Source organism: Canis lupus, chromosome 23 (assembly GCF_011100685.1).
Source record: "Canis lupus familiaris isolate Mischka breed German Shepherd chromosome 23, alternate assembly UU_Cfam_GSD_1.0, whole genome shotgun sequence".
Lineage (NCBI taxonomy): Eukaryota > Metazoa > Chordata > Mammalia > Carnivora > Canidae > Canis > Canis lupus.
Genome location: NC_049244.1, coordinates 45,302,156 through 45,374,244, shown reverse-complemented (window position 1 = coordinate 45,374,244; position 72,089 = coordinate 45,302,156). Strand labels below are relative to the sequence as shown.

The window sequence follows — 72,089 nt, the reverse complement described above, 5'->3', positions numbered from 1 at the left end:
GTGCGGATTTGTACAATTCCTAAAAAGCTATTTGATGTAATACATTAAAATGAAACATGTAGGAGATACCTGGGTGGCTCAGGGGTTTAGTGCCTGTCTTCATCCCAGGGTGATCCTGGAGTCCCAGGATGGAGTCCCACGTTTGGATCCCTGCATGGAGCCTGCTTCTCCCTCTGCATGTGTCTCTGCCTCTCTCTCTCATGAATGAATAAATAAAACCTTAAAAAATAAAATAAAATAAAAATAAAATAAAACATGTAGGGATGCCTCAGTGGCTCAGCGGTTGAGTGTCTGCCTTTGGCTCAGGGTGTGATCCTGGTCCCAGGATCGAGGCCCACATCGGGCTCCCAGCGAGGAGCCTGCATCTCCTTCTGTCTGTGTCTCTGCCTCTCTCTCTGTCTCTCATGAATAAATAAATAAATAAAATCCTAAAATGAAACATGGAACTATCTTATGATCCAGCAATCCCACTCTAGGCATATACCCAAGAGGAACAAAGTCTGTGCTCCTAGGCAATGTGTAAAAGAATGTTCTTAGCAGCATTTTTAGTGATAACCAAAAATTGGGAACAACTCAAATATCCTTCAATAAGAGAACAGGTAAATAAGTCCTGGCCTTTTCATACAATGGAGTCCTATACAGTAATTTTTTAAAATACACAAAACAACATAAGTGAATCTCACAAATATTAAGCTGAGCGAGAGAATCCAGTTACACAAGAAAGTACAGTGTATGAGTCCATTTCTGTGAAAGTCCAGAAGAAAAAAATGGTGTATTTCGTTTTATAGCAATTAATTTCAAGTGCACACAAAAGTTGTACTTGTATAGTACAGAAAGACACAATAATCTCTGTTCTTTAAATAAATGGACATGATCAAAGGAATTAATTATACGGACTGTACGCAAGCAGTGTCTTATAATCTAATCACCGCCTAATGGGGGAGACTGAGTAGGAGCATGATAGCCTTAGACATTCATAAAAAGCCAGAAACAGCCTTCGGCAAACATTACATATCAGACCCCCGGGGTGGAATAATATTTTAAGATATTAACCACTGGGTCCCCACCCGGCCCCAGGATTTTCCCACAGCCCTTCCTCCCACTCAGGCTCAATGCACTTTGCCTCGGGGCAGGAATGACACAGGAAGAGGGAAAAGAAGCCTTTGTAGTTCTAAAAGTCTAACCCACAGCAGGGACCAGAAAGAGCACAGGGCATAGGACAAAAGATTCCAAAGAATACGTAATGACTCAGAGCCAGTTTTTCCCACCCTCCAAAATCGCTTTTCCAAATCCCTTGGATTGCCAGAAGAGCACTAGAGGGGAGTATAAAAAGCTGGGCCCCTAAAGAGGTGCCCTGTGGCCTGCCTTCCCTGGGCTGCATCCTGGGGTAGGGGGCCGGGTTGGGGGAATGCTAGAAATCCCACACAGGTCGAGGGATCCAAGTGCAGAAGGTGCTTATTTTCACTGCCCAAATGGAACACAAGCGGTGAACTAACATTAAGTTTCTAGCACCAGATAGGATGAAAGCTAAAGTATGAGAACAGGTAAAGAACAACAGAGAATTTGTTTCTTGCCCAAGTGTATAAATGTCCTGAGGTTTGCTGTCGTGCTTTCCCTGAGTACAGGTCTGATTATCTGCTTCTCAGTCTCTCAGAAGGTGCACAACAAGATTTATCTGGAGACTCTGGGTTTCCCTGAGCAAAATCCATGACTACTGTCAGTTCCAGGGCATCATGAAGCAGTGGTGGAGGCAAGGGGCTTACCCACTTTTAGGATATGTGGCAACCAAAAAAAGCACCAAAATATGAGATTTCCCAGATTTCCTCTCCCAAGTTCATGGCACTGGATTCTCCTTACCCTGTTCAGCATGACTCGTTCTAGTGCCCTCTGGGAGAGGTCTACCCTTGCAAGAGGATTTCTCCAGAGGCTTTCCTACAGAGCTGAGAGGTAAAAGGGAAAGGTAGAAGAGAGTGGAAATCTCATTAGTGTCCTGGGGGAGGAGTCACTGGGTGATGGGGGCAGGGGGAGTTTGCAAGGTGGGAAGCAAGTGGACAGAGAAGAAAAGATGGCTTACAATTTATTGCCCTGGATTAGGTATCGTCTTGCTTTGTGTTTGAGTAATACGTTTGTCAGCTATTTTGAAATTACTTTGAGATGGCGGAGACTGCACTACTTTTAGCTATAGTTTTGGTGGCCACAGTGCTCAATAGTAACTCTTGAGTGGCAAGTTCCATTGCTCTTACCAGTAAGCAGCAGCAAGTCACACGTTCTGGTGGATTTAAGCTTAAAGGTCATTTATTAAAGAGGTTTTGGGTAGCTCACAGAATTTGGAGAAAGGTAGAAAACTGGGCTTGGGTCTCTATGTGATCTATATGATCCTAAATGATCCTAAAATGATCTTAAAACTTCATGAATCTTACAAGCTTTATCCTATAGCTCATCTCAGTTTTCCTTTCCTTCATGAACTTTGGTTTCAGGTCTGGAACAAGTGTATCTGAGAGATCAAGTCCAGGTCATGCTCCTGGGATCTCAAAAAATGTGTAATTGTCATTTTCAGCTTCCTAGCAGGTGATGATGGACTCTGACACCTTGACCTGAAAAGAGGAGGAATTTCACCAGAAATTCTCCATGAGAGGAGGTCACTGGCTGGGAACCAGAAAGATGGGACTTGTTTACCATTGAGGTCAACTACCTCAAAAGCCTTTAGGACACCAGGTTCATTATTTAGTGCTTGTTAAAAATGCAGATTCAAGGGCACCTGAGGGGCTCAGTTAAGCATCTGCCTTTGGCTCAGGTCATGATCTCAGGGTCCTGGGATCAAGCCTCGAGCTGGGCTCCCTGCTCCTCAGGGAGCCTGCTTTTTCCTCTCCCTCTGCCTGGTACTCCCCCTGCTTGGGCTCATGCTCTCTCTATAGATAGATAGATAGATAGATAGATAGATAGATAGATAGATAGATAGATATTTTATATATACACATATATATAAAATTAAAAAAAATTAAATGTAGATTCCATGTCCCTTCCTCTGAGCTACTAAATCTGAATCTATGAGAATGGGGTCCTGGAACTGTTGTTTTTTCACCAGCAGCCCTAGTAATTTTTATGTACCTCAAGCTTTAGTATATACTCCCATCAGTATCCTTGATATTCACTCTAAAAATCTGCATATGTTGGAAGCATTGTTGCCTTCCCACCTGGGGTAGCTGGGAGAAAAAGTATAACTCTAAGCAGGGTGTCCATTGTAGAGTTTCAGAGCGTAACATTGTTGGTTTGAACCCCAGTTCTACCCTGTATAGCTCTGAAACTTCAGAAAAGCTACTTTATCTCTCTGATCTTTGGTTGCTTTGCCTGTAAAATGGGATAACAATAGTATTAATCCATATTAGTTAAGGTGGGACAGGCTATGTTGCTGTAACAAACAGTCCAAAGTTTTAATGGCCTGATTTAGTAAAAGTTTATTTCTTGTTCCACAGGTGGGTACAGGTGGATGGCTTTCCCTGGAAGCTCCCTCTGACCATGTGGCCTCGTTTCATGGGGCACAACCTGGAGTCATTTGTTTACAATTTTGTAGTTGAAGAAGACAAAGCAAAGAGACTATGAGATATTATATGGCCAGGCTGACAGGGGGCACCTAACTTCTGCTCACATTCCATCTGTCGGAAATCTGTGGTATGACCAACCTGACTTCAAGGCAGGCTGGGAAATGCTGTGAAAGACACAGATTTGGTAGAAAACCAATGGTTTCAGCTACAACTATCTCATAGGATTGTCATGAGGACAAAATGGGCCACATGTATGAAACACCTACAGATGTTATTGTCATTCCATTTTAGCAAGTTTTTTGTTTGGGCGTTTTTGGTTTGTTTGTTTCTGTTTTTCCTTTAAGGGAGGAAAATGCATGATGGCAGGGTTTTCATGGTTTTATTTACCACAGATAAAACCTGCATATGCGTTGCCTCTTCATTTTCTTTGCTGCGCAGCCTAACATTGGGATTGGAGACTCTGATAACCAGCTGGGCTGCTCTTCCCATGATGGTTTTGAGGTTCTTGGGTTTTTTTGAGCAATCTCCACACAATAAGGTCTGTTGCACATCAGCAGCACTTACAGCTCCATGATGTTGAGGACCAGGAATTTCTGGAAGCCACTGGGCTGCGTGTGCGTCATTTTCTTGTTCCCATAGCCAGTGTTGGGTGTGACAATCTGGCCCTTGAATGTTCCATGTATCCTGTTGTCAATGCCTCTGGGTTCCCACCAGTTACATTTAATTTTTTTTAATTAAGAGAAAAAAACTTTGGACACAAAATTAATAGATGTTCAGTATAGAAAAATTATATAGTACACATAAGCAAAAGAGTAAAACAAAAACTAACTGTAATTCTCCACTTAGAGATAATAACTACTAAAATATGAGCCTTTTTAGTTTTTTACAAAAATAATATTTAATTCTGCACATCATTTTAGAAGTTTTGTTTTGTTTTGTTTTTTGTTTTTCTTTGGGGGGGCAGTCATAAAGATTTCATTATATCCATATTTAAGTAACTATTGCATGATTATTGAAGATTGTGATGATAGGCCCCGTCACATAAAGTTTTTTAAGGTTCCACAAAATCAGTAGTTTAACATTAGGGGTACACAGATAATCTAATGTTGTGAGGACTAATTTAGGCAGCAGTTTTGTTCTATGAAAGGATGTAGAACCACTCAGAGCAATTTTTCAAGAACCTAAAGAGACTTTCTCGTAACTATTCTTGTTTTTAAATACTGGTTTAAAAAGTACAGCAACCCTATTCACCAACAAGTCTAGAGCTCAAATGGAGCACCAGTTTACAATCTCTGCTTTGCGGCATTTTTCCAACATCAGTGTGGTATTCCAAAAGTAACCAAACGAGGATTAAACATTTAAAAACTACTCTTTTCCTGCCCCAATACAAAGCCCTAGGAACTAAGTCACTACATTTTAAGTAGCTAGCAGCATTTCACTATCAATAACATAAGTCTGATTCACTGATATAATTACTAATCAGAGCCATCTTTTTGTCCATTTCTACTAAAATTCCAGAATAAACTTGGAATATTTCCATATTCTGTTTTACAAGCTATTGCATTTCATTTCAAATATTCTACTTTTATTTAGTCTAAAGCAGACTAGTATTGGTCAATAGCAAGTTTATCATGGCAAAATTTTAGTTTTAGGTCACAGGTCTGGAGGAAAACTCTTGGGACTTCACTCTGTATACACTAGTGCTTTTCCTCACGACTAAATGTCACTCATGAAGAAAACCAATTTTACTGCTTATTTAGTAAAGACAAATAAAAGTACACTTCTTTTTCAATTAAAAGATTACTATGTGACAACAAAGTTTGCATTTTTAATAACATAGATTACCAACAAGGTCCTGACCTAGTCATCAAAAATCAAACAGAACCTCAAATCTAAAAACAAGAAACAGACACAATCACACACATATTCTGACCAAACTAATCCTAAATATTTCCCAAATAAAAAAGCACAATTATTACATTCCATGTTTCAGAGAAGAGGCATGAAAGATTCATGCCATTAAGTTTATTTACAAACATGTTGAGTATGTTGAATTCAAGAGTTTGATCCATTTTTCAAAGCGACTGCACCTCCTAAAATGTTCCTTTTCACATCTGTTTAATGGATTGATTAAAACATCTTTATTTCTGAAGCAGTTGGTGTCTTACTATAAAAAAAAGGTGCAGCCAATCCAGATCCAAAATACAAAGTCATCATAAGTAGTAGCCTCCACTTGGTTTCCACTGACAATGGCAAATTCTTCCCGGGGCCCTCCTCATAGTGGCTCCTGCGGACCACAGAAGTTGTGAACCTCAGGATGCTCTGTCCCAACATAGCGCCACTGAAAGTTCTGGAAAGTCACAGACCCTAAGTAGGCAGAAACGACAGCACCACACCAGGGCCTCTCCGCGACCTTGTTCCTCGGTCTTGTTTTTGTTTTTTTCACACATAGTGATATATATAGTACAACCTGCTTGGGTTGCCAATGGGCACACTTCCATATCCCCATTTTCAATATGCAATAGTGAATGAGTGGTACGGATGTACTATCATATTTTCAAGCACTTCACCAATTGTTGGACATTCTTACTACTATAATCGACTCTGTGATGAACATTTTATGTTAAATCCCCGCACACTTCCTTGGCTATTTATTAGCCTGGGTTTTTCCACTTCCTTTACATCTGTATGTTGGAGCTGGCTGGTTCCGCTGGTCATTTAATCAGCCACGCAGACTAGAACCGGTGGAACAGGTTGGGTTGACTGCTGTAAAAACTAGCCAACCCAAGCTTTGACTCTTAAAATTATTTCTGTTCCCTGGGGATTATGCCCCCAGCTCAAACACTCTCTGGCATACACAGTGAGGGAACTGCCTCACGCGTTACCTCATATTCTTAAGAGAATACACTGTCGTCTTTGCCCTAGTCAAGAGGAGCCCCTGGCAGCATGGGCTATGTTACTATTTATATAACACGTTTTGTACATCCAGGAGGGTGCCAAATGTATTAAGTCAACGAGAGTCACTTGCACGATGCGTATGGGATCAGGATATAACATTTTGAAGTCCTTTTTTTGTACAATGAATCGTCTTATATAAAATCTACAGATGACCTTCTAGACAGAACTTTAAAAAAATCTGGACAAAAAGTTTCAGAAGAATTATTCTTCTTCTGTTGGATCTTTGCTTATGCTCACCTCTGTTTAAATGGGGGCTCTGACGGAGGCCAGTAAAGCCCTTACTTGATTGTGCCATGACCTATTTTTAAAGTGTACCTCCCCCCAAAATAATAAAATAAAATGTCCCAGCCCCTTGACTTCCTACAGAGGATAAAGTCCCAACCTCTTAGCACATGTGATTTCCTTGACATGCTGAGTCTGGCCTCAAACCTCCCCCATATAGCTCTGTCTCCTGCCCATCACATTTTTCTTAGTGTTACAGGATAGATCGTAGCACTTGGTATCAAAATTGCTTTAAATATCTGTCTTCCCCCCGCCATAGCTTATATTTTTAACCACGAAATACTGTTCTTCTCTTCTGCCTATATCTAATAAGCTAGTACCTGGATATAGTAGGCAATCAATAAATGTGTGTCATTAATAATAACTATCATAGGGCAGCCCAGGGGGCTCAGCAGTTTAGCACCTGCCTTCAGCCCAGGGCCTGATCCTGGAGACCTGGGATTGAGTCCCGCGTTGGGCTCCCTCCATGGAGCCTGCTTCTTCTCCCTCTGCTTGTGTCTCTGCCTCTCTCTGGGTCTCTCATGAATAAATGAATAAAATTTTTAAAAATAATAACTATCCTATAAGAAGGACTAGCACTTACTATGTTTTAAGGGATTTATTTGTTATCTCCCTTAATCCTCACAATAGCCATGAGCTTGGTACTATTATTATGCCCAGATGAGGGGATTTTACAGATAAGGAAACTAAGGCACAGAGGTTAAGCCAAGTCACCCAAGATTACAACAATACATAGAGGGCAGAAATGAAATTTAAACCCAGGCAGTAGTCCCCAAAATCCTAGTTCTTAACCTATAATGAATGAAATTATTATAGAATAAATGGTGTTAACCATGCCATTTGGGAAAGAGACCACATGTGAGGAAGTAGGTCAGTTTTTCGGATGGGTTCACAGGCTCCATGGACTGACTACTTCTATTTAAATTCTGTTTTCACCACTTAGTAGCTTTGGGAGTTTGGAAAAGTTATTTAAGTTTTCCAAGCCTCTGTTTTCTCATCCATAAAGTATGGAGAAAAGTGGCCCCATCCTGATAAATTTATAGTGACCATTAAATGATAGAATCCTTATAAAGCACCTGTAATTTCTAAGATGCAATAGATACTGTCTACACACAGTTACTATTACCAGATCCGTAGGACTTGTATCAGTAGCTATTTGCCATCCTGGAGTGAATATTTCAAATGCCTTGGCAAACAGGTTGTTCATTCTCTAGTCCCCTGCTTTGAGCACAAGTCTGTATGTGTATATGTGTGTCTTTGTCACACAACATGAAGTATATAAAAATGGAAAGTCCCTAATCCACCTAGAAGTCTTCCACAATGTGTTCTGCACCAGCCGTATTGTGCTACAGCTTTTTGGGGCCACGTCAAACAAGGTTTTGGTGTCACAATGCAGAACAGGTTTTAGGGACCTTCTGGTTTCAACATTCCACGTATCAAAGATTAAGGCCTCTTCTAGACTTCAGGCAGTCATGAAGATCTGGGATTAGAGCAAGGGTTGGAGGCAGCTCTATCCAGCACTCAGAAAAGTGCTCTCCCTGCAACCCATTGGCTAATAAGACGTCACTGTGTAGTATCCACCCTACAAGCCTTTTTGGGCTCAACCTTCCAAAGACTAAATTCTTACCTGGCTCTTCTCCAATCAGGATGGAGCTAGGTGGGATTTGCCCATGACCTCATATCTCCTCTTGTTTTATTTCTAGTGGGTCTAAGCAGCTCTAACCTGAAAATATAGCCCTGACTAGAAGAAATACGATCCCTTTTCTTTCATCACCAAAACTCCAAGTTCAAGCCAAAAGTAAACTGAACTCCCGTGAAGGAAAGGAAGAGATCAGCACGGCTCAGAAGGGTGTTGAGATTAAGTGCCCCTCAGTTTGTTCCCTATGAAACAACCGGAGGGTCGCTGGAGGGGAGCAGGGTGGAGGAATGGGGTAACTGGGTAGATGGACATTAAGGAGGACACATGATGTAATGAGCACTGGGTGTTATATAAGACTGCTGAATCACTGCCCTCTACCTCTGAAACCAATAATATATGTGAATTAAGTGAATTTAAATAATTTTTTTTAAAGGAGGGTATTGGGAGAAAAGAGAGCAGAGTACACAGCATGAAGGGATCCCAAAGATGAGGCAGCAATAGGCCACGGCAATGATAACAGCCAGGAAACATAGAGCCTGAATAAGTGGGGAGCTCAGAACATCTAACCTCAACTCCAGCCTAAATTCAGCTTGAGTATTAATCAGACTTCATCGGTGAAGAAGGGCTTGGGGCACACGGTAATCTGCCTAGGATCACCTGAGGCAGTAGAGGGCTATGAGGACCTGCAGTGTTTCCTCTTCCATAGACCATAGAATTTGAGTGTTGGAATGCATCCATCTGTGTCCCCTGCTTTCACCTCCTCCTTTCAGAGTGACTCCACTTGCCCAAGGTCACAAAGTTAATTTGTGGCAGAGCATCACTGCTAGCCTGGCATCCTCTCCTCTTTCCCTCATAATGATGCTTTCCACTTTGCGCAGCTGACTCACCCATACCCCTCTGTTCAACCCACTATTCATACCTAACGTGAGGTGGGCTGCATGTTGGAACTGTGACACCCCCCCCCCCCCCCGGTGTGCTGTAGAGCGGGGAAGGGGACATATGACAGCGTTTCACAGGGCATCTCGTGGTGTCTGTTTTTCTGACCACTTGTGGAAATCATTTTATTTCGGACCCCATATTTGTAGTTCTGTTTCCACCCAGAGAGGAGACCACAGAGCTCCCAGACAAGAGAAACTTGCAGGGCTACGCTACGCAGGGAAAAGCTTTAGGTAATCAAACAGATGGAAGGGCCAATAAAGTTGCCAAATATTTGATACAGCCATTCTTTTGCTACACGTAACTGATGATTATTAGCATTTTCTTAGCACAAAAAGAATCATTTTCAGATGCTTCTAGTAACTTTTACTGAGTGCTTACTGTACAGAGGCAATATTACTTAAGCTTCAACACCACCACCAAGCAGTTACTGTTGTCCCCATTTTAAAGAAGCCAAAATTGAGGCAAAAAAAAGGTTACGTAACTTGCCCAAAGCTTTGCAAATAAAGATAGTCTGACTCCAGAACCTGACTCTTTATCATGCTTTTCTTAACTCTTTTGTACAACCGTGTGTATGTCTTGCCTCTTAGTATGGGTTTTACTTGCTCTCATGGAATTCTGTTCTCTTTATCAAGGCCGGAATTTAAGCACCCTTCTGGGTATTACTATTGATCGACTCCTGAACCAAATTTGTAACAGTTAAGATACTGGTGTTCACTTAATATGAGTATTACAAAATACTGCTTTGAGCCTTTTTTTTTTTTCTGTTTAAACGTACTACATACTACACAATCCGTATTAGCATGTTGGTGTATTTCCTTCCTGCCATTTTCCATTGTATTTAGCATGTGTAGAGGAGGAAAAACTTTCTCCTCTATCTTCTTAGGTTCAGTATCTAGGGCCCTGCAAATAAAACTGACAAAGAAAAGATTAACAGGAGAAGGAGAATGCCACAGTTTATTTATGTGTCCAATGTGCATACACCCTGGCAGACTTAGTAATGAGTAACTCAAAGGGGTGGTCAGAATCGGGGGCTTATATACCATCTTAACAAAGGATGAAAAATTTGTGGAGTAGTGCAAGACAAAAGGGCTTCCTGGGGGTAGTAAATTGGGGGAAGGTAAATATACTTTACCTCATGGTAAAGGAAACTCATGGAAGATAAGAGTTATTTTAGTAAGATTTGTTTGTGCATCTCAGTGCGGACTTTCTGTCTCTGGTAATAATGACTGTTCTCCTGGTCTGGGAGAGGGGAAGGGGAGCACATCCACAAAGGAAAATTTATATCCTGCTTTCAGGTAGATGGAGGAAGTCAGAGAGCTCTTTCTGTATTTGCTGCTTCTTAATTGTTATCAGTGCAAAGCAATTTTTATGCCCAGTTGGCATATTTGGGGGTAACATGTTTAGATTCCCTTCACATAATAAAAACTGTAGGGTGTGTTTAATTTCCTAACTGCTTCCCCCCGCCTTGTTGTATAATGTATATTTGTGTGTATATGTGGCTATATGGTCTTTGTAACTCCCATTTTTCGAAGAATAAATAACATTTTATTGAACAGATCTATCATTATTTGCTTATGATGATAAATAAAGAGGACACATAAAGCCCTCGCATGAGATGTTTGGGCTGGTCCCAAATTCCCCATGTTATCAATAACCGCAGTAAACTTCATGTTTTCTTTTCTAACCAGACATATTTTATTCTTGGTTAGCAGACCTTTAATTCTCTAAAGTAGGCTGAAAGCATGCTTCTATCTTTGCGAATTTAGGTAGAAAGGGTTTAAGGAAATGTCGATGGGCAGTGAGCCAACCCCGAAGTCTCAGTAAGTTCAGTGAACAACATGAAAGGCCTACATAAATCAGGAGTAACAAGGAGAGCGCATTACCACACCAACCAAGAGGATGTGTACAAGTAAGTTAGGAAGGCTAGAAAGACCAGCCGGTCTCAACGCCCCAGCTGGAGAAACAACTCCTACTGTGGGGAACACCGGCTCCCCTTTCACACGGGAGCAGTTTTTCTGACCATGACAAGTTATTCATGATTCACAGGTTGCTTGGGGCCTTCTCATTTTTTTTTTTTTTGCAATAACCAAGTGCACAGCATACATGCACACGTGTGCATGTATACACAGACGCACACACACACACACACACACACACACTTCAGAAATGACCATTTTCTGCTCGTTCAAGTAGCAAAGTCAGGAAGACCACGGGACTAGGAGATAAGATCTCATGATCTCATCCTCAGCCCCTTCTCATCAATAAGGCTGTTACTCCACATGGCTCTACTAATGTCCTACTAGTTTATCTTCTCACATACCCAAAGCGTATCTCATTTAAGGGAATGGGTAGCTCATTTAAGGGAAAGATCGAATGGATTAAAACATTTTCATAAATTACAAAATGGTACATAAATGTCCTGTCAGGGCATTGAGAAATGCTGGCTTTGTTATATAATCATTACGCATCTTGGAGTCTGAGGTAGGAGCGATCACATACCCATAGTCTAGTATTTTATACTTACTCACTGGGATAGTTGGAGATTTTCAAAATGTGAGCTATTGATAAATGTTTTCAAATGAAAGAGTGCTATTTTACTCTTGGCCAGTCCTGGGGGTGCTCAGAGTTTGAACTGCATGCTTCCAGGGACCTGAGCAGCTTTTCTCATCCAGGCATCCAGGAGACCCCCCACCCCACACCTTCTTGTTGGGGTGGTGGGAGCCCATCATGCTCAGTTGCCTGTCTACTGGAGCCCTTGTGTTCTTCCAACTGAGTGTCTCCTCTCAGTCCCCCTGAGGCCGCTCTAAACTCTGGCCACAGTACCTCTTGCTCTATGTATTGTGATCACCTACTTGGCTTCCCTGCTTCTAGTTTTTCCTCATTTCAACTCATCCTACACATCACTGCCAGAGATTCTATTTCTAAATAATGTCACATTTTGCCTCAAAATAATGCATTTTCTCCAAGTTTTGATGAATTAAGTACAAACTATTCTAACATGATATTCAAGACCCTCCACAGAATGTCCGTATATCAGAGCCTACTAATTTGTCCTCTCCCTCTTCCTTAATAAGAGCTCATCTTTCCCTACTGAATGTTAGTCCCAGACTTAGGGCTTCTCTGAGTAAGGAGTACATTCTCCAGCCTCCCTTTTAGTTAGGTACGGCTATGTGACTTAATTCTGCCAAGGAGATATAAGCAGTGACATGCACAACTTCCAGGAAGTACCGTAGGAGGGAGACCCATGCTTTTTGTCCTCCCCGTCCTTCTTCCTGCTGGCTAAGATGCCAACACGGTCGCTGAAAGCCAAGTAGCCATCCTGAACCATAGAGGGAAGCCACAAGCAGAAGATGACAGAGCATGTTTTCCTGACCTTGTGGAACATCCACATCAGTCCTGAATTGACTCTTCTTGGGACTACATTTTGTATAGAAGAGATAAAAAAAAAAATCTATCCTAATTTTATTTTTCCAAATATGCATTTTTAACAGCTCTCTGAAGTATAATTTGATGTAGCAATGTTGGGGTTCAGAGCAAACAGTCAAGAAAGAATTCTTGAGATATTTTTGGCGCAAAAAGGTGGTTTTATTAAAGCACAGTGGCAGGACCCATGGGCAGATAAAGCTGCACTGGGATTATGTAGAGCAATTGATTATATGCCTTCAAGTTAGGAAGGGGTTGAGGATAGTGTATAAGTCTCTAAGGAATTTTGGAAGCAAAGTTTTTAGGACCTTGAGGGGGCTAGCTATTATTAAGAAAAGGTCATTTACTGTCTAGCAAACCTTAGTCCTAAGACCCTTTCGATGTATTATCAGTGGGCCATATGCTTGGAGGATGATTGCTAACATGTGTCTTAGGTGGTAGAGGTAAAAGAAGTTTCCAAAAGAATTTTTATACGTTAAAGGAGACTTACAGGATCCTAGAAGTCAAGATAATATTAAGTTAAAATTGCCTTTTTTAAAAAAAAGATCTTTTATTTACCTGAGAGAGGGGGTGGGAGAGTAGGATGGAGAAGGAGAGAGAATCTGAAGCAGACTCCATGCTGAGTGCAGAGCCCCACACAGGGCTCCACTGTGAGATCAGGGCCTGAACCAAAACCAAGAGTGGGATGCTTAACTGACTGAGCCACCCACATGCCCCCTAAGATTGCCTTTTGCCCTTAGCAAAGTATCAGCATCAAGATAGTTGAATTCCTAGAGCAAGTTCACTCTGCCTGTTTCAAGGACATGTCAATGGGCTGTAAATAGTAAGGAAATTTGTTTTTTTCTTTCACCTTTGTTTCCTCACATCATAACTGATGTACAAAAAATGCACGTATTTAATGTATACAATTCAATGAGTTTGACATATGTGTATACTTATGAAACCATCATAGGTAATAGACATGTCCATTATTTCCAAGAGTTTGCTTGTATCTCTTGTTGTTGTAACAACACTTAACATGAGATCTATCCTTAATAAATTTTAAAGTACATAATTCAGTATTGTTAACTATCGGCACCAAGTTGTACAGCAAATCTCTACACCTCATTCATCTTGCATAACTAAGACTTTATACCAAGTAATTCCTCATTTTCCTCTCCTCTCAACTCCAGGCAACTACCATCCTATTGTCTGCTTCTATGAGTTTGATAATTTTAGATACCTCATATAAGTGGGAGTCATTTGTCCTTCTGGCTTATCACCATTATATTTTCCAGATTCATCTGTGTTGTCACATGACAGGATTTCCTTTTTTTTTTTAAGATTTTTTTTTAAAGATTTCATCCATTTATTCATGAGAGACACAGAGAGAGAGAGAGAGAGAGAGAGAGAGGCAGAGACACAGGCCGAGGGAGAAGCATGCAGGGAGCCCGACGTGGGACTCGATCCTGGGTCTCCAGGACCAGGCCCTGGGCTGAAATCAGCACTAGCTGAGCCACCCAGGCTTCCCAGGATTTCCTTTTTTAAGGCTGAATAATATTCCATGGTGTGAATTATACCATATTTTCCTTATTCACTCACTTTATCTGTTGACAGGCATACGGATTATTTATGTATCTTGACTATTGTGAATAATGCTATAATGAACACAGGAATGAAGGTATCTCTTCGAGATCTTGATTTCAATTATTTTGGATATATACCCCAAAGTGGGATTGCTTGCTAAATATGTTTTTAATAACAGATATATTCAGATATAATTCATGTACTATAAATTTTGCTGTTTTTTTTTAATTTTTTTTTATTTATTTATGACAGTCATACAGAGAGAGAGAGAGAGGCAGAGACACAGGCAGAGGGAGAAGCAGGCTCCATGCACCGGGAGCCTGATGTGGGATTCGATCCCCGGTCTCCAGGATCGCGCCCCGGGCCAAAGGCAGGCGCCAAACCACTGCGCCACCCAGGGATCCCAAATTTTGCTGTTTTAAAGTGCCAACTTCTCATAGATTTGTCTCTTATCCTTTGGGCCCAGAACTTTTTTGTTTACTTATGATAGTTGGACTTATTTTAGAATTATATGTACCTGTCACATCTCCTCAACTCATATCCCATAGTACCTGGCACTTTTAGGACCTCAACCATTTATTTGTTAATGTAAGACTTTGTGTGCCGATTATATTGGTGAACATATGAAAATATCTATAATATCTATTAAGTTCAAATACCAAGAAAAGCAAAAATCAAATATATTTGAAAAACTTCTGCATAATTGGACTTATTCCTAGAGAATGACTATTCTATTTAAGGCAACACATTAAATTGAAAGAAGTTTGGCAACATTAACAATAGGATTCAAAACAGGATCTTAACTAAATCTGCCCATTGTTCTTTCATCATGCAGATTTCTGTTGGGGTACTGACACAGACAAAAATAGGACATCTCTTATGGTTAATACATTTTAGCAGTTCCATTTTGCAAATGAGGGAACTAAAGCTCAGAATTTTAAAAACTATCATTTTAGGAAATGGTACCTCATTATTACATATTATTGAAAGATTTTAATCATAACCAGTTTCCTACAGTCATGAGGATCTTACTTTTTCCACATCAATCAACACTTCCCAGAATTGGTTGGTAGAGACTACAGATGCTTGTTCACCATATGGAGTCTGGGATCCCACCCAGAGTCCTATGAATTAGAATCTCTGGGGATAGGGCTCAGGAAACTGCATTTTTACTAAGCTCCTCAGGAGATTGTGTTGCACATAGTTTGAGAACCTCACTACTCCCTAATTAATGATCCATTAAACCAAAACCCCTATGGAACTTACCCTATTCTTGGGCTCCACCCCCAGAGATCTAAGGTAGCCAGTTTTGAAGACTATCCCACTCTATTGTCACTTAATCAAAGCTCAACTAACCAGAGGTTTAGATTATTTAGTGGACTATGCATTTGGATGAAAAATCAATACTCTGAAAAAGCACCCAAAGCACTGAATAATATCTGAAAATAGAGAAGATTACTTTATGTTCTTCATACTAAGTCATCCCTACTTGGATGATGAAAGTTGGAATGCTATCTTTTGGAAAAATTTTCAACAGGATTGTTTTGACTTCCTAAAAGACCCCCAGAAAAACCTATTAAGTGAGAAACGCTAAGCTTCTTAGCTATATTGTATTGAGAAAGAACCACAGTCCAGGTTGGATCTCAAAAGGGGAAAGTCGAGGGGGATATTTTTGGGATTTTAAGGCCTAGGATGGATGACTTTAAGACAAGACTTGGAAGACAGGAAGCTGAGTTTACAACACAGTCGCTTTGGGAGGAGAGAGTCTTGAAAGAGAATCTTATTGAGCAAGCTGTTAGTCTTGGTAAGTCACCTTAACTGGTTCACAGTCTTATTGTCTGGGAACAAGTATTTTCTGGAGCAAGTAGGTAAGTTATTTGGACTGGTCCCAGGACTGCTGAACATATCCCACTCTAATTGAAATAAAAATATTTGCACAGATACATCAATTATCCCTAAAAATTCAGTTTCCAAAATGTTATATTCTTGTAAGCCCTGTGATAGAAATCATTAACATTTGTATTTTATTTAACAGTGTATAGAAAGCATTCACGCATATTGTGTCTTTTGATACAACTTGTGAAGTAGTTAAGCCAGGTGATTTAATATTCCCATTTTACAGATAAGGAAATGAAAACTTAGGGAAGTTACGTAATTTGTAAGTTATGTAAAGTGCTTCAGCTTTTAGGAAATTGAATCTTAGTATTCAAACTCCAAAATCCGTACTCTTAAACAGCACCACAGACAGATTTTATTATGTTACACTGGATTTTTTTTTTAACTGCTGAGGAATCTGGGAATTGCCCTTGAAATTTGTTAATTTGTTCATAGGAATACCAGAAGGACCTCATTATGATTTGGCTACCATCACAAACTTCCAGATTCATGGATCTAGAGAAAGAGCTATCAACTGGTCAACAGTAGATCTTTGCTAATTAGCAAAGTATAGATCAACCGAGAAATAAGGAGTAAATGAGGACTTCCTGAGTGCCAAAAGCACTGCATAGCACTTCTGTCCACGTTTCTATTAGTTCCCTAATGCAGACAACCTAGAAGCAAGTTTGGTGGGTTCCACATTATAAACATTATGGGGTCAAATGTGTTTTTCAAGTACACATCCTGCCCCAACCTGACCAGGAAGTTATAAAGCTTTTCAAGTGGAAACTTACTGGTGGGGCTTAATGAGCCAGGTCACTTCCATTAATGAAATATACCACATTTCTAAATGTCCCCTTCAACTGCAAATTCATCCAAATGGGTCTTTTCAGATAAACAAATACCACAATTCCTTCTGGATCAGAAAAGCACCTTCTATAATGATCTGGAAGAAAAACAAACAAACAAACAACAGCAACAAAAAGTCAAATAAGGGAATATTGCACAGCTATCATGGGCACAAGGTATATAATGAACCATCTCTTGGAAACTGAATGTCCAAAGAGATGAGGTAAATAACCACAGCTGTTTGAAGAGTGGAAGAAATCGATTGTTCCACATGCTTTTCTCAAGTGGGGCCTATTCTCTAAATCAGAGGCTCTCAACCCTCATTGTAAAATTCACCAGGGGAGCTTTGACAATTCCTGATGTCCACGTTTTCCCCCAGCCCATGTGAGTTCTAAAATTCTCCAGGTGATTCCAGTGTGCTACCAGAATTTAGAACAGTGCTCTGAATCCGTAGTTCTCATGTGGTCCATGGGCCAGCAGCATCCCCAGCACCTGTCAGCCTGTTAGCAATGCAAATTCTCCAACTCCACCCCAGCCCTTCTGAATCAGAAATTTTGGGACTAGGACCTAACAATCTTTTTGCCCCTCCTCCCCCACAAGCCCTCCAGATGATTCTGGTATATGCTACAGCACTATTGACAAGCACTGCTCTAAATAAAATGCTATGTCTCCCCACCTGGAGCTTAAGGGAATACAAACCTGAGCAGCCCCAAACACTGCTTGAGACATACGGCTTTTGTCTAAAGACAGAAGCCACTATTGACACAACAATTAGGCCTCTGGCTTTAAATTGAACTGTGCAGTACCATGGAAGTATAAACTGTGAGGCTTTAAGGTAGAAGGGAACAACAGAAGTCCCCAGCCCCAACTCCAGAGCTGGTCCCATGTGGCAGGCTGATTCCATACGGAGCATCTGCTGGAGACTACCATCCGGGACTCCTGGCCAACATTTGAGGTTTGCTGCCCAGCACATGATATGCCTTCTTAGGACTGTTGGCTGGGATTTTTGTTTAGGGATCTACCTCTCCCTGACGTTTAGTGCCTGGACAAAGCCCATGAGCCAGGCCATCACCTGAAGGCTTTACACTGAGAACCTTGGCCCAGTCTTCCTCTCCACTCCATCTGTTCCCTCCTCCTGGCAACATAAACATCGCCTGGGATGACCATCAGTTCCTCTGCCACGTGCTTCCTAACGTCTTCATTTCTGGTGATCTTCCCCTATACTCAGCTTTACCTATTCCTGCCCACAAATCTTTTAAATTCACTCATTTCTAGTGTCCCATATTTGGCCCTCAGTCTCCACACTTCCAGAGTCTTTGCTTGAACACTCTGGTTTCAACCCTTTTTTTTTTTTTTAATTTATTTATGATAGTCACAGAGAGAAAGAGAGAGGCAGAGACATAGGCAAAGGGAGAAGCAGGCTCCATGCACCAGGAGCCCGATGTGGGATTCGATCCCGGGTCTCCAGGATCGCACCCTGGGCCAAAGGCAGGCGCTAAACCGCTGCGCCACCCAGGGATCCCTCAACCCTTTTTGACCTCATCTGTGCTCTCACCTCCTCACCCCTCCCTCTGCTCCTCCATCACTCCTCCTTAGACAATGAAAGCCCCTTAGTCAATGGTAGGAAGTAAAAAAGGCACATGTTTCAAATCTCAAAGCCCCCTTCCTGTCACTGCTCTTTAAATTGACCCTTCTCAAATCCCTGCCTTCACCTATTAAAATCACCTATGAAATCCCTTCATCACCCTATTATGATGGAGGATGTCCCTCCTGCTATCCATGACAAATCTCCCCAGATGCATTCCCATCCCCCTCTCCACCTCTCTCCTAAGAGACCTCATGCTACTCAGTATCTGCCCTTATTCTCTGTTTTTTCCATCTTCCCCTAGCAACTGGATCCTTTCTATCATCTGTTAAACATGTTCCAATCATTCTTAACCTGAATCTTTTCCTATATGAAGATATATACAGGCACTGTCCTATTCCCACCCTTTTTGTCCATTCTTCCCACAAGAGTTGTCTACTCTTGATCAGGGCATCATTTGTTCCTTAGACCTTTCTGACCTGGTTTCTGTTCCGACCACACTAGTATCTCCAGTGAACTCTTTGTGGTATAATCCAATGGGGGCTCATCAGTCTTCACCGTCATTGACTTCTCAAACATTTGGCGCACTTAACCGATCTCTTCCTCTATCTCCTTCCTTAGTCTCCTTACCTGTTAACCCCACCAGAAGATAAACTGCATGAAAACAAAGACCCTGTCTGTCCTGTACCTGCTGTGTTCTGGAAAAGTTCTGGTACATAGCAGGTACTTATTAAATATTTATTCAGTGAACAAATGAATCCATTACACAAATACTCATTACAGTACTTGATGGAAAGTGCAACCAGGAGAAGATCCTATGATGGGGGATCTAACCACATTTCAGAGAAAAACAGATGGGTCAGGATATCTCTGGTTCCCATGAGGCCATACTCTCATTCTCTCATAATCTTTTCTTTCCACCTTTCTGACCTCTCCTTCCCAATCTCCCAGGCACATGGTGTCCTTGTCTCTCACCCTGATGTTTTGTCACTCTTCGGAATTGTTCCCAGGACTTCTCCCTTACGTTACAGTCTCTCCCTAGGTAACTTCAGCCCTGTCATTTACTATCTATGTATCCACACCACCCCCATTAGATGTCTCAGCCTAATCCTCTCTTCTGAGCCCCAAACCCATACAGCCAATCGATCTCTGCCTTCTCAACCTCCACACCTGCATGTCTCATGGGCACCTCATATGTAACATGTCCAAATTTAAACAGACAAATGTGCTTCCTAATACCCCCAAACAGGAGATCAGAGGATCTTCTCTGGAGGAACTGAACTACCCAGAACAAAAGTATCCCAAAACTGACATTTGAGAGTCCCTATGAAGAACCCAGGTTGTCATGCAATTGCCCTAGAGTAAAGCCCATACCAACAAATTCCATCCAGACACACTGGGTAGCTTAAACTGAATTATGATGTCAAAGGATGATTAGCCTTTTAAGAACAGCCTCCACTGTGAAAGGGAGAGAGAAAAATTCCCTAGAACACCAAAACTTACAGAAAAAGAGATGATCAAAAAACAAAATTAAACCTTGGATCCAGAAAGAGAAGATTAAAAAAAATAATGGAAATGGAAATTATATATTAAAGGAAAATTATATTATTAAATTTAATATTACATATTAAATTATTAAAGTATTATATATTAAAACTTAATATAAACTTTTTTCAGAACTTAAGGACATGAGCTTTCATATTGAAAGGATCTAAGAAATGAAAGAATAAAGATATATATCAAGGCATATCACAAAATTTAAGCTCTCCGATGTTAAGTAAAGGAGCTCAGACTCTTAGAGAGAAATCATATCATACATAAGAATTGGAAATTGGAATGGCATCAGACTTCTCAACCACAACACTTAAAACTAAAAGACAACAAGTTCAAAAATTTGATGGAAAGTTATTTTCAACCTAGAAGCATTCTAATATGAGAATAAAGACATTTCAGACATGTTAAGTTTCAAAAGATTTACTTCTGATGTTTCTTAGAAGTTACTGGAGGAAATGCTTTATTAAATTAGACTAAACCAAGAAAAGAAGACATAGGGTCCAGGAGACAGGGCATCCAAAAATATCTCTGGGAGGCCCCTGGATGGCTCAGTTAAGCATCTGCCTATGGCTCAGGTCATGATCACAGGATCCTGGAATCTAGCCCCACGTCATCAGGCTCCCTGCTCAGTGGGGGAGTCTGCTTGCCCCCCTCCATCTGCCTCTCTGCTTGTGCTCTGTCTCTGTTGTGCTCTCAAATAAATACATAAAATCTTAAAAAAAAAAAAAAACCCTGGAAGAAAAATGGATTGGATGGACTAAGTAACACTTTTGACAAAGTGGAAGATTATACTCCTAAGTGTTTTATAGAGTCATTCAAGGTATGGAAAGATCAAGCCAGTGAATAAATGAAAAGAAAAGAGGCAATAGCTTCAGACAGAACAGATCTATAAAAGAAAAAATATATATATATGCTATAATTGGAATATACCTATATTTAGTAGACAGGGAAAAAAGGACAGGGGCCTAACAGAGACAGAATTCCATTTATGAAAACAGAAGATATCAAGAAAGGAAGAAAAGATCCAATATCAGTTATTTGTACTTTAGTGTAGCTCAGTGCAAGGAATGATGTTAATGCTGAGGAATATCAACAGATTTGAAGCCCATGCAAACCTAATAATCAATGATACCTAATATATAAAGAGAATCAAAGCATTAAGGAGGGCACGTGATGTGATGAGCACTGGGTGTTATATGTTGGCAAATTGAATTTAAATAAAATAAATAAAATGAATTTAGAGGCAACTGGGTGGTTCAGTCAGTTAAGTGTCTGACTTGGCTTTGGTATAGGTCATGATCTCAGGGTCCTGGGATCGAGCCCCATGTCGGGCTTCATGCTCAGCACGGAGGATTCTGCTTGAGGGTTTTCTCCCTCTCCCTCTGACCCTCCCCTTGCTCATTCTATTTCTCTCTCTCTCTCTCAAATAAAAAAATAAGTCTTTAAAAATAAAATTTGGGGGTGCCTGGTGGCTCAGGTCATGATCCCAGGGTCTGGGATCGAGCCCCATGTTGGGATCCCTGCTTGAGCCTGCTTCTTCCCCTCCCTTTGCCCCTCCACACCACCCTTGCTTGTGCGCGCGCTCTCTCTCTCTCAGATAAATAAATAAAAATATTTTAAAATAAGATAAAAAATTAAAAAATGAATTCACATAGCAGAAATTTTGGAATGTAACCTCTCTTAGGATCTGACATTATCTCCTAAGAGACAGATGACTGTGAGTGGCTGGACTGACATGATGGATTCCAAGTCCTTCCCACTGCCTCTAGGTTTCTAGTCTTTGCTAATATCAGGGTTCTTTTTGCCCCCAGTATTTTTATGTTTAATAGTAATCCAGCCCACTGGTATGTAAAATTAGATAACCTGATTCCTAGGCAATGATTTATTTGTGGCAAGCCTGTTTGGTGGGGGTCAGACAAACTTCCATTTTGTGCAAGGCTGGGGTGATGGGAGGTGGAACAAATGGAAAGAGGTTGGGAAGAAAATGTAATGTTTCAATGGAAAACATCTGACACTATCCCTTTGACCCATGTTTCTCGCCTGGCTTTCCCGGTACAAAGCTACTTGAGCGGTCATTGTCCATTTAAAAAAATATATATATATTGAAAAACAACAACAACAAACAAAACAAAATAAAATAAAATATTGGATTTTGAAAGTTATCCCTAATTGTGGCAACAGAAAAAAAAGTTTGATATCTCATAAAAAAAATCTCCAATTCTTCAGAATTAGACCAAAAGATTTTTGAAGGTGTGTGGGAAAGGAAGCTTGAGATTCTGTTCACACTTGAAATGAAACCACTAACAGCGCCATCTGTTATAAATATACCTATGCAACTTGAAATTTTCAAGTAGACTCATTAGAAAGGATAAAAGAAACAGAATTAATTACTTCTAATATACTTTATTTAAATCACTATATCCCAAACATTATCATTTCAATAGGTAATCAATATAAAAAATCATTGAGGGACACCTGGCTCAGTGGTTGAGCATCTGCCTTTGGCTCAGGTCGTGATCCCGGGGTCCTGGGATCGAGTTCTGCATTGGGCTCCCCTCAGGGAGCCTGCTTCTCCCTCTGCCTGTGTCTCTGTCTCTCTCTGTGTCTCCATGAATAAATAAAATATTTTAAAATTTTAAAAAATCATTGAGATATTTGACATTTTTGGTAATGAGCTAAGTCTTTGAAACTGTGTGTATTGTGCTCTTCCAGCACATGTCAGTTGGGACTAGTACATTTCAAGTGCTTGATGTAGCCAGTGGCTACTGTATTGGATGACACAGTTCTTAAATCTTTTACTGTCAAAGGGAGGCAAAGAGTTGTGATAAGAATCTGGAAACTTGAGGTCAAAAATGGTTTTATTTGTACCATTCAAATATAAAACAGGTTTTTTGCTAACAAGAATCATACATTCAGGGGCACCTGGGTGCTTCAGTTGGTTACAGGAACAACTCTTGATTTTGGCTCAGGTCATGATCTCAGGGTTGTGAGATCAGGCCCTATGTCAGGCTCCACACTCAGCACAGAGTCTGCTTAGGATTCTCTCTCTCCCTCTGTCTCTCTCCCCCTCCCCCTGCTCATGCTTTCACTTCTATTTCTCGAATAAGTAAATAAATAAGTCTTTTTTTAAAAAAAAAAAAGAATCTACACCATTCACCTGAGAAAACTCTGGGCCTGATGGACGTGGGCCTTGGAGGCCATTGAATGGAAACAGCTTGCTTCCTAAAGGACCAGCCCCACTAGCTCTGAAATTCTGAGCATTTTCCTTTCCTGAAGCACTAGCATTTTTTCCTCACTTTACCAATTAGGACTTTTATTTTCCTGATTTCCAATGTGTCCTGTATAGCGACTAAGATATAATTTTATGAGCCTCTTGGGAATCTCTGGAATTCAGATGGAATCTCCTCCATGTGTGATGGATGAGCCAGCCAGAATGGACTCCATCTGCTCTCTGGGGTGAACGGGACTAAACCCAATTACAACTAATTTCTGCATTAATTGAACAAGCATGAATTCAAATAATGTGTTCCTTCGTCTCACAATACATTAGCTTCTCGGGATCCCAAATGCATTATCAAGATGACCTAATTCCTTCTCACTCTGCAGGCTGGTTGTTTTGGTTGGTAAATGCCCAATTTTATCTGACTGCTTCATTCCACAAGCTAGAGCTTGTTGCTCCTAAAAGAGGGGGTTGAGGGTAGGAGGGTGGGGGTTGCTCCCACTCTAGACCAGCTGGCTTCTCTTGTTCTAAGACTATCTTTGCATCCTGCTCCATGCCATTTTCCATGCTATTCACAGATAGGACCAAGAAACATTCATGAAGACTGAAATGCACGCAGAAGCCCCATGTTTGATTTTCAGAGCATCAGTGATGTCATTTTTTTTTTTTTTTTGTCTGCATGAGGATGGCATCTTGAAATTTTCCAAACCAGGAAACCAACTCCACAGACAGACAACCTGCTCATTGTCAAAGCACCCGCTCAGGCCAAGGAGGCCATGGCACCTGGGCTGCCTGACTCCCAGCATCCCTTCCCAACAAGCCACTCACACTTCTAAAAAGGTGACATTTTAGCAGTCTGTTTATAAAGCTGCCAAAGGAACATTTATCATGAGGTGCAAACAAAAGAGGTGCCGGAGAGGAATGTTTTTCACTGGGTTTCTCAGAACCTGAAACATGCCTCCCAGACCTCTCCGACACCTCCGGTGCAGCCCCTCTGATATCAGCAGAGCACATTTCAGCAGGACAGGGGCCCTGGGAGGCGGACGCATGCTGAGGGAGACAGGTCCAGGGCAGTTGGCATGTTAGAGTCCTCCACAACTGTGTCCAAAAGATTATTTTTTTTTTTTTTTTTTTTTTTTTTTTTTTTGTCCAAAAGATTATTAAAAGAATATGCTGAGAGGAAATTTTTCTGATTACAGCAGGAGACAAGAGTTCAAGAGGTCAAGGAATTGCTGAGGTAAAACACCCCTGACTGACTCTAGGTGCCCCCAGCGTTATATCAAATTTTGACAGGTTGCCCAAGATCGAAAAACAAATAGACGCTTCCTTCAACAAGATGGTGATAAATCGATTCTTCTCCAGGAGCAGTGGCCTCTGAAGCGCAGACCTAGGAGTACGGCGCTGTTTTCTCTAGTGATTTATCCAGCTTGCCTGTCTGCCAACTCTTTGGGGGAAATACCAGAATCAGAAGTTAATGTCCTGAGTAGTAGCTACCACGAGAACATTACTCATTAACCGAGAAAACCTGAAAATAATCAGAAAGATCTGGCTGCAGCAGTGATGCCAGAGAAATACGGAGCCGGCTGTCTCATTCCTGTGGAGGTCACAGGCCAGGCCATCCGTGACACCATGGGAAAATGAACCAGCGGGCCAACCAGTCTTGGGCTAATGTGATTGAAGCTCAGAAGGGTGTAGAGTTACACAGTATTCTGAGCACCACAGGATGCCCCTGAACACTGGCCTAGGTCACATGCTCATGGCCACTGGAGGGACATGATCCCCCTTAGATCCAAGCATCTGTGGGCCACCACTGGACGAGATACCATGCAGACTCTCTGTCCTCCCATTCTCTCCCTTCTTCCCTCTCTTTTTTCTCTCCTCTTTCTCCTTCTCTCTGTTCTTGATCTCTCTCCCTCAATCAGCAAACGGAAATGGAGACTTCAGAGCCAGGGGCAGAGACCAATCCTGTAGTGTTCTGGGAAAGGAGAGAGACAAACACCGCGATCCCCATCAATTAAAAGCTGATGGGAGTTGGGGTGCCTGGGTGGCTCGGTGAGTTAAGCAGCCGACTCTTGATTTGGGCTCAGGTCATGATCTCAGGGTCCTGGGGTCCAGCCCTGCTCAGTGGGGAGTCTGCTTCTCCCTCTCTCTCTACCCCTCCCCTCAAGCACTCTCTCTCTCTCAAATAAATAAATCTTTTTTTTTTTTTTAAAGCTGCTTGGGGGCACCACTTTCTGGCTGGGACAGGAGGCAGGCAAGGGACCCAGGTAAGTCTCACATTGACATATTTGTTTACGTGACTGCTCCTCCCTAGGCTGTGGGCATCTTGAAGGCAAGACTTGTATCTTCAAGCCTTTTATAACAATACTTGCTTTTCTCTGATTATGACAAAAACCACATGCTAATCATAGGAAAAATTTGAAAATACAAAAAAAGATCTTTTTAAATGCAGCTTTTAGAATAGTATTTGGGACAAAACAGGCACTCAATAAAATTGTGTTGGAGAGAGGAAGAAAGGAAAGGAGAAGTCAAGGATATGATAACTGTGACATCAGTCTCCTCATTAAAATGCACATAATTCAGCAGTGGCCACGTGGAGGCCATGAGTCATGAGGTGCAGAGCTGTTCCATGTGCGGCTCTGGCTCAGCAACTGCCTGTCGCTCTGCCTGCCACCCCTGCTTTTGGTCTCCTGGGTTGGAGTTTTTTGGGAGGTATAAAGTGAATTCACCAGGCAGCGAGAAACTGGGATTATTTAGCCTGCGGGAGAGAAGCCTTGGGAACAGCTTAGACATTGCTATGGTGCTATAAATTACACTATAAAAAGTAATTTGTGTTTATTAGGAACAAATCAGGACACATACATGAATCCCCAGGAGCTTGGTTTGTTGAGATTTTGGCCCATCTCCCCAACCATGGCTCCTAGACGTACGTTTTTGTCATTTGTTATTTTTCATCAGTGGGGCCATGCTCCATCCAGACAGGGCCATGAGTTGTAAGTGGTGAGGAGACCCACATAGTGAATCTAGCATCCAAAAAGACAATGGAAGAGCCCATGAAATGCCGAAATGCCTGGAACACAGGGTAGGCAAGCATCGTTTCCTGCCACCTTTGTGAATATGATAAAAATATGTACGCGGGACCTGGGTCAAGATGTAAAATGAACTCTTTCCCGTGGCCTGTGGTCAAAAGGTTTGAAAAACACTGTAGAATATTCCTTTCTGCTTGTCCCACTGGACAATGTAACAGAAAAATGATTATATGCTATTGCACGTTGATGGTAATGTCATTGTAATTAGTCTAATCTGCCTTCAAGTAAATGTACTGCAATTTACCTAACGCTTCCCTGCTTTAAGTCACTTTACTATTAGAAATAATATGCAAACAAGACATATTTCTGCATGGTATCGTTTTTCTTTTGAACTCAGATTCCCCAAAGTGAAGTGATTAAAGGATATGTGTGTAGCAGAGATGAACTTCCGTAGACCGCATAACTCAGAAAGGCGGAAATTGTGAATTTCTTTACTTTCTAGAACTGAACTTAAATAGCCCCCATGCCCTTGGTTCTCCTCCTCAGTAGACAACATAATCCCACTATTTCAGAGTAAGTTAGTCTCTCTAGTTTAAGATCCCATTTGTTCTTCGTAGCTGCTCCATCAGTTAGGATTCCTGTTTCTCTTGTGGTCCCCACTGAGCCCGGTGAAGGCCCCAGGGAGGCAGACCTCTGGGCCACAGTTATCTGCTGGCTTTGTGGACCTCCCCTGAGCTGTAACTGGTCCCACCAGCTCTCACGTGTCACTCTGTTCCTGCTGCACCTACTTGTGGTGCCTTGGGGACTTGGTCCACACCCTCTTGCCTTCTCCTAGTCTGACAGGGAAGTCTCTCTGGGTCTTCCCTCCTTATTGACACTGCTGCCTCCCATCCCAGAACTGCTCAGCTCTTTCCCTTGGACCAGCCAGGGAGTGCAGGATGCTGTGAAGCTACCCATAGGTCCAAAGAGATGGACCTCTTTCAACACCTCCCCAGATATTGCCACTCCTATATTTAAGGGCTGTGTCCTAGTGATGGCCTCTCCGAGGAAACCAGGCAATGGTCTATCTTGGGCTCTGGGATCCTTCTACATTTACCTGGAGGATTTCCATTATCCCATCCTGTCCAGCCACAGGGCTGTGCAGGTTGGATGTCCCTTAAAGAAAGAAAGTTGCTATTTAGATGCAAGAATGGCTTTAGGTACTAGGCCCCAGCTCTCTGCCCCATCAGGCTCTTTCTCATACTTCTGAGGTAGGGCCTTGCCAGTAACTGAGCACACAGTGGGATACTCAGGCCTTGCTATTTCCACCCAACATGGGATGCCTCCAAGGGGCAGTCTCTGCTCCAGAGCCCTGCTTGGGCTGACAGAGACTTCATTAGATTTGCATTACAGAAGTGTCTTTAGTCAGTTAAGCAACTGACTCTTGATTTCTGCTCAGGTCATAATCTCAGGGTGGTGAGATCCAGCCCCGCATTGGACTCCGAGCTCACTGCAGAGTCTACTTGTCCCTCTCTCTCCCTCTGCTTGCTCGCTCCCACTCAGATAGATAGATAAATAAATAAATAAATAATAAGATTTGCATTGTAGTCCGAGCCTCCCCTGCCCCATCTTCCCCCTTTTATGTTCACAGGCTGCCCCTCCCCAGGGTCTTACCCACTATCTGCTCCTAACTCCTCCCCAGAACCTTGGGTCCCAGGAGCCATCAGCACCTAAACCTAGTCCCTTCCCTCCAATTCTCCCTTTCTTACCGATGACCAGACGTAGACTTCCCTTGCATGGGAAGGGTATAAGTTCTCTGGTATAAGGTCCCTGCTTCTATCACTCTGGAGCCCTCACCATATGGAGCGGCACTACCTGCTGAGCATGTGCCGGGGCCTTTCCCCCCCATCACCTGACCTGGAATCCTCAGCACCACTGTCTCTATTTTACAGATGCAGGAAGTTAGATTCCAAGTCACTCAGGTACTATGTAGATCATTCCTGAAGAGCAAGTGCAAAATGAAGTCCGGAGGACCCACCTAGCAGGAACAGGTTATGATTTTCTTTTCTTTTTTTTTTTTTTTTTTTGTCTGCATTTCACCAAACCTTTAGCTGCCCCTTGGTATGTTACTTTCGTGACTCTTGTCTGATGTATTAGCAAAAAGTTAATTTCTAAAACTTGACAGGGGCAGGAGAGCTCTTGTTTGTGTGTTTCTCAGGACAGCTCAACATGTGCTAATTATAGGCCTTAGGGAATTGCTAATCATCGTAATAACTTTGATAAAAAAAACCGGGGAGATATGGTTTACAAATGATGCAAAGAAGGAGTTTAATCTGTGTTTGAGCTGATGAATGAATTGACATATAGGATATAGGAAATGTAATAGCAAAGGAGAAAACCTTAAAGGTGTTCATTGGTGCAGTATCTGTGACCTCTACAGCTCTAAGATGAGAGCGCCAGCGATGGACAGAGATATACTAGTATTAAGTGAAACCCAAGGAATTGGGGAAACTGGTTCTTTTGTGCAGGTGACGTATCAGTTGCAGAGAAGCTGAAGGAAAACAAAGCAGACAGTCTTGGCTGCTAAGTGTGGAGCTGGCATTCCACAAGTGGAAGCAAATCACTCTGAGTCCAGGCTCTGCAAACATCAGCTGTTTGTGGTCTAAGCAGCACTAAGCTGGTCTGGGCTCCCAGGACTGTGCTTCTCAAGATTTACTGTGCACATATCAAGGGCATCTTGTTAAAATGCATATTCTAATTCAGTTGGCCTGGGTGGGGCCTGGGACTGGACATTTTTAACAAGCTCCTAGGTGATGCCATGGAATCTGCTGGTCCATGGGCTCCACTTTGAGTTCCAATGACTTAGGAGATGCTCAGAGAGCTCTAAGCAAATGCCAGAGGCACAGACGCTATTTAGGTAACTTATTCTCTCCCCCATTCCCAGCCCACATTTTCAGATTCCTGTGGGAGTTCAAGTGCAGCTGACAATGTGCTCTTTGGATTTTCTTATTGAGAGAAGTTATCAAGAAGTAAACAGAAGCCAATCACAGCCACCGCAGCTTTGCTTCTGTTAAGCCATCAGCTTTTCCTAACCTAAGACAAATATTTCCCAGGTGAGGGCTTGGGTGCCACTAGGGTGATTTCAGTTGATGGATAGACATGGCATAAAATGACCTTGAATCAATAAGGATATTACTCCCCTTTCAGTTCTCTTGCAATCCTCCTGCTTATATCAAGAAGAAAGTCTCTGTTGGGTGCTAGTGTGTTTTTGAACACTCGCTTTTTTCCCTGTGTTGGGATGTGATGGGCTGCTAACAACAGAAAATCCAACTCAAAATGTTCTCGGTGACTGAAATAGCCTAGAGGGGGAAGAGGGAGGAGCTCTGGCTGGTGTGCTCTGCTGGCTCTGCAGCCTCTACTTGGTTGGCCTCACTCACTCTGGGGCTGGCAGCAGCCCTTCCAGGGGTGGGGGCAGCTCCAGGCTTTGCAATTTGTCCCCAGGATTGGTCTCAGTCAACATCTAAAGGAAGAGATACATTCTCTTCCAGAGGCTCCCAGAAGAGAAAATCTTTTTTTCCCCCCCAAACCTCCAGAAAATTTCCCCTTCCTGTTTCATCACCACAGATTGACTCACAGGACCTTTGCCGAAGACTCCAATGGCCAAGAGTAGCCTTGAGCCTTAGCCCTGTTGGGGTGGGGGGTGGGAACTATGTGCTGACTCGTTAAAACAAGACTCTTTCCATTCCCTTGTTAACAAAAAGAGAGCAGACCTCTGGCTGGATGCCTTTGGGCAGCAACAGTGTCTCCCTTGATTTGAATAATGTGTGGGGTGTTTGTTTTTGCTTTTTTTTTTTTTTTCAGTTGCTTTCTATTGATGGCAAGGGGTACTGATTTCATAATCACAGTTGTAATAAGAATTTTGTTTTCTATTATTTATATTTCAGTTTAAGTGTAATTTAATTTAGAAAAAATTTAATTAAAAGATAGAACGTGATACCTGAATGTGGCAAAAATTATGAAAGTGCTAAAATGAGTAGTTTGAGAAATACCACTCAGCTATTACTTCCTGGCCAACAGATATTTGGGCCTTCTAAATAAAGAAGGTTAAGTCTAAGAGACAACATCAGCTGCTCAGTTCCTGTGGTTATCGTCTGCTGGGTTCTCAAGCCAACTGGATGGCTTAGTCCGTTCAGGCTGTTGTAACAAAATACCACAGATTGGGTAGCGTATAAGCAACAGAAATATATTTCTCACAGTTCTGGAGGCTAGAAGTCCAAGATCAGGGTACAAGCATGACCAAGTGAGGGCCCCTTCTAGTCACAGGCTACTCTCGTAGCCTCACTTGGTAGAAGGGGTGAGGGAGTTCCTTATAAGGGTATTAGTCTCATTCATGAGGGCTCTGCCTTCGGGACCTAATCTCCTGAAGGCCCCAACTCCTTTATACCATCACACTGGGCATTAGGATTTCAACATATTTTAGGGGACACAACATTCAGGCCATAGCACTGAATTAGAATCACATAGGAGTTTTGAGAAAGCAGATGCCTGGGCCTCACCCTCCAAAGATGGTCTCTTGTGGGGTCTGGGAATATGTATTTTTTAAAACTTCACAGGCTTTTCTAATGTATTGCCAGGGTGAGAACAACTTCTGAGAACGTTGGAGAATCCTTTTGAAACTGGAAGTTTAGGGGCAGCAAGAGTCTGGTTTGGCGCTGTTGCCAGGCTGTCTCCATTCCAGAAATGTCTTGTCTTACGTTTGTGTCCACTGTCAGTCCAGTCAAGAAGAACATAAAGCTGTGCACTGTTGGCCAGAAAGCAGAAGGGGCAAGGGCTTTATTGGGGGTGAACACAACACATTGTGAAAATACTCTTTCCCAAGCAGTGTTCTCACGATAACTCTGTTAGAATAGTCACAAGCGCAAGATGTGAATGTTAGATTGTGGAGTCTCAACCGCATGCTTTGAAAAAAAAAAGTGTACATTAGGACTTGGAAATGTTCAAGAACTACTTTTAAAAATCAGTGTCCATTTTGTAATTATATTCTTGGTGATATCAACTATTAACCTAAGGGTATTCAGCTTCAAACTTCAGATATCCAACTGTTCTAGATTTTAGCTAAGTGTTTGAAGGTGAGTATAGCCACTGAGAGACCAGAATTATTACGGTTTCAACATGTATTCATTGTCAAATTCACTAGAAAGGTCATATATTTATACATGAGTGCTTTTCTGTTGCTCATGGCATTTAAAATAGTAAGGACCTCACTCTTTTCTAGTCAACAGTAAGATCGCTGTAATTTAGGAGGTTGCTCATCTTCTACTTCCAACATTTCCTCCCCATGAAATTATACTTGTACCTTTGGCCTTCCTTCTGTGTCGTGACAGTTGACATTTTTAATCCAAGTACCCTGTAGCATAAATGAATGTTAACAAAGGTGCTTTGAGTTTGCATGTTACGGCTAAAGGTGAAATGCCAATGAAGGTCCACAACATGGAAGACACCCAGGCATGGGACTGAATCAAGTTTCTGCAACGCTGAAGGGTGCCTGCTTTGCTAAGGATGTTCCTGGAATGGCCCTGATGCTAGGCCAGGAATGAATGATTTGGTAAAGATGGGTCATCAATTGGAAGAGAATGTATCACCACCATTTGTCCCACTTCCCATTCTGCTCATGTTTTTTTATTCAATATTCATGTATTCAGCAAATGTTTATCAAGTACTTATATGTGCCAAGTTCTGGCACAAATATAACAAGTGCAAGTACAGATTCCTCCTTGGAGATCAAAGTCAGACCAGAGGCAAAACCTTGGTCTCCAGCTAGAGTGCTCTAAGGAGGAAGAGGGGGACATTCAGTTACAGAAGGACTAAACTTCTATTTAGACCATAACAAGCAAGTAAGCCTTAGATGGGAAAGATAAAAGTCCTCCAGGTGGGATCAGGGTAATTTTATTTTTCTTTTCTGGAGAGCTTTCATATATATAGACTGCACCTGACCCAGAGGGCAAGACTGTTTCCTTTCCTCGCCCTCCTGACCACTACCACTCTTTTCGTCATCCCCTGGCCCAATTTTTGCCTAGCCTCATGAAACCATCATCTGCACCTGACTGTTCCCTATCTGGACCCCTAGTCCAGGAAAACCACATCTCTGGTATGGTTCTTGCACTTTATGTCTTTATTACAACCCAATAACATTGAAATTTTAGTCAACATTCCAGAATCATACGTGAATTTCACTTATTCCACTGTGACATTCCACACTGAAAAAAATTTTTTTACCCGAATTTTTTTCTTGATGAATTTATAAAGCCGGGGGAGGGGGGGTGGTAATTCACAACCTAAATCATTTGTATTCCTTGATGCAGCCATAAATCCACATATGGTCTTGTATACAATATACACAAACACTAGGACATTGAAACTAACAGATTATATGACTGTAATGACTGTAGAGCATCAACAATATTCCTACTACACAGGCCCCAGAAGGACGGATCTATATAACATGACTTCAAGTTGTAAAGCAAGTCTCTGAGTCTGGCATCATTTGAAGTGCGATAGCACATAAACAGGATACTTAATTCCAGAGAGAACCCTTGCCTTGCCCCCTGCTAACTAGCCAAGTTGTGTTGTGTGTTTTTCATAAACTGTTACTTTTAACCCAACCTTCCTTTTAAATGACCAGTGTCCATTCAAATGCATGTCTTGACTAGATTTTTTTAAAATAAAATATTTGCTACCAACCGAAGATAATATCCCTTGAAATCTAGTACAGAATGTGGGTTTCTTGGGGCTGAAGAGTGAAGCCTGACACATTTTCCCATTGTTGTTGTTTTTTAAGATTTTATTTATTTGAGAGAGAGAGAAAGAGAGAGTGCACAAGATCTCGAGCAGAGGGCAGAGGCAGAGGGAGAAACAGATTCCCAACTGAACAGGGAGCAGGGGAGCAGCCTTAGGCAGGGCTGGATTCCAGAACTCTGGGATCACCACCTGAGCCAAAGGCAGAAGCTTAACCCACTGAGTCACCCAGGCGCACCACACATTCTCCCTTTAATTTATCAGCACTTAATGATTTTTTTTTTGGTTATGTTTGCGTACAGAGGAAAGAAAGGGAGAAAATCAAGCAAAACAATTATTACCTGGGAAATTATTTCTTCTTTTCTTTTTAACTTAGCATTAGAGATTGTAGTCCCAATAAAATGGACTTTTTCCCCCCTTCCTACTTAAAAGCATTCTCTCCTAATTAATGTTTCAATCTTACGATGACCACAAGGGACACATTTTGTTTGCATCCATGGAAGCCGCCTTCATTTAAAGAGTTCAATGTTATAGTCCTGGAGGGCAATTAATTTATTTAGTTGCCTTTGGTCAAAATGGTTTCTGGGCACTTAGAGGAATAATGATCATTCAGCCAACTAAACTATTTGCAGAAAGGCCGATGAAACCACTTCGTGCCTTTCATAAAAATCCTTTCAATTGGAGTTGATAGAGTTTTATTTACACCTGCCAATGCTGCCTTTCATGTCTGTTTTCCTTTCTCCAGAGTTCATCTTCACTACATCATATCTTTAAATAGTGTAGGTCACAGTGATTATGGTGTTACTCATGAGGAAATATGGGACTCCCGTGGCAGACAGTTTCACTTTTTTTTTTTTTTTGAGCTAGTCATTAGAGCTGTTCCCAAATATTCCTGCTCTCCTTGCTTCTGGATTCAGGGTAGGATTGTTCCTCCTTGCCCCATGGGAGGTCGGGAGTGCTCAAGAGACTTGCTCTGATGGAGAGATGTATGTGGAAGTGGCTGCGTCATTTCCAGGCAGAGGTTTAAGAGCCGGTGTGTGCTTTACCACATTCTCTTTCCCCATAGCCATGGTGACCAACCAGGACCCAGAGAGTGACTTCTTCAGTGGGTTCCAGAGAAAGAACCCTAAGGAGGTGGAACAAAACTCCTGCTGACATTTGATGGGCATGTGGCATAATTATAAACCTTCGCTGTTTTAAGCCATCAAGACATGGGGGCTGTTTGTCATTGCAGCATAATGTGTATTTTCTCCTATTACATCTGTTTTAGTCTCAAGGAGAAATAAGTGTCAATTAAAAGGGAATTTTACTTAAGAGTCACGATGAGAGCATCACCTCTTATCTAAATGGAGTCAATTAATTAAAGTTCTGTATTTATATAACAATCAACCCAGTTCCTTCTCCCTCCCAGCAAAATTTTTATTCTTAAATAGAAGGAGAAATCATGGGGATTTGAGGGGCTGTGAACTCCCATTGTCATTTTCATCTTGAGACTTTTTAAAAAGATTTTATTTGAGAGAGGAAGAAAGCATGAGCAAGAGGTGGGGGGTGAAGGGGCAGAGGGAGAGGGAGGAGCAGACTCCCCGCTGAATAGGGAGCCCGATGAGGGGGTTCTATCCCAGGAACCCAGGATCAAGACCTGAGCTGAAGGCAGATGCTTAACTGACTGAGCTACCCAAGTGCCTATGAGATCTTTTTTTTTAAATGTCCTTTTTATTGCTAAAGAACATGTGGCCCTGCGCAAGTCACTTCATTTTTCTAGGCTTCAACTTCCCTACTTTGGAGAAGGGAGAAATTCAAGTGCACTCACTCAAGGGTCTCATGATGTCTGCACTTGGTTCACAGAAATCAATAGGAAAATTAAGCAGAACCTAGAACTCAAGACTTTCAGTGCTGCTTCTAGTTTCTGAAAAGTGTTATTAGGGCAGTTTTGTTACAAGGCTATATTCTGAGAGAGATGCTCATATTCATGAAAGAATACTACCGTCAAAGAAAGGACTTTCAAAGAAAGAAGAGTGTCGGAAATTTTTGTTTTTGTTTTATTTAGCGAATGTCTGAAGTGAAATCTACATATGGAAAAAATGCACAGGACATAAATGAGAAGCTGATGAATTTGCACAAAGTGAACACACTCTTACAAACAGCATTCAGAAAGTCTCCTTGTCACTACTCCCTGACACAGGATTACCACCATCATGACTCCACTGGTCTAACTTACAAAACCTGACACGGGTTTTGCGCCTCTTGACTTCATTGAAGGGAACCAAATGTACTTTTTGGTGCTTCCCTCCTTCATTTAACAACAGATTTGTCTGTGTTTTTCACAAAGTTGCACTTTGTTCATTCTCTACTGTGTAGCATTCCACTGTATGGATTTACACGATCCATCCATTCCATTGTGATGGATGCTTCGGATGCTTCCAGGTTTGAGCCATTATTAATAGTGGGCATTTTCAGGCTTGTCTTTTGGTTGATATTATTTCCTTGTATTTTCATGTATTGGGTTCAGGAGGTAGACATCCTTAGACCTAAGCAGGAGGAGATAGCTCTGTGGTGAAAGATTGTATTTTGGAGCATCTCCCTAGGAGCAGAGAAGAGAAAGTTCTATAGTCCCAGAGGGAGAGAAGGAAGAGGGGATGGGAGGAGAGAGTAGATGTTTTGTGGAGCTAGAGTGTGCTGTTGACCTCCACTACCCAGCTACCGGGACAGGAATGTCATTGTCCCTATAGTTTACTCCTTTGAACCCTCAGGCAAGGACACCCTGTAGAATTTCCTCCAAAGCACTTTCTGGAGCAGCTCTATTACGTCAAGGTAGGGAGTCAGCAAAAGTGGTAGATGGTTAGAAGGAAAATATTTTTTTCTAGATTTACTATTCAAAATTGAAGGGATCTTAAAAAAAAAAAATTGAAGGGATCTTGAAAACAAACACAGTATATGAAATATTAAATAAAAATTGCATTAAAATTCATAAGGGAGAGTCTGAGCACTTGCTAATTCACCAGATTCCAGGTTTGTTTTTTTTTTAAGATTTTATTTATTCATGAGACACAGGAAGAGAGAGAAACAGGCTCCCTGCAAGGAGCCCAATGCGGGACTCGATCCCACATCCCAGGATCATGTCCTGAGCCCCCAGACCTCTGAGCCACCCCCAACCGCCGAGCCACCCAGGTGTCCCCAGATTCCAGTTTTGAGTGATCTTGAAACTTGTGCTTCACCCCCCGACCCTCTGCTCCAATTAGGTATATAATCATTTTTAAAAACAGTAACTGATCCTTAGGCATGGCTTTTCTTTTTTCTTTTCTCCATAAAACCATCAAATAAGGAGATAATAAATAAGAGGCAGCACACCCATAAGTTTATTAGTTCAAATGTCATACTTGTTTTCATTCCTGAAATATAGGGTTTGTTTTGGCCTCTCAGAATGCAAAATCCTTCTCTCATCAAACTCGTCCCATTTCACCCTGAATTTCCAGCTCCTCTCCTTAGTCCTATTTTTCTTTATGTATGCTCTGCATGGTGCAGAGCATGGTGCTCTACATCCACTAGTTATTGTTCGAAAGAAAACAGTTGCTTCATTAAATTAATTTATTGAGTTCTTTATGAACATTCTCTCTAATCCACCCTACAGTTTTTGAGCATTATCATCCCTGTTTTGTAGATAAGAAAACTGAGGCTCAGTGAGGTTAAGACCCTGTGGCTTAAAAGGTGCAAGGTCAATATTTAGACATAAATTTGCCTTCCATCTTTCCACTTGGGGTATACATATGGGGAGGCTTATACTCTCAACCCAAAGCTGTAGAGATTTAACAAAGCATGCTTAGTAGTATCCTTAGAGCACTGGTTCTTCCTGGAAGGCTATTTGGCCCCTCCCCCACCACATCCCCAAGGGAAATTTGACAAAGTCTGAAGACAACCAAAAAGAAGAAGATACTACTAAAATCTAGTGAGTAGAAGCCAGAACTACTGCTAAACATCTTTGAATACACATAACAGCCCCACAACAAAGAATTACCTACCCCAAAATGTCAATAGTGCCAAGGTTGAAAAACCTACCTTACAGTGTTTGTACATCATCGTGGTGTTTATTGAGCCTAGAAGAGCGACAAATTGCATTTGAAGAGGGCAATGAGGGATAGTTGAAAACATGTCAAGAGTTGGAAGATTCTTGTGTTTTGGTCCAGGGTCTACTGTTAACTAGTCTCATAGCTTTATGAAAGTAGACTCTCAAAACCTTAGTTACTCCATGAGTATATGAGTGATATGAGCACCTGTCTTATCTCTATATTTATTAATTTATCAAATTTCGTATTCATTACCTACTAAAAATAAGCACGGTAGGAGAGAGGCATGCCTGGGGAGGGAAGCTGGGGCAGCTCTTGGAGGGTTTTATGGACCAGGCTAAGGAATAGAAACTTTAGCCTAAGGCAAAGTGGAGAAAATGAAAGATTTTGAAAGCAGAGGGGTGACATGATCAGAGTTGAGTTCTCGAAAGATCATTCAAGCTACAGGATAGAAAATGGGTTCTAATTACTCTAGGGACTGGGAGACCAGAAGGGAGTTTGTTGCTGCTGCTCCAGGATGAGGTCACTGTGGCTTCAGGGGAAGTAGAGGCAATGGGATAGACTGAAGTGCATGCATTTAAGAGCAGATCAATTCCTACTACTGATGGGTTGACGGGTTGATGAGATATCCCTGTTTTAGAGCTGCAGAGTTTCCATAATGAAGTATGACTGCCACCGCTATGTTTAGAAGCTGGAAGGAGCTGCAGACACTTCACCAGAGTGGATTCTGTACAGGTCCTCTGTCTTTGTCTCATCAGCATGAAGTCTTTTTGGTATCTGACTGGCAGGGCCTAAGTCACACGTCCGCACTCAGACCACAAGGGGTGCTGGGAAAGTGAGTACTTGGCTTCTCCCTTGGAAGAACACTCTGAACTTAGGAAGGATGTTTAAGAAAGATGGACTAACATGCCCTACAGTTTCAGTGGAAAGTAAATTTGTTAGCACCTATTTATTTATTTTTATGTATTTTAAAGATTTTATGTATTTATTTATTGGAGAGAAAGAGCATGAGCACAAGCATGCATGCATGCAGGGGGAAGGGAGTGGGGAGAGGCAGAGTGAGGGGGAGGAGAACAATCAGATTCCCCACTGAGCTCAGAGCCCAATGTGGGGCTTGATCCCAGGACCCTGAGATCATGACCTGAGCTGAAGGCAGACTCCTAACCTACTGAGTCACCCAAGCACCCCTGTTAGTTCCTATTTAAAATGCAAACCTGATCATATCTCTCAAATTAATAATACTCTTTTTTTCTTTAAAATCCCACTTTTCAGAATCTACTCCATACAAGTAAAATTACCTATACATAAGAGCATATATGCCTAGGGATATTCTGTAGCGCTATTCTTTGTGGCAAAAATTTGATAACAATGTGGATCTCATTTAACTGAGAGGGACTGAACTTATGCCATTAAACATGTAGTCAATAAAAAGGACTGAGTTAGAGCCAAACCAGTTGGGACTAGACTCTATAAAAAGCTAAAAGGGACATACTGAGGCCCCTCAACTAGTGATCTCTTCATATTTTACACACAGATCTTGAGTTGTTCCATATCCCAGGAAATGAGAAGGGGAAGAACTGCCTTGTTCCTCCTTCTAATTCAACACCCCTATCCAGATCCAAATCCCTGCATATTTAGCTCATAACTGCTGCTTCACTCGGAAATGTGGTGGCCACTGATAACCCGCAAGGTACCAACCTTTGGTTTACCTAGCTTCCTACGGAAGACTGATTCCAGGTCTTGCACCTGCCCTGGATGACCTTTGAGCCAAACGGTCTCTGTAACTCAACCTCGTTCTGCAGCAAGCAAGAGCCTCATAAAGAAGCACCTAAAATAAGTCCCTGGGTCTCAGTGGAAGCTCTTCTGCCTACAAATCCCTGATTCCACAGATAACAGCTTGGTTGTAATAACTTAGTGGTCTGTCCCAGTCTTCTTGGGCTGCTGTTACCAAGTGCCAAAGATTGGTTTAAACAACAGAAATTCATCTTCTCGTGGTTCTGGCTGCTGGGAAGTTCAAAACCAAGGTGCCAGCAGATTCAGTTCCTGGTGATGGCACTCTTCCTGGCTTGCAGATGGCTGCCTTCTCACTGTATCCCCACATGGTAAGGAGAGAAAGCTCTAGTGGCTTAGCCTCTTTTTATATGGGTAGTAATTCCATCATGGGGCTCCACCCACGTGACCTCCTCCAATCTAATTAATTACCTCCCCAAAGTCCTACCTCCAAACCCTGGCATTAGGACTTCAGCATATGGGAACACAAACATTTACTCCACAGCATGACTCCTGAGGCATTGCAGTGTGGTTATCAAGAACACAGGCTCGGGGTCAGACCACCAGTCCGAATCCTGGTCCTGCCATCTGCCAGTCATGTGACCTTGGGCAAGTTACCTAGCCTTTCTGTGTCCCAGTGTCCTCATCTCTAAAATGGGTGAGGAACAGTGTCAATCTCATAAGGTTGTTGTGAGGATAAATTACTTAACACATGGAATATGTCTATAGAGCACTACCTTGGACACACAAAGAGTTCAACAAATGTGATTATCATCATTCCCTTCTGGATCCAGATATGCCTTAATTTAGTCTCTTCTCCAAATATTCAATGGGGTCAAATTACCCCAGCAGTTTTCTTTCTATCCCAGCCTTTGGTTGAACTTCCCAGTTTAAAAACAAAACAAAGCTGTATCTATTACACAAATAATATTATAGTAATGGGGATTCTCAAAGGACGGAACTGAAATTCCTGGGGGTGGGAGAAAGGAGGAGGAATTTCCGAAGCTCTCTACAGTTATCCTAGTTTGGGGATGGTCTGGAGGGTGTTCTAGCCCAGTGCTGTTCTGTACTTGCGATGTTGCTATTTTCTATTTTCAAAAGCTCTATTTAACCGTTGTAATTTGTGCTTTCTTCAAAGCTAAGTATAGAGCAAAACATAATAATGCAAACTGGCTCCTACTGAGCTGAAATGAGTAGTGTTCCCTCACCAAATTCTCTTGTGAGCTTTAATAACTTCTTTAATTTCTCTGTTATTTTCCAATCTTGTATACCTTTTCCAGAAGCACTCATTTTGGCTTTCTTGAACTGGCTTTCCTCTGCTGGGAAAATGACCAAATTATTCTGCTCCTGTCCTCCTGCCACACCTCTATTTTTTGGTTTTTGCCTCCTATTCTGGGTTTATAACCAATTTCGCAGTTGTTGGTCATGGTGAGAGGCTATAATTGAGTCAGTACTGGAAGACAGAATGATTTGTCAGAACATTTTTATTAGAAGGAAACCATTTCCAGGGCATGGGGAGAGGGAATGGGAGAGAGAATGAGCAGGACTGTACATACACATTGTACTTGCTTAGGAACTAATAGTATGGATTCCAAAGTAGAGTTAAGTTGGATCATTTTCTTTGACTCCGTGACACACCATTTCTTTTTCTTTTTTTAATATTTTATTTATTTATTTATTTATTTATTTATTTATTTATTTGAGAGAGACCATAGAAGGAGAGGGAGAAGCAGACTTCCTGTTGAGCAGGAAGCCTGATGTGGAACTTGATCCCAGGACCCCGAGATCATGACCTGAGCCAAAGGCAGACACTTAACTGACTGAGCCACCCAGGCACCCCTCTTTTATTTTAAGTTCAAGATTAATCCCTAACAGAAGGCAGAAAAGTTCCCTATCTAGACTGAGGCACAAACACAGTGTTTAGACTATAAGCTCTCAGAAAGAGCAACATATTAATGCATGGGAATTCAAAAAACACAAATTAAAACTGGCACGCAGAAAGAAAGATTCATGCTTGAAAAAGGCGGTAGGTTGGTCGGTGGTTACCATATGGCTGCTTTTATAGATGATGTGTAGTCACGTTTATTTCTATACTTGGATATTTCTACCAAAAGGAGAATGTCTGGACATTTCGGAGTACCAATATAAGAAGGGTGAGTAGCTGGAGCTGAGGTTTTGGATGAAAGATACAGGAAAGACCTGCTTCCTTGCTGGGATGTGAGGGGCTCTGAGGTACTTTCTAGGAAAATCCGTGATGCTCCTCTACCCACATTCTTTCCAGACTCAATTGCCTACAGTTCCTTGAGCACTCTTTATGCTTCAGCATCTCCATGCCTTTCTTTTCTCTGCCTAAAGCATCTCTTCCTACAGGGACACTCACTGCCCCCACCCAGACCCTATTCAAAAGATGCCAAGTCTTCTCTCAGCTAGAATTAATCCCCTCCTCCTCTGCATTCCTACAACACCCTATGCCTCTGTTACTTATCACTCTAGTGCTCGTGCTTCTTCTAAAATCAGACCCTGAGTGACAGATCTGGATGTAAAAATTTATTGGGAAAGAGATCCCAGGAAGTCCTGTGAGTGAGTAGGAAGTAAGACCAAGAAAGGAGAAAAGCGAATAAAGGGTGGTTTGAATGAACAGGTTATGACTGTGAGCAACTGGGGCTCAATCCCATTAGAGATCTGAGGGTCTAGGTGGCACGTGCTCAGAAGTATACTACTGAAGGGCAAAGGACTGCCACCCTCATTGGTTGTGAGTTGTTCTGGGGATAATTCTCTGACACTTCTATCCTGCCTCCAAGATGCTGAGCTGCTCCAAGGCCAAAGATCACCTTTAGGTGAAGAGATGTGGGAAGCCATCAGCCTCTAGGGGAACTATCAGAGTAGATGGAGAGTCAGGTTGCAGGGATATGGGCTTCATAAGAACAGCATACTACAAGGATTGCCAGTAGTGTAAGCTTTTTGAAGGCAGGGAATGAATTTTACTTACCTTGGTATACCCCAAATAATCAGCATGTAGCTTTTGTGCATAATAAGTGCTTAATCATTGTTAGACAAAGTTGATTAACATTTATTATATTTGATGAACCAATGATACATCCAACAAATACATATTGAAATACCGACTATGTGCTGCAGAAGAATCAAATAAGCCTTATTGATGCGCGTAGGGAGCTGTCTCAAAGAAAAGACAGGCAATAAACAAATAATCACAATGTGGAAGATAAGTATGTAGACCAACAGCATCAATGTACTCATCACCCATTGGTACAGAACCTATCACCTGATTCTCAGCAGGTTGGATATTTATCTTCTAAGATGGGGGAATTTATTTCTCCTACAGAGGGTAGGGACAGAGAATTACTGATGAAAATTTTTTGGTGTGATTTCATATTCCGGATTGATGGACCTGGATTTGAAATAGACATGAAAGGAAATGATATGGAAATGTAGCAATACAACTTGCTGATTCTTTTCCATTTTTTTTTACTGGAAAAATGAGCTGTTAAATTGGCTAAGTAGAGTCTTGATTTCAGAAACCAGAGGAAAATGTGTATTTTCCTGTCTTGCTCGATAAATAATTATTCAGGGAATGCTAAAAACAAGCTCAGAAAAGAAAAAAGTGTTCCCCCAAAGTGCCTTTGTCTGTACTGATTTCAATTTGAGATGAAGAGGCTGAGCAACGTAACCAACACAACTTTTGACCATAGTACTTTGATTTTCTAGAACTTGAGAAAATCATGCCTTGAGGAGTTCCCATTTCTGAGCCAGCATGCAAGGAGCTGAAAACATATGTCACAGAAAAACCTGCGCGTGGATGTTCAGAGGGGCTTTATTCCTAATTGCCAAAACTTAGAAGCAACCAAAATGCCCTTTGGTAGGTGTATGGATGAGTAAGCTGTGGTACATCCAGGCGATGGGACAGTATCCCATAAAATGAAATGAACTATCAATCAAGCCATGAAACAACACGGAGGAATCTTAAATGCACATTACTAAGTGAAAGAAGCTGATCTGAAAAGGCTCCATGCTATAGGATTCCAACCATATGACGTTCTGGGAAAGACAAAACGGTGGAGGTGGTGAAAAACTAATGGTTACCAGCGGTGGTGGGGGAGGGAGGGATGAAGAGGTGGAGCACAGAGTATTTTTAGGGCAGTAAAACTACTCCGTATGATACAATGGTAGAAATGGGAATATGTCATTAAATATTAATCAAAACCCATTGAATGTACAGCATCAAGAGTGAACCCTAATGGAAACTGTGGATTTTGGGTGATAATGATGTGTCGGTGTAGGTTCACTGCTTGTAACAAATGTAGCACTGTGGTGTGGGATGTTGATGGTGGGGGAGGTTGTGCATGTGTGGGGACAGGGAGTGTATGGGAACTCTCTGTACCTTCTGCTTGATTTTGCTGTGCACCTAAAACTGCACTAAAAAAATAAAGTTTATCGATTAAAAAAACGATTGAATTGTTAGAAACACAAACCAATATTTCCCAAGTGAAAAAGAATTCTTTTTTTCAGAATCATGGTACGATTAATTAACTTTCGGGTGATATAATTTGACATGAGGATTCATGGTGCCTTTTTACATTTATATTTAGACTAAATATAATTCAATAAAGTACTTATTATGGATTCTACTGCCACTCACTTTGACAAGTACTATTGAGAAATATTAATCTTAAAATACATAGTTCAGAGATGCTAGATCATCTTTATTCATGAAATTATGTTCCCAGAAACAGTCTAGATTTCATTTACACAATTTGTGCTTCCCTGCATTTCATCCCTGCATTTGTATTCCCAGCCTCCCTTCCAAAGTACACTAAGGGCTCCATATAAGGGTGCATGATTTGCAATATACAGAGAAAGAACAGTCCTAAATTGCTTCGGATTTTAAACTCAGAGCATATATTGATGGGTAATTGTTAAACTATTTATTATTCTTCTAACTACAGAAAATAACTGTTTTATTTTATTTATTTATTTATTTTTTTAATAACTGTTTTAATAGTCTTCTCTGTCAACAAAAGAAATTTTATCCATAGGGAGATTAGGCAACTGAATGATCCTCTTGTGCCGGTCTCTGTAAGAATATGAGAATGTAGCAAATTTGGGGGCCAGCTTTCACCTAACTTCTTCAATTCAGAGAACATTTCATTGATACCGATGCCTTCTCCTGCAACTTACCCTGAATAACATGCACTTTTCTTTTTTTTTAAGTCGGGTCACCAAGACTTTGGTTTTGGTTTGTTTATCTTTTTTTTTCTCCCTATGTTGTCTTTAATGAGCATGCATTATGAATATAATAAACATCTTTTTAAAGAAGCAAGATGTTTGTTTAAAACACTTCTGTGTAAGAGATTTCACTAAGGAATTCTTAACCACTTTGGTCTTTGATTACCTCTGGTTGTCTGAGGAAGCCAGGGGACACCTTCCAGAAGTAAATCTGCTCTAGAAGAAATAAATGCTTGCTGATTTGAATAAGCCTAGAGTCACACCCTGATCTGAGTTAGGACAATGATATATGAATGAATACACAAACGGGCAAAGAAAAGGAAACTGATAAGGGATTTTCAGGAAGCTCATGAAAAGTTTTTTTTTTTCCTAAGATTTTATTTATTCATGAGAGCCACACAGAGAGAGGCAGACACATAGGCAGAGAGAGAAGCAGGCTCCCTGCAAGAAGCCCGATGCAGAACTTGATCCCTGACGCTGGGATCACGCCCTGAGCCAAAGGCAGGTGCTCAACCGTTGAGCCACCCAGGTGTCCCTCATGAAAAGTTTCAGATGGAATGCCTGCTGCTCTGTTACAAATGCCCCTTTTAGGTGGCCAAACCCACCCTTTTTTATTACATGAGCATTCCAATCAGGCCATTTAAAATATTAAACATCCCCACTTTCCGTAAGGCAGCTTTAATTTGCAGACATTCACAGAAGAGAGGTTAGACCTTGATAGATGGCATTGCTCCAAGTGTGTCCCTTCCTCCTGGGGGCTGTGCAGGACTCTAGCTTCATCCAAGGCCCTGCCGGTGGATTATGGCTCAAGTATATCAGAATGACCTGGCCCTAGCATTTGGCAAAGCCCCAGGGCATCTAGGGGCAAGACAGGAATTCACAATGAGGAAGTTACTTGTGGCCTTTGTTGAAGATCTTTTCAATTAAAGCTTTAACATTTTTTACAAGCAACCCCCAGGGATTCCGTCTGTCATTCTCAATACCAGTTTTGATGGATGGCAGGCTAGCACAGCCTCGGACTCCCCCAGCTCACTGCAAACATCAAAACTCAGGTACTCATCCTTCTCCAGAGACCTCCCTGTGCTGCTGACAGGAACATAGATCAAGAAACCTTAAGAAATGTTGATTTTGCTTAAATAAATGTGTAAGTGTTGTTTTCAGCAGAAATGATTCTTGTTCCTTGCTTTGCATTTCAGTCATTAAAGATGAAGAGAGCATACAATCAACAAAACTACAAGGCAACTTACAGAATGGAAGAATTTATTTGTAAATGATAGATCTGATAAATGATTAATATCTAAAATATATAAAGAACTTATACAAATCAACACCCAAAAAAAGCAAATATTCCAACTAAAAAATAGGAAGAAGACATGAATAGACATTTTTCCGAAGGAGACAGACACGTGGCCAATGGATACCGGAAAAGATGCTTAACATCATTCATCATCAGGGAAATACAAAAAAAAAAAAAAAAAACTACAATGAGATATCACCTCACACCTGTGAGAATGGCTAAAATCAGCAACACAAGACACAATAGGTGTGGCAAGGATGTGGAGAAAGGGGAACCCTCTTGCACTGTTGGTGGGAATGCGAACTGGTGCAGCCACTCTGGAAAACGGTATGGAGGTTCCTCAAGAAGTTAAAGATAGAGTTACCCTATGATCCAACAATCACAGTACAGGGTATTTACCCAAAGGATACAAAACCACTAAGTCAAAGGGATACATGCACCCCAATGTTTATAGCAGCATTATTTACAATAGCCCAGATACGGCAGCAGCCCAAGTGTCCACAGATTGATGAATGAATAAGGAAGACATGACATATGTATGCAATGGAATATTACTCAGCCATAAAAAAGAATGAAATCTTGCCATCTGCAACAACATGGTTGGACCTAGAAAGTGTAATGCTAAGTGAAATAAATCAGAGAAAGACAAATACCATATGATGTCACTCATATGTGAAATTTAAGAAATAAGACAAATGAGCAAAGAGAAAAAGAGAGAGGACAAACCAAGAAACAGACTCCTAACTATAGAGAACAAATTACCAGAGAGGGGAGTGGGTGGAGGGATGAGTGAAATAGCTGATGGGCGTCAGAGAGTGCACTTCTGATGAGCCCTGGGTGATGGAATTAGAATAAAAACATAAAAGAAAAGAGTGAATTCAGGATGAGAATTTTAAAAAAGATGAAGAGAACAACATCTTTTGGTTTCTGCATAGACTGGGTGGCAATTTGATACCAGGGACAGAATAGTCCTGATTCAAATCCCATCTGATTCAAATCCCATCCCATCCCAAACTCATTGCCCTAGAGTATGAGTATGAGTATGAGTATGAGTATGAGTATAACTCTAGGCAAATCATTTAACTCCTCTAAGTCCTGTTACCTTCAAATCTGCAACAGGGGTCATAACACCCAGTTTTCATTTAATTTAAGGGATGGGCCTCTTTAGTACCTAATGTGTAGTTTCTATTAGTCATGGGTCTAACTCCAAGGGGCCATATGTATGAATGATGTGCGCATGGGGCATGTATGTAAATATCTATCCACCTATACAAACCATATACACATATATGAGCCAACATTTAAGAATTGAAAAATTGCATACAAAAAACCTCGGATTTCCTGTTTCTTTTGAAAGTAAAATCAGAAGATCTGGAAACATTGGACTGAGTCTAAGCAGCAGCTGCCCCTTGACTCAGGGCAAGTGCACATCGTCCCACCTTTCCCGGACCACTTCATTATTCTGTGATCAGCCTGGCCTGTTTGATCATCTGACTGTGCCACTTTCTATCCGTACCCCATCCCACTCCACCTCCTACTGCAGGGCTCCTGGCAGGGACTCTTCAGAAAGGTAAATGCACACTCCAGTTTATTTTCAATAGACTGGGGTGGGTAGGTAGGTGGTCACTTTCCACGAGAGGCTTCCCTTATCTCGTAACTCATTGAGTAGTTAAACTTGAAAGAGAGGGATTGAGAGGAGATGAATTAAAATTTGTAAATTAAAAATTGTTTTTGGCCTATCCCTGCTCAAGAAGACCCCCTACTCTTCTCCATAATTGCCTGACTAAGCAAATGATATTGCTGAAGATAGAGATGAAGCAGTGGGTCCCAGGGCATATTTCAGCTATGACAGTGTTTCTCCACCAGGGCAACTCCGTACACAGGAAGTGTGTTGAAAACTTGTGAGATTTATTTTTTTTTCCAATTGTCATAATGACTAGAGGGCAACATCTCATGTAGTGGGTAGGGCCAGGATGGTGAATTCCCTGCAAAATGCAAGAAAATCCCCTATATTAAAGGATCTGCTTTATCCCTCACAATTTTGAATGTCCTGCCAGATATTCATATAGGTGAAAAACATATTTATAATAATCTGAACCCAGAACCTGACTCCATTATACATTCAAATACTATCAAGCCGTTTCAATAAGCACTGAATTTTCTAGGAATTCAGCTACTGTGTAAATTGAGGGAAGAGTATATACCTTCTCTGTTCAGAAATGTCCCATTTCAGAAACTACCTGAAGGCATCGCTGTTTGATGAACTCGGGGTAAAAAATTGACTGAGTTATTCTACCTAGGGAGATGCCTCATTCAGGGTATTTTTACCTAAGTGGCAAATGTTTGATTAATTCATTAAGGATGTGTAGGGAAAAATTTGCACTTCATTGGAAAACTGTGCACTGTCTATAGCACACCCCTCTGGGTTATTTGATTCTGATTTCATGGAAGCTGTTCTACAACTCATGTAAAGGGTAGATAACTGATAACAATGAAAAATAATTTTTGTCTATAAACATGCAAATTTTGTCCTATTAAAGGTACAATTGGCCTTTCTTCCACTATTGAAGAAGCTAGTTTTGCCTCCATGTATACATTCATTTCAATATTTCTGATTTATAAATGTGTTCTGTTCATTCTTTGGTTTCTCTCTTGAACAGGTTTTAATATCTGCCTAGTTCCTCATTATGAGTTAATTAAAATATATGCATATGCTCATTTTTCTCTCTGGATGAGAATCAAGCTTTTACTTGTTTGTTTTTTAAAATTGTCTTTTAACAGTAATCTTGTCTGGGTATCTGCAAATTGAGATACATATCTTTTTGGAAATTACTTTCCTTTTAGTTCCTTTTATAACAGGATGTTATATTTATTTTTTTAATGTGTCATACATAAATTTCAATTCAGGAGAGTAGAAAGGGTGTTCATAAATTTGTTATAGGGGTGTCTCATGGGCTCAGTCAGTAGAGGGTGCAACTCTTGATCTCGAGGTTGTGAGTTTGAGCCCCACGTAGGGTATAGAGATTACTTAAAAATAAAATCTTTAGGGATCCCTGGGTGGCGCAGGGGTTTGGCGCCTGCCTTTGGCCCAGGGCACGATCCTGGAGACCCGGGATCGAATCCCACGTCGGGCTCCCGGTGCATGGAGCCTGCTTCTCCCTCTGCCTGTGTCTCTGCCTCTCTCTCTCTTTCTCTCTCTGTGACTATCATAAATAAATAAAACTTAAAATAAAATAAAATAAAATCTTTAAAAAAGATTGTTATGGAAGTTCTTGGGTGGCTCAGTCAGTTAAATGTCAGCCTTCAGCTCAGGACACTATCCCAGGGTCCTGGGATGGAGCCGATGTCAGCCTCCCTGCTCAGCAGGAAGTCTGCTTCCTTTTCTCCCCCTGTCCATCCCGCCCCCTCATCTGCGCTCTCTCTTTCTCAGGTAAATAAATAAAATATTTTTTAAAAATTTGTTATAAAAGAGAACACAGGGTCTGAAAATGTTGGAATTAAGTTTCCATTGGAAATTCTCTGAACAGGCCCACATATAATTGATCAACTGGGTGATTATTTTTCCCAGTCAGACACAAAGTTCTAGAGTTCCAACCTATTTGGAGCAATCACTAAGCTTTGAATTATTTTGGGATCCACTCTCCTTCCCCTCAACTCAAACTTGGTTTAGACTTAGATAGTACTGTTACAAAGTAGCCATTTATATGTGCCACTGATGCAAATTCCTTTTTTCACTATCTTCCCCAGATCATCAAATCCAAGAGTATTCCAGACAAACTGTATTGTCTGGCCATCGTAGGTAATGTCACTAAATGGAGTCATGTTTTCTTATCTTCTCCTTCCTTCATCTATATTTTTTCATCCCAAGATGAGAACAGCCCAAAGAGCACTTGCTCTCCAGGTCACCCCCAGGGAATCCTGATCCTGACTTGTCGCCCTGCAATGAGTTTTAGGCCCAACCATTGTAACACAATCATCTGATGACACATTTTAGGTTAGGATTTGAGGCTGAAATTTCTTTAAAATCAGGAAGAAATAGTGAATTGGCTGACCAATCTCGATGCCATAAATTTCCCCCCTGGGTTGCTGGTTGGGAATGTGTGCAGCTGACAATGATAAATGAAAGAGGAAAAAAAGATCCTCTCCTAGTTGTTTACTACTAAAATATCCTTATTTTAAATATTGCTTTTCTTTGTATTAAATAAACACATTTATCCCCCCCAAAAAAGTACAGAAGAGCTTGGCAAACAAAAATAAACTTTAGAAAATTTATGAGCCTGGCTTATATATCGCTTTATTTAGAGGATAATTCTCACATATTTTTTTTTCTTCCACCTACCAAAAGGAACATGCATAATAAATGAACTAAGCTTGGCAGGAAATCCATCAATAAGGTTAATTTAAAATGTAGGCAGAATAGCAAATCTCCATATGGATATCAAGGGCCTTGTTCTTGTTTCAAAACCAGTTGACTTCCAGACATCTGAATATGCCTCTCTGAAGAACCAGACAGAAGGAAATCCCAGCAACTTAAACATCCTCCTCCCCATCCTGATGATATATCTTCAGGGAATTCATTTTTAGGATCACTTAACAACACAGGAGCAGAGCTGAGGCTAGATATGGGGCTGTGCTGGGGAGCAGGTGCTCAAGACTCTGGTGCCGCCACAAGCTCTATGACGTATGGTGAGATACAGAACCTCCCCAGGCCTCAGTCTCCTCATCTGTAAAATAATGACAGCACGCAAAGCTGTAGGACATTGCAGATGGGTGTATGACGGCTGAGGTGACTGTATCTGATAATCCATTAAGAAGCCCTGCACTGTGCCTGGCAATATAATACTTATGAAATATTTAAGACTTGGGTTTTTTAATACCAGAAATTGGTGAGGGGGAGTGTGGGCAGATAAATGGGAGAGTGTCATTTTAAAGGTTAATGATTTTAGGGGCACCTGGGTAGCTCAGTTGGTTCAGTGCCTGACTCTTGATTTTGGCTCCAGGTCATAATCTCAGGGTGGTGAGTTCGAGCCTCACCTGTGGAACCTGCTTAAGATTCTCTCCCTCTCCCTCCAGCCCTAACATGCCCTCTCTCCTTTCTCTAAAAAGAAATAAATAAATAAAATAAAGAGTAATTATTTTAAAAGAGCAGCTTCTCCAAAGAGGAAAAAAGGAGCTAAAATAAGACCTCAAAATATGGCAGAAACTTTTTGTCTTTCAGAATATAAACGAATTTGGTTCTTCACAGAGCTTTTTTATTCTCTTGGCCTAAGTCCTCTACCAAAGACTGTGCTGGGGAGAACTCTGAACCATACCGAGGAAAAGATAGATTTCTTTTTTATTCCATGGGGATTACTTAAAAATAGAACTACTGTATGATCTAGCAATCCTACTTCTGCATATATATCCAAAAGAATTGAAACTAGAGTCTCAAAGAGATATTTGCACAGCGGTGTTCATGGCAGTATATTTACAATAGCTCAGAGGTAGAAGCAACCCAAAAAGTCATCAACAAATAAATGCATAAACAAAATGTGACACGTACATACAATGGAATCTTATTCAGCCTTAATGGAAGGAAATTCTATCACACGCTACAACATGGATGAACCTTAAGGACATTATGCTGACTGAAATAAGCTAGTCACAAAAATACTTATATAATTCCACTTACACGAAGTGTCTAAAGTTAGTCAAATTCATAGAATCAAAACAGAATGGTGGTTACTAGGACCTCAGGGAAGTGGGAAAAGAGGAGTTATTTAATGGGTGTAGAGTTTCATACTTGTGGGATGCAAAAGTTCTGGAGATCTGTTTCATAACAATAAAAAATATATATATATCTGTTTCACAACAACGAATATACTTAACACCACTCAGCTGTACACTTAAAAATGGCTACGATGGTAAATCAAATATTTTCACACAATTTTAAAAATGAAGAGTTAAAGGAGATGCATGGATGTTTGGCATGTAACAAACGTACGTTAAATACTAGCTATTGGCTATTAATAAGGTTATCAAAGGCTAATCCTCCAACACAATTCTTTCCCCACCACCCCCTCCGCAGCCTTTTTCTCCTGGGCACCATATGTTCTTTCTCAATCTGCACTTGCACTCTGTCCTGTTCCATAGCTATGCTTCCACCTTTGTTCTGTCAAAGGCAGGAGCAGTGAGGTGCAGAACACTGTGTTCCCTGCTGAGTTTTCCCCCGTGCCGTGAACACAGCAGGTGCACACTTTTTCTTAAGTGAAGTTTTTTTTAAATCTTTTCACTATGAGTATAGCAAATCATTGATATAGAGAATATTGATAAAAGCAAAGTAGGAAACAAGAAAAAAAAATTATCGAAGTCCCACCACTTAAAAACCATTGTGTTAATTTGGGTTTTTTGGTAACCATTTTGTGAATTAAATGGAGTGAAAAGAAAATGCTAACTGCCTTAAAAAGGAAGGTAAGAATTGATTATTCAAGTCAATCAGGGAATGAAACAATTTCCCTTGAGAATATTCTAGAGTAGGTTGAGGTGACTGGTAACTGAGATCTTGACGAGTAAAGCTGGGATAAAAGAGACGGTGTGACTATGGTTATACAAATAGAACTCATTTCGTCAATATTATTTTGGTTGCAGTCACTAGAATCCAGCTCTGGCAACCAAAGCAGAAAGATGAATTAATTGTTGTCAAAGTAGAATTTTCAAAAAGCTCAATCATGAGTCTCCTACTCAATGATACAGTGTACCTGTGTCAGAGATTTATTGAACTAATTAATGAGGGAGCCAGCAAGATGGTAAAGCTGGTTCAAAGGAACATGCAGGAGATTGATGTATACATGATCAGCAGAAGACAGGACGCTAGAATCAAACTGCTAAATTAAACACCAAAAAAAAAAAAAAAAAACCCCAAAGCAATACAACTGTAGCCTCTACGGATATCCATCCCACCGAACAAGAACAACTTGCATTTCTATTAGACAAAAATCATATGCAACCTAATTAGTTAACATCAAACTTTCAGGAAGTCTATTCACCAATAGACTACCACGGGCCAGAGTTCCTTCCTTATAGGGTCCTGCGACCCTGACGCAGGCACGCTGGACAGACAGCGTTTTCCAATATGACATTGCAAGACACACGGGCATCCTTTCTCTGGCCTTATTTCCAAAAGTTTGATCATTTTTCTGAACTGGGGGCTTCAAGTCATCACTGAAAATTACTGCACACATGCCATGGGCCAGGTCTGTGCTAAATGGTGCCCTGGCCTGGCCTCGATCTCACAGCAGCCCTGCAGAGGAGGGACTACCATTCCTGCATTTCACAGAGGAGCTAGCTAAGGTGTAGAAAGTCACATGCATTCCCCACGGTTATAGGGCTGATATGGTGGCAAAGGCCAGGCAGGGCTGGGACCAGCTCTAATTCCAAACAGGAGTCGCCCACAGGAGGCAGGTGCTCCCGGAGGCCACCCAAGAGGAGGCACTGGGGTGCCAGGGGTGCTGGTGGGGAACAGAACTCTCACTGGGGGAGGCCTAAACTCTCGTTCTATAGCATGCTTGTCACATATATGCATACTTTTTGTTGTCTATGTGGGTACAGTAGTGCCCGTGAAGTTTCCGAATGGCTAATCATGCATGTTTTAGGGGGACACAAGCAGAAAAGTCTTCAGCCTTCTCCTGGTAAGCCTTTCAGTTCACCAGGACCTCAGTTCACCATTCATGAGTGTTTTCATGTTTGCTTCCAGGCCTTTCTGACTCACTTCTCCAGTCTCACTCAGCGTGTTTCCTGAAAATGTTTCAGATTCAGGTGTCCAGCCCTGAAGACGGAGAGCCTCGCACCTTTTCCTTGCAGGGTGAGGGGTGCAGCATTTTTATCTCTAGGAAGATTAGGAGGTGCTTGCAAGCAACCTTTTTTTCCTTCTGTGGGCCTGCTGGGAAGGAAGGCTCTAGGAAGGTCAAATCCAGGTTCTGGTTCACTTCTGTCCTTGGCTCCAGGCTGTGTGAGACCGAGGGGAAGGAGGTTAGCCATGAAATGGAGAGTAATCCACACAGAATTTCTCAAGTCCCTACTCAGGGCTTTCAGAAACCACCTTGGTGGGTGGCTGAGTGATGGGAAGATGAAAGGAGGTAAAGCATCAGGCCCTCACCTTGGAAAACCCAAGAGCAGTGAAGGCTGGACACAGAGTCCACGTGAATGAAGATTTTCTCCTGGAGCAAAGTGCCAGCCTTGCCCCCAAAGCCAAACTTGAGGGACCGCTTGGAGCGTTTGGAGCAAAGCACTCCGACTGTGCTATAACATTAGTATTATTAGAATTATTGGGCATTCTCTGAAATTAGTAGTTACACTCGGTTGAATAAATGCTCCTAAATGCGATTAAGAATGTATTATATGTTGACTTTATGGATGAGCTAAGAAAAACACTCATTATCCTGTCTCTCTGGGAAATACTGCGTATACTTAGAGGCTTTATGCTCTCACACAGTGGTAGGGGACGAACAAGCAGAGGAGGACCAGAGCTCCCCAGCCCAGCTGGGGGTGCCTCCTCCGCGCCCCCACATCCACACGCAGAACTCAACAGCCCTACCCCCTGCCCCAACTGGGAAGCCTTCACTGAGAAGGCTGTATTTGGTGAGGTTGGGAAACACAGTTTCCTGCCTGGTCCCAAAAGCAGATAGCCTTCAGGGACTTCTGGGTGATGGCTCGACAGGAGGGTGCAGCCCCAGGTAAAGAAAGAGGCCTCAGAAAGAGTATGGTTGGGGCTCCTAGCCCCTTTTTTCTAGGTGGATGGTAGAAGCCCATGAGCCCATCGTCTCTCTGCCTCCCCCTTTGCAGGCATAAGTGCTTGCAGAGCAGACAGGGTCCTGGGCTCCAGCTCCTCTCTACAGAGAAGCTCCACCATTTGTTTGACAGTTAGTTGTGCCAGATGCCATGCTAGGATGTCCCCAGCCCTTGCTGGAGTTGCCCAGAGGAGTTCAAAAGCCTCCTGCCTCAGCAGCAGCAGCAGCATTGTCTGGGGGCTTGTCAGAAATGTAGACCCCTGAGCACCCAGGTGGCTCAGTGGTTGGGCGTCTGACTTTGGCTCAGGTGGTGATCCTGGGGTCTTGGGATCGAGTCCTGCATCGGGCTCCCTGCAGGGAGCCTGCTTCTCCCTCTGCCTGTGTCTCTGCCCCTCTCTGTGTCTCTCATGAATAAATAAATAAAATCTTAACCGAAAAAGAAAAAGAAATGTAGAACCCTAGCCCTGGCCTGAACCTACCGAAACAGAACCTACATTTCAGCTGGATTCCCCGAGGTGATTTGGACGTGCCTTGCTTTGGGACGTGCTGATCCAAAGTTACCTGGTCTGACATCACATCCCGGCCCCGCCGTTTACAGCTGAGTTACTTCACTTCTCTGAGCCTGAGTTTCTGCATCTGTAAAATGGAAATGGAAACAGGCCCCACCTTGCAGGCTGTTGCGGGGAGGGAAATGTGCTCCTGTGTGTGAACTGTAACACCTACACAAAGTAAGTGCTCAGAAAATAATGTCTAGGAGTCATGTGCCATCCCCCACACATGGAGAGCTAGCCCTGCCACTGCTTTGTATTAAAGGGTGTCCCTGTCTGCCTGGCATCTTCCTGTCTCAGCCTACATTCTCGAAAGGCTGATGAATAATGCTTTCCCTGGGGGTGACAGCGAGAGGTGGCTTTGAAGCCTCTCAAAGGCCACCGGTGGGATTCACCGACTGTTCTCTTGCAAGGAGTAAAAACAACAAAACTGTCTTCAGCAGATCACCCACTGTGGTCACCAGCCTCTGAGATGGTCCCAATTATCCCTCCCTCCAAGTCTTTATATTCCTGTGGGGCCTGCTCACACTTGACAAAGGCTGACCTGGGATATCTGGGTGGTTCAGCGGGTTAAGCATCTGCCCTTGGCCCAGGTCATGATCCCAGGGTGATGGAATCCAGCCCTGAAGTGGGCTGCTTCTCCCTATTCCTCTGCCTCTCCCCCCACGCATGCTCTCTCTTGCTCTCTCATGTACTCTCTCCCTCTCTCAAAAAAAAAAAAAAAAAAAAGGAAAAGAAAAGAAAAGAACAAGACTGCCCTGTATAACCAATAAGATAATGTAGAAAAAGGGTGCAAGGGTGACTTCCAAAGGTAGGTCACAAAAGACATTGCAGCTTCGGCTTTGCTTTCTCTGAGATCACTCACTCTGGGGGGAAGCCAGCTGCCGTGTCACGAGGACACTTGAGCAACCCTAGGGAGAGAGCCACAGGGCAAGGAAAGGAGGCCTCCCACCTGCAGTCACGTGAGTGAGTCTTCTTGGAAGTGGCTCCTCCAGCTGCCGTCAAGCTTCAAATGACTATAGCCCTACAGCCTCCGACTGCATTTTAACTCCAACCTCCGAAGAGATTCTGAGCCAGAACCACCCAGCTAAGCCATTGCTGAATCCTTGACCAGCAGAGACGATGTAAGATAAGAAAAATTTATTGTTGTCTTAAGTCACCACATTGGGGTAATTTGTTGTTCAACAATAGATAACTAATACCTCCACTGCAGTAGCCAAATATTGCTCTTTGTGTGTGCATAGTCCTTTCCAATAGAATCTCATATCTAAGATCAGTGGGGAGCCCTGGAACAAATAAAATTTCCTTCCACTCTCATTTGATAAAGCATTCCAACAGTTTTGGACAAGCACACAGCATGCAGATCCAAGATAAGAAGTGTTAACAAAGGGGACGCTTCCTCCCCACCTCCCCGTAGAAGGGATGGATTAACCATTCGGTTTCTGGGGAAGAGAGAGGAAAAAAGAAGCCAGAGAGTTTCCCTCCCAGGAACTACAGTCTCTCCCCTCTGGGGGAAGCAGACTCCCCAGAATGGTGCATTTGGGAGAAGGAGCTGACTATACTCAGGGGACGGGTGCTCCCTCCCAGCTGCAGGGGAGGCTGGTTCTGAGCTTAGGGAAGTGGGCCGTGGGGAGGGCCTGTAGCGGTGTGCATCTTCCAGAGAAGCTGTGCAGAGTCTGAAATGAGGCGAGTGTTGGGATCCGTGTGCCACCTGCTTAAGCCACATCCTCCATGCCAGGTCTATCAGTAGCAAAGCGTCTCATTTATGTGTCTACCTCTTACTTGGCTCCAAATTCGGAGGAAGAAGGAAGAGGTGTTGCTAGCCCACTAAACCCGAGCAAGAAGCATACATTCAACATAGGTATAAGTTATTCTAGGTTAGTTTTTCATGCCCAGTCAACATCTTCCCAGCTATAATTCCCCATGCCACCACTGAGATAAGGAGCCTCTGGTACACCCTAATTCCTGGCCCTCAGTCTCAACATAATTGTTTATCCTCAAACTCCAAGTGCTACAGAGTAGAGGCGGACCAGGTGGTTGAGGAAGTCAGACCATCCCATTAATCATAAAAACAATAATGACACGTTATGCACTACTATACCGTTTCTGTATCTCTCCTTAAATCCTCACAAGAACTCTATGCCAGAACTATCACTTATTCCCATTTTATTAAGGAAAACCCCGAGGCCCAAAGGGATGGCTCAGATGGGGAGTGTGGAACATTCTAGCATTTGAATGCAGAGTCTGGCTGGCTCTGAAGTCTTCTGTTTCTAATACACAGTATTATATTTTGAGCCCTACTCTGGAGCCCAGTCCTTAGTTTAGGAAACATTATTTTAAGTTTTGACCTAAACGGTCAATTCAATAGAACGTCAGAGACGCACGACATGTCAGGACTGGAAATTTCTCTGGATCATGCAGTCCTGCCCCCAACCCGCCTTCATTAATGAATGCAGAAAACTCTGTAAGAGATTAAATCACTTTCCAATAGTGGTTATTCGATGGTAATTTATAGACAAAAACTATGGAAGTCCAAACTGCTTATACGATCACTAATTGGGCAAAAATTTTATTCCCAGAGGTCCTGATATTTGGTTATCCAGTTGTTGAAATATACCCTGGCCAACCAGCCAAATATGCAGCTTGGGCCCAAGTGAATTTATAACCAAATGGAGTGCTATCCACGCCCCCACCTCTTGCCCCCCTCCCCATTGCTTCTAAAGGCACTTTTAAGGGGAAGGATATAATTATTCATAGAACAACAAAAACCTTGGGTTTGTCTCCATATGAGTTCTGAGTGTCATCTCTCATAGTTATGGGACAGTGATATTCACAAGTGAAAAACTCTATCTCTAGACTCAAAGAGAATCCAGACCATGTCGCAATCACAGACGTGCAAGAGGGCCAGTCTGCCTTGGATGCAAACTCTGATATTTTGTAAGCAGTTTGGATTTGGCTCACATTGGAAGCTATCAATTACTGCCACAAAACCAATCTTTCTTAGCCGGAAATAGAAACTCCATTTCTGACGCTTTCAGGAATTTCCTTGCCATTTTACCAAGAAATACCCCTTATTTTGAAAGGAAAACAGCTCCCATACTTTTCTGCTGTAAATGACCCATTGCCATATGAAGGAGCACAGGCGCACACTGTCTACCCCTGCTGCGCCCTGCCCACACGATGGGAGCCGCTGAGCCCACCACCTGCCCGGCCTCAGCCCTGTGAGAGACAAGTCAGAAATCATATAGGGCATTCCGGACTTTTTCCTTGGAGAACCCTTCCGAGATGTGGTACAAAGCAGTGAAAAGAGCACTGGCTTCAAAGTCAGACCGCCCTAGCTTAGGTTTCCATGCTAGGATCCATCACACTGGTCTGTGACCTTCCAGATGTTTCTTTAGCACCCGATCCTTGATTTCCTCACCTGTGAAATGGGGACAAAATATCTAATATGTTGAGTTGTTGTGAGGAGTGAAGGAAATAATATTGTTTAGCATCTAGCATAACACTTGGCACATAGTAGGTGTCCATAAATCAGAGTTCTCACTTCTGGTTGTACCTTAGAATCACCTGGGGCCCTTTTCAAAAATATCCATGCTCAAGATCCGTGACCAGGGATTTGACTTAATTGTAAATTTTTAAAAGCTCCAGTGTGAATCTAAACTACAACCAGGGGTCATGCACCCACTCCTTCTCCTTTGCTTTTGCCAGGCCTTACAGAGACTGAGTTCTGTTCCTAAACTGACTCCATGCCTGGAGTCTGACCCAGACACGATAACCCAGGTCCAAAAACTCAGCAGTGTATTCAAGACAGCCCCTGGCACATGTTTACGGTAACTGCCCACATATTTGGTTCCTTCCATTATGCCAGAACTTTTGAAATATGTTTTCTCGATTAATATTAATTTATCCCTATGAAGTAAATGATATTCTTGTTCCCATTATACAGAGTAGGAAACTGAGACTCATTAAGTGCACATTCATTCCTTCAACAAATATCTATCGCACGCCATTAATATGCCAGCCGCATTGCTCGAGGTGAATGACTGGTCCAAGTCACAGAATTTTAAGTAAGGAAGAGAGCCTGGATTCAATCCCAGACTGTCTGACGTCCACTGCACTTCCTCCCACAGCTCATTGCCACACAGCAGAACTGTGCCGCCCACTATTAGGCACCAGGAGAGGGGGTTTCTTTTCTTTTTTTAAAAATTTAAGTTCAATTAATTAACATGTACTGTAGTATTGGTTTCAGAGGTAGAGGGCAGTGAGTCATCAGTCTTACATAACACCCAACACTCATCACATCACGTGCCGTCCTTAATGTCCATCACCAGTGACCCCTTCCCCCCTTTCCCTCCAGTGACCCTCAGTTTGTTTCCTATGGTCAAGAGTCTCTTATGATTTGTCTCCCTCTCGGATTTCATCTTGTTTTGTTTTTTCCCTCTCTTCCATTATGATCCTCTGTTTTGTTTCTTAAATTCCACATCTGAGTGAGATCATATGGCAATTGTCTTTCTCTGATTGACTTATTTCACTTAGCATAACGCTCTTTAGTTCCATCCGCATCATTGCAAATGGTAAGATTTCATTTTTTAAAAAAGATTTTATTTTAAAGATTTTCTAAAAATTTATTTATTCATGATAGACACAGAGAGAGAGAGAGAGAGAGAGAGAGAGAGAGGCAGAGACACAGGCAGAGGGAGAAGCAGGCTCCATGCAGGGAGCCCGACCCCGGGTCTCCAGGATCACGCCCTGGGCCGAAGGTGGCGCTAAACCTCTGAGCCACCCGGGCTGCCCTCATTTTTTTTTTTTTTTTTTTTTTGATGGCTGAATAGTAACCCATTACATATATGTATATCACATAGGAAGGGGGATTCTATTATAATCATCCATCTTGCCCTCACCCTACAGGGAGCACTACTCAGGTATTCAGGGATGCCCCCTCAGAACTGTGCAAGCCAGCAGCCCTGCCATTTCTAATGCTGCCATTTTACAGGTGGGGAAACCAAGGCACAGAGAGGGCCCTAGGGTTACAGGGCTAACAAGTGCCTCCCAAACCTCAGGCTGTTCTGCGAGCTTCCAGAGGACCGGATGCCCATCTTCTGTGTGGGCATAGAAGGCAGTGGCCTTAGATGCAGTGGGTACTGGAGCCACACGAGACAAAGCTAGAGCAATGCCTGACGGGGTCCTCCTGAGGGAGTCAGTGCCCTAAGGGACCAAGGCGGTGGTGAGTCTCATAGTTGTGGGTTCCCAGCAGATGCCAACCCTAAGCATGGGGTGACTATGAGTCTTCACGATTATATTTAGCTTGCTTGCATCACATACTCAACCCAACATATTAAAGCACAGTATCTGTGTCCAAAGAGCTAAATATACACAAAAAGAGAGAAAGGGAGATGTGTCTGGAGGAAGTGAGTGAGCCTCTCCTTTCTTTGCTCTTTTGGGATTCTGATTTGCCCTGAGAGCTGATGTCAGAGGCTGCATCAGTACGTGCTGCTTTCTGTTTTTCTTGCTGGTAGGTTCGGTGGAACGACATGGACACGAAAGCCTTGCAGCACTCTCTGTTCTCCTGTCCCTGAGGTACACTGACACCTGAGCAGCCAAAGCCTTGGTCAGGTGAGGTCCCAGCCTCATTCTGGAACTCTGGTGTGCATGAAATGATCCAGAGAGCTTGTTAAGACACAAATTCCTGGGGCCTCATTCCCAGGGTCTCTAACTTGTTTGCATTTCTCACAAGGTCCCAGGTGACACCGATGCTGGCTCTCTGGGGACTACGCTCTCGTCTCCAATGACAAGACAGCCAATGACAAGGTAGCTCCATAAATGCCAGAAGGGGCCAAATCCAAGATATATTGACTAAAAGGCAAGGGCAGGGGTGTGGGAGGAGGCAGGGAAGACTTTACCACTATTTGCATAGCAAATGGTTTGACATATACACTTGCAGCTGGTATATACATAGACTATTTCTGGATGGTTACCCCCCCAAAAAATGCTAATAATTGTTGCCTTGGAGGCCTTGTAGGACTGAGGGTTGGGGGTGCTACGTTGCCTGTTATCTGGGTCTCTCCCCAATTCATCATTTTCCTTTCTGTGCTCTGTTCCCTGCAGAGCATCTGTCCTCCAGGGCCTCCATCACCCCATTTCCCTCGAGGGTTGAGGTCCTCCTGGGTTGGGCCAGTGGGAGACAGTGGTAGGAGATCGGAGGCTGGGCAAAGAGAAAGCCTGCCCTTCCCCCCCACGCTCACCCCCCTCTGGTGCCATGCCGGGAACACCTGCTCTGTGCCCAGCTAGGCCCAGCCCCCGCTGGGCTCCAGCCACACCGTTTTCTTCCTCAGCTGTTGCTAGTTCCCAGGGTGTCCAGGCCCCTTTGTCTCCTTTGACCCCTGCCCTCACCTCTGCAAGTGGTCCCTTCCTTAAAGTCCCCAAATTTGAACATTCTGGAGGTGAATTTCATTTCCTGCTGGAACCCTGACTGAGGAAGGTAGGAAGCTCACTATTCACGATGCATCCTCTTGTGTCATTTCAAGATCTGGTTCGGTGCCTAAAATACCCATTCAAAAATGCAACTATAAAAAAATAAAGCTTGGGACCCCTGGGTGGCTCAGCAGTTAAGTGCCTGCCTTCGGCCCAGGGCCTGATCCTGGAGTCCTGGGATCGAGTCCCACATCAGGCTCCCTGCATGGAGCCTGCTTCTCCCTCTGCCTGTGTCTCTGCCTCTCTCTCTCTCTCTCTCTCTCTCTCTCTGTGTGTGTGTGTGTGTCTCATGAATAAATAAATGAAATCTTTAAAAAAATAAATAAAATAAAATGTCTTTTTAAAAAATAAAATAATAAAAAAAAAGCCTAGAAATAGGAATTTAATCTTAAGTAATCTCAAAGAGTAAGTTCCAAAGAGAGTCTCTGGGGCATGGGTCTGCTTCAGCACCTGACGCCTCTTCCTCATGTTTGCCTGGGATCTGACGCTAACAAGGAATTGTTCTTTATCTCCTACTCCAGCCTGGTTGGTGCAGTTAAGGTCCTGGGAGACAAGGGTCGGAGCTGATGCCTCTCTGCCGTGCACATGGGGTCAGAGCAGGACGTGGCCAAAAGAAATTCTCAGCTTCAGGAATCCCACACACTAAATTCGAGTCACATCTATACCACTTGCTTTCTTTGAGCCCATGAATCTCCTGCCCTCCCTGGTTCCCTTAAGGGGACTCATCGCATCACACGGTGGGTTCCTATTGTGTGGACACGGTCTCTTGGGTTCCACGAACATTGTTAATACTTTTATATACTGTCAGGAGCCTAAGACTTGAGCCATTCAACTCTTAGCTGTTTGCATGCCGCTGTGTGCCCACAGCATGCGTGCCCGCACCCTCGCCTGGCAGGGGTAGAGATGGCCCAGGAGGAGTAAAGCCCAGGAAAGGAGGCCGGACCTAAAGCCCTGAGATTTAGAGGACATGACAATTGTAAATAATGATTTTGAAAGCTTAACATCTCTTTAGCAAGAGTAATGGTTGAAAGTAGGAAACTGCCAGATGGTGCGCACTGTTAATAATGCCCATCTGTGAGCCATATCATGAATTATAAAATTGATTTGGAGGAGAACATCGCCTGCTGTCTGCCCCAGGTGCCAAAATGTCTCCTTCTAGCTCGGGGTCAGGTACGGGGTAAGCAGGCTGAGGGGCATGTTGCTTAAAAATCACACTGTGTCATGTTTTTACCCAATAATAAGACAAAACCTGAATGCTAATTTTTGTAAAGGTCACAAAATATTTGTAGCATTCAGAGGGCCATGTCAGGACTTCCTGCGTCACACACAAGCCCGGAGCGTGGTGCTGCCTGGCTGAAGGCAGAGGCACTCTCTCCCGTGTCGAGTTCTGGTCAACTTTTGACCTTCCGCCCTGGGTCTAGTGACCCTGGTTTCTGAGCCCCTGGACCCTCACCTGGGCTCCTGACAAGGCCCTCAGATTCTCTTGCACTAAACACCAGTTTGCTCCAGTCTCTCCACCTTGATCCTGCAAACTCTCGCCCCTCTGATGTCACAGCTGCAGATAACAGGTGTTCCCACTTCTCTCGTTGGTCCTCCCTTGTCCCCGGCTGCCTAGCTGGAATCCTCCAACAGAATAGGGGACAAGTTTCTCCATCTGTCGTGCATGGTACTTTGCTGAGGAGTTACAGTAAAAATTGATGTCAAGCGCTCACCGTAGGATGGTGTTGGTGCCAGAACAGGCCACCCCTCAACCAAGCTCCAGCACAATCTGCTCACTATTTCCCACCCCCTTGAGCACACTCTTTCCCCTACTTCTTGTGTCACCTATAGTGTGGAGCCACCTCTGCTCCCCCCACAAAGCTCTAACTCAACACTTGCCCTGCGAAGACCCTTTACTACTTCTATCCACAGTGGTATTTTCTTCCTAGAATCCCATAGGTATAGCATCCACGATTATATTGTGCCTTATGCTGCTCTCAGTTATCTTCATTCGAGCTTATCTTGTCTCTCCAATGGGTCGGAAAATCTCTTGACACCCACACCTTCTGTCTTTGCACCTTCTCCCATGGTGTGTCTGAGCCAGAGTTGGGAAGCCAGAGCTTAATTATTCCTATTCACTGCTTAATGTATCCTGTCCTGTTACATGAGTTTTTTGTAACCTTCACCGGTACATTGGAATCATCTGAAGATTTTTAAAATAGCAAATTCCCGGGCCCTACTCCCAGGGATTCCATTTCAGTTGATACAGAATGGAGCCCAGTTTGGGGTATTTGTTTAAAAGCTCCACCAGTGATTCTCCTGTATGGCTAAGAGCGAGCTCCACAGCACGTTATGAAGCAGGATGACTTGGCCCTCGGCTGTATTTGATTCCCCACGCCACTCAATCTGTCTTCTGGCTGCACTTTCTCCATATTTCAAATTATGTCTTACAAGTTAAATTGCAATGCTCAGCTCCTTTCTGATACAACCTACAAGGAATCGTCTTTAGGCAAGTGAAAACTTTCTGCCATTACCTCACTGGGCAGAAAGTCAAGCTGTAAAAAACCAGCCAAGTAATTCCCTTCAAAATGAGACGCTCATTAATCAATGAGCCACCCTCCAAGCACACCTGTGTGAAGCCAGGCGGTCACCATTTGTGACCTTCTACTTGCTTCCCCCCAGATAAATCAGACAGAGGAGCTAGCAAACAAAAGAGACTAAAGGTGCTTTTACACATTGAGGTCACCAATAAGTAATAATAAGAGAACGGAAAAGGGAGGAAAAACAAGGGTGATGAATTAATGAGGCTATTATGACAAAATGATTTAATGGCAAATACGTGAAAGTGAATTAATAAGGCTTTGATGGCATTTACAAGTTTCATTTCCCTTGAGTATCTCAGTGAATCCAGTATCACCTGGAAAACTTTTAAGACTATTCTGTTTTGAAGACTTTCTGCTAACAAGACAGGAAAAGCAGCTTTGAGGGATATTTTTTTCATTCATCTCTTTCTGGCTTAGTGCAGTTTTAATTACTGGTGAAATAAAACCATGAAGTGCAAAGTGAAAAAACCAACAACCCACAGAACTCTTAAGCAGCCAAGGTGCTTTTAAATGTAAATTTTGTAAACTGGTTAAAACAGAGAAGAAAGGAAACCCTAAGGAAGTATACACTATATTCACGGGATTGTCTCTAGATTATGTTTTTCAAAATTTTCCATTAGGCACCAGTAAGTCTTTAAACAATGGTCAGATTCATCTTCTAAATACTTGCTTTAAAAGAAGCTCTGTTTACCTGTTTATTTTTTTTATAGATTTTATTTATTTGAGAGAGAGAGACAGCATGAATGGGGAGGCACAGGGAGAGGGAGAAGCAGATTGGCTACCTAGCAAGGATGGACGTGGAACTCGATCCCAGGATCCTGAAACCATGACCCGAGCTGAAGGCAGATGCTTAACCGACTGAGCCACCCAGGTGCCCCTCTGTTACCTATTTAGAACCAGGAGAGCTACTGGACTTTGTTATAAGCTATGGAACTGCTTTACTGAAGATCTATCATCTTAACTTTCTCTCTGTACAACTGAACTGGATTCTACAATTTAATTATTTCCTTTTGCAGCTGCCCAATTACTCTCTTATAAGCAAAATTTTCATTACGTGAATCTTTGGTACTGAATGGGTTACTTTTTTCCTTGGAAATCATTTTGGAACATTATTTTTTTTTTCAGAATTTGCCTTTTCTTCTTTTACAGGGGAGCCCACTAGGTGACACACGCTGCTCACACACCCAGAGTCTTCACGCTTTTTAATTCCTCCCTCTAAAATATGAACAGAAGCCAAGGATCGCCAAAATGGAGAAAACCTCCACTATGAAAGAAAGTGACACAAAAACAAATACGTACAGAGTAAAGAAATGTAGATCAATGAAAGATAATGAAGAGACCAGAAAAAAAAAATCTCTGAAACGGTTAGAATTCATATCCCTCAAGAGAAAAGCTACTGCATCTGTTGAAACAAATCAAGGCTGGTGAAAAGGAGACAATCAAATAACAAGAGCTCATAGAACTAAATATATAATAGCCCAAATGAAAATTTCAGTGAGGGATGGGATGATAAAGTCACAGAAATACTACAAGTAGAAGAGAAAGAAATGAAAAGAAAAGAGGAAAGAAAAGAAAAGGAAAAAGATAAGAAATGACCCTAGAGGCCCAACAGCTACCTCTAATCCAGAGAGTTAAAACAAGGGGTGCATGGTTGGGGAAAAGGAGGAAATTACACAGAAATTATTCAGAACTGATTATGAGTTTTAGATGAAAAGGGAGGGACCCCAGGAAGTCAATCATAGTGACAGTGGTGGGAGATAAACCAAGGCAAATCATTTAAAAATTCTAGAACACCAGGGTTAAGAAAAGATCTTAAAGCTTCTAGTGCTTATTTCTCTCAAGTTCACATTCACTGAAACAGGAATGAAACGGCTCCAGGCTTACCAACAGTAATGTTAGATACTGGGAGACAATGAGAAATGTCATCAAAATCCTAAGAGGACTCAAACATTTATCTCTTATCCATACTTTCTTGGGAAAGTATCAAAAAATACACATACCAGCAGAAATAGGAAATGAACTAAGAAATAAGAAGTCACTGAATCAAAGAAGCAAGAGACCATAGGAGAATGGTGATCGGAAGTCCCAGAAAGTGGGAGAAGGAAAGTCGAAGGCCAACATCTGTGGCCAGAGGTATCTGGAAGTTCTCCAGAACACAAACAAACAGAAAAAAGAATTTCCACAATGGAGGTTCCAGTTGACATTCCCCTTAGTAATAGAGAGTTCTAGTTGTTCCACATCCCTGCTAACACTTGATATTATCAATTTTTGGTTTTGTGGGGGGTTTTTGTTTTGTTTCTTAGCCAGCTGGTGGATGTGTACTGGTATCTCATCATGGCTTTATTTGAATTTCTCTGATGACTGATGATGTTTGGCACCTTCTCATTTATTTATCAATCATTTAGATACCTTCTTTTTTGCCTGTTCAAGCCTTTTGCCTATCTTATAAATGTTGTTGTCTTTTTTTTTTTTAATAATCTGTAGGACTTCTTTTATATATTTTGGATATGAGTCCTCTGTCAGGCTTGTCTTTATACTCTGTTTAAGGTGTCTTTTGAAGAATAGAAGTTTTTTTATAAAGTACAAATCATCAGTCTTTTCCTTTAGGATGAGTACTTTTCAATGTCTTATTAATTTTGGAGTTTTTATCCCCAATTGGGATTATTCTGTACATACCTTTCATAGCATTTTAAAAATTTAACAATATATTACAAAGCATTTAACCTCATATTTCTTCAAGAACACTATTTAAAATGGCTGCACAGTATGCCACTGTATGGCTATGTCATCCCTTATGGAACTCAACATTTACTCTTGTGTATTTAGATTGATCTAGAACATTATTTAAATAAAATTACAAAGTTAGGGAGTGTATTACAAATTAGAAATTTGAGATTTTAAATCCAAGTTTGGCTAATTCTAATCTTCATTACCCAGTGAGTACATATGGAGCACCTAATGTTTCTTTAGCATTATCCTAGAGGATACAAAAGAAATTACGAGAGGAGACCTGTCCCTAAGGAGCTGACAATATATTTCATGGCCAGACACTTCATTGCTAATTGTTTAGCAATTAAGGAATAATTGGTAAGGCACCACTCTAGGTTTAAAGTAAGGGTAAACATTGATTCATTGTAGGAAATAAAAACAGATCATTAGGATGAAACTGCATTGGTGAAGACTTTGACATGAGGATTTTGGATTTGATTCCACTGGCAATAGGTTCACTGTAGAAGTAGGGGAGGAGATGTAACGGGGATGCAGTTGGGAGCCAAGCCATCAAATTGCAGTTTCATGAAGCTTCTTCAGGTTAGTGGTGGGGTGGGGAGAGTGGAGTCGGAAGGATAGATTTAAGTTTATAGGAATAATCCAAGGGCCGGGTGATGTTATCTTAAAAATTTGCAACTAATACAATTTTTTTAAAAGATTTTCTCCATTTATTCATTCATGAGAGACAGACGGAGAGAGAGAGAGAGCGAGGAGAAGGAAGCAGAGACACAGGCAGAGGGAGAAGCAGGCCCCACACAGGGAGCCCGACGTGGGACTCGATCCTGGGTCTCCAGGATCAGGCCCTGGGCTGAAGGCGGCACTAAACCACTGAGCCACCCTGGCTGCCCGCTAATACAATTTTTAAAAGAAATGGAAAACTGGATATTTGCCTCCATTGGTCTCTTGTCTAACTATTAACCTGAGTTATTTTTTTAATGTCATTTCAAAACGAAATAAAATATCTTCGCAAAAATTATTGAGAGATCACTAACGAGTGTTCTAATAAACATCTCTATACATGAGAATAATTATGATTCTGTTATTTCTCAGAAAAAAAGAAAAGATTTACTGAACGATGCTTTTATACTTCACTTCCATAGAGAAGCATTAGAACACAGTGGTCTGGGTTCAAATTTTAGCAATGTCATGTGAGACAAGTCAATGAGCCTCTCTAGAATTGTTTTATCATCTGTAAAATAGGGTTAATAATAATTAGAAAAATACCTGCCAGATAATAAATGTTAATTATTATCCTGGTCTGTGAGGTAGAGGTTATTATTTTTATAAATTCATTAATTAAAATGTCAGCTGCTTAGATTTAGCATATATTGGAAAGAATACTGCTATTTATCCAGTAGTGGCAAATGAAGAGTTAAAGGATGTGGTAAGTAAAAATTAAGTAACAGACATTGGGAAATTTCATCAAAGATGCTAAGGACAAAGTTCCCACTTCTTGGCTTTGCATCTATTATAACTATAGCATTATTAATAGTAATAAAGTGCTTGGTTTCTACAGAGCCTAGGACTTGGGAACAAAGCCAAGTGACATATGTATATATTTATTTAATGGTGGGAGACCCGGCACATTTGGCGACAGGCGCGGTGTTCCACTCAGTGGGATGAAATGCATGCCTCATGCCAGCTTCTTTAGAGGGACTGTTATTCATCACAGCTGTAATGTTCCCTTCAGAGAGCTCCCACCGGAATGGAAAAGGCGCACTGGCAATTTATATACAAAAGCCAACCCACGTTTGGCTTTGAAAATTCACTGGGAAAACTGTATGCAGTCTGTTAGTTATTCATGGACATGCTCTGGTTTCTGATGGAAGCACTGTGGTTCCGTTTGTTATCATCACAGTAAAATTAGAAAGCAGCAAAGAAAAATTAAAGGACTGGCATGTAGACATCCTCTAGCCAACAAATCCTTATGTGTGTAAGGTGTCAATTGCCATGTAGAAATAATCACAATCCACACGGCCCTGTGTTTGGAGTGCATGGACTGGCTTTGCCTGGACTGTGCAGGCCTGCCCCCACCTTTCCTTGGTGAAATTACATTGTCATCCTCTGCCCTGGGAACACTCCACACGCCCTGTAGAGACCATGGATTTGGCATGCAGCGACACCCTGCCTCCCAAAGCAGTGTCATTTATGCAAACTATATCGGAAAGTCTCTTAGTATCTAATGAAATGGTGTAACCGGAAATGTAAATGTGCAAATTACCTGACAGTTGAATCTTGATCCTGAAGGAATAGTGCTGGGGCAACTGACTGGCTCAGTGGGTAGAGCATGCGACGCTTAGTCTCAGAGTTGCGAATTTGAGCCCCATGCTGGGTGTGGAGCCAACTTAAAATAAAATTTAAAGATTTTTTTAAAAAGGAATATTATCTCCAGTTAACCTTGCAGCCAGAATAGTTTCCCACCCCTGAGTTGGATGAGCACCTAAATCTAGACACCAAGATTTCTCCCCAAGTAATGTATTACCTAACATCTGCAAAGGAAATATATGCTATTCTAAAAGTGTATTCGCAGACACATCACATCTAATCTTCACAAGACATGAGAGAGGTGAGTGTTACAATGCCCATTTTATAGGTGCAGACTCTGAAGTCTAGGAAGATGAACTGATTTAGCCCAAATCTCACAACCAGGAGGTACAGAAGAGGGATTCAAACCCAGTGCTCAGTACTTTATGCTACTTTCCTGATCTATTTTTACAAGGGGAAAAAAGGCTTTGTCTCCTACAAAGATGAGTTTTAAATCTTTAATTGGTAAGTAATAAAAATAAGTTTCTTTTAGTCTCATCCAGGAAAGCAAGCATGTTACTTTGTGTGGGATATATAAGAAATATGATGCTACCACTTTATAGGTTGATTTTTCTCCAGGGGTCAGTTCTGTACTCATTTTAGTTCAACCAATCTTAAACTGAACAACTACTATGTAGCAAGAAATATGCTAGATATCAAAGACAAGAAGGCTCGAGTTCTAGCCCTTGTCCTGATAGTCCTTATGGAGATAGACAGGCAAGCAGATAGATAAAGAGGTACGCACAGGTTGCCAGGGAAGCCCGGAGGAGAAGTTGGGTGTGCCAATTCAGAAAGATTTTCTGCAGACGGAAATATCTAGGATTAGTTTTGAAGCACGTATAGGAGTTCTCCAAGCCAAGAAGAGAGGAAGGGAATTCTGGTAATATTCAGAGACATGGAGATACGGGACAACGGGAATAAATATAGTTTCTGCTGAGGGACACAGGAAAGAGAGAGGAGATCTCTCTCTCTTTTTTTTTTTTTTTTTAGATTTTATTTATTCATTCATAAACAGAGACAGAGGGAGAAGTAGGCTCCCGTGGAGCAGGGAACCCGATGCGGGGCTCCATCACAGGACTCCTAGTTTACGACCTGAGCTGAAGGCAGATGCTTAATCAACTGAGCCACCTGAGCCACCCAGGTGCTTGAGAGGAGATCATTTTAAAAGGGAACGGTATATAATCATAATCTAACAGGTGACTGAAGTACAAAAATATCAAGCAATTTGGCCGGTATCCCATGGCCCAAAGAATTTCTAATGGCTTTTGACACTTTCTATACTGCCTTTCAAAACTGTCTAAAGGAGAGAAAGGGAAGAGCAAGAGAAAGAGGAGGAGGGAGAGAAAATGGGAGGATGGGGGAGGAGAATAGAAAGTTTCTGAAGACAAACAGAGATGAGCAAAATTTGGGAAGACGCGCAAATTTTAGAAAAAGATTAAACCAATTGAGGGGATTTATTGTGGAGAAGTGGGCTGAGACGGCAGGCAGTATGAAGAAAATGATCCTCAATATCATTAAGGAGCCTATAAATTAAACTCAAATAAGAATTTTCTACCAATTAGAAGTAAGCCATGTCAGACCTGCATCACCCAGGGCCTTGTCAACCATCCTTCAGGCAGGCTGTGCTCCTCATAAATGTTTGGACTGGTCGGGATCCTGCCAGGTTACTGGGGCAGCATGAGAAAGGCATGAGAATGTGCTGGAATGCATAAGCCCTTTGAGTACAGATGTTCAATAAATATTGATTGATAACAACTCATATTTACTGCTGTAACGAAGATTAGTAAACTTAATTGGAAACACATTTAACGTTAGCATAGTTATGATTCATGGCTAACAGGTAAAAAGTAAAGGAAAAGTCAAGTTTTACATGTTCTCTCTTCTCCTTTTTAAGGACTTTAGTGTAGATGAGCTGTCACTCGCTATTAAAAGTTCAAAGTCACATTTGCAGTCCACTTCTGGCAAGGAAGAAAGAACTTTACGGTATATGTTTTAATTGCTAATCTTGCTCTCATTTTATCTTAGTTTTTCAATGCTTATTTCCCCCTCTATATCCACTACTTCCTTTCTAAAAATTTTATTGCACTCTATGTATCTTTGAAAATGACCGCAAATTCTTTTGCAATGAGGTAAGGTACAATTAAATACATACATAAACCAGATGTTGCTTGAAGACCCCTTGGAGACTTAGTTAAAATTAGTTCACCCCTAATGCAAGAACCTCAAAGTATCTCCATGCTTTCTCCACTCCTGTGGGCCATGGCAGTTCAGGGACATCTATTCATTTTTTTACGCATGCTTTCAGCAAGTATTTATTGACCACCTACTATATCCTAGGCATTATTATAGGCGGTAGCAACACACCAAGGACTTTAATTTTGTGAAAACCAAAGGCAAGGCAAGTCCCTGTCCTGGTAGAACTCACATTCTAGAAGCTGGGAGGCAGGCACACAAGCAAACAAAAGAAAGAGAGTCATGCGTGTGAAAAGATGGTTTCAAACAGCAAAAAGTTGGATGAAGAAAATGAAACAGAATAGTGTGAAGTCCTGTGATGTGGGGCCAAGGATGTCACTTAATTTCCCCAGGTGCGTGGGGGTCGGGGAAGGACACCCTGAAAGATGACTCCTCACTGGGACCTGAATGGCCAGTTGGTGGCCTGAAGATGTGAGGGAGGGGTCCTGGGCCACGGGAACAACCAGGGCCACAACGTTGAGGCTGTGCCATCGCAGAAGACACAAGGAGGCCAGTGCAGTAGGGTCCGCTATCCTCAGGAAGGAAGGGCTGTGATGAGGGAGATGGAACCCAGTTTCCAGCCTCAGTCCCCCACCTGCTCCCCTCACTGATTTTTGCAAGAAATTCAACTGCACCAAGATTGTGAGTTTTGGAATATTGCCTCAATTCGTGGGGCCAGAGGGAAGAGTTCACTCTGGGGAGCATGCAGTCTTCTTGGTAGGGCCCCGCTCCCTCACTACCCTTTTAAGGGTCCATGGTGCCCACCCCTTACTCTCCATTCTGTGCAGTTCTTCTGACACGTGCCACCCTG

At 42.1% G+C, this 72,089-nt stretch overlaps 2 long non-coding RNA genes and 1 pseudogene across 4 annotated transcripts; 2 read left to right on the top strand and 1 right to left on the bottom strand.

The window, feature by feature from the left end:
- Window positions 1-5,683: 5,683 nt before the first annotated feature.
- Window positions 5,684-5,876, bottom strand: LOC100855515 (annotated as a pseudogene).
- A 19,216-nt stretch (window positions 5,877-25,092) lies between these two features.
- LOC102155078 lies at window positions 25,093-45,825 on the top strand. 2 transcript variants are annotated; one of them, XR_005377191.1, is made up of 3 exons: window positions 25,093-25,484; window positions 25,647-25,699; window positions 45,507-45,825. It is a non-coding gene; the product is annotated as an uncharacterized LOC102155078 (long non-coding RNA). The 2 variants fall into 2 exon arrangements; XR_005377192.1 differs by lacking the exon at window positions 45,507-45,825 and adding an exon at window positions 42,793-43,383.
- Window positions 45,826-55,899: 10,074 nt separating this feature from the next.
- LOC111091895 lies at window positions 55,900-71,886 on the top strand. Of its 2 annotated transcripts, XR_005376739.1 has the most exons (8): window positions 55,900-56,044; window positions 60,437-60,533; window positions 60,655-60,728; window positions 65,123-66,106; window positions 66,944-67,060; window positions 69,336-69,511; window positions 70,941-71,029; window positions 71,632-71,886. It is a non-coding gene; the product is annotated as an uncharacterized LOC111091895 (long non-coding RNA). The 2 variants fall into 2 exon arrangements; XR_005376738.1 differs by lacking the exons at window positions 69,336-69,511; window positions 70,941-71,029; window positions 71,632-71,886 and having other exon boundaries at window positions 55,903-56,044; window positions 65,123-67,496.
- The last annotated feature ends 203 nt before the right edge of the window (window positions 71,887-72,089 follow it).